Source organism: Rhinoderma darwinii, chromosome 1, assembly GCF_050947455.1.
Source record: "Rhinoderma darwinii isolate aRhiDar2 chromosome 1, aRhiDar2.hap1, whole genome shotgun sequence".
Classification (NCBI taxonomy): Eukaryota; Metazoa; Chordata; class Amphibia; order Anura; family Rhinodermatidae; genus Rhinoderma; species Rhinoderma darwinii.
In genome coordinates, this window is record NC_134687.1 from 514,350,921 (window position 1) to 514,423,009 (window position 72,089).

At 43.8% G+C, this 72,089-nt stretch overlaps 1 protein-coding gene across 1 annotated transcript; it reads left to right on the forward strand.

Moving 5' to 3' along the window:
• Positions 1-1,948: 1,948 nt before the first annotated feature.
• CDO1 (cysteine dioxygenase type 1) lies at positions 1,949-59,526 on the forward strand. The gene is made up of 5 exons (XM_075854818.1): positions 1,949-2,200; positions 39,969-40,046; positions 50,449-50,606; positions 52,856-53,025; positions 59,022-59,526. The coding sequence occupies exons 1-5, from the start codon at positions 2,031-2,033 to the stop codon at positions 59,049-59,051; spliced, it is 606 nt and encodes a 201-aa protein (XP_075710933.1). The 5' UTR covers positions 1,949-2,030; the 3' UTR covers positions 59,052-59,526.
• The last annotated feature ends 12,563 nt before the right edge of the window (positions 59,527-72,089 follow it).

The following is a 72,089-nucleotide window of genomic DNA, read 5'->3' on the forward strand; positions in this document are numbered from 1 at the left end:
ACTTTATTTATTTTCCAGTCTATGTAGCTGTATGAGGGCTTGTTTTTTGCGGGACGAGTTGTATTTTTCAACGGCACCAATTTGGGGTACATATAATTTCATTAATTTTTTTGGAAGGTAATGCAAAAAAAAATTGTTGCTCTTGGAGGATATTTAGATACCATTCGTTATTCATGGAAGTGTTCTTAGACAAAATTGTGAGTGAGCCCACTCCCTTGGATGAAAAGCAACCCCACACATGAATGGTCTGAGGATGCTTTAATTTTGGCATGACACAGGACTCATGGTAGCGCTCACCTCTTCTTCTCCAGACAATCATTCTTCCAGATGTCCAGAGCAGTCTGAAGGGGGCTTCATTGGAGAAAATAACTTTACCCCAGTCCTCTGCAGTACAATCCCTGTTCAGGCAGAATGTCAGTCTGACATTTTGATGTTTTTCTTGGAGAGAAGTGACTCCTTTGCTGCCCTTCTTGACACCAGGCCAGCCTCCAAAAGCCTTCACCTCACTGTGTGTGCAGATGCACTGACACCTGCCTGCTGCCATTCTTGAGCAATCTCTGCACTGGTGTTGAACCAATCCTGTAGTGAATCCTGTTCAGGAGACGGTCCTGGCACTTGCTGAACTTTCTTGGGTGCCATGAAGCCTTCCTCACAGCAATTGAACCTCTGTCCTTGAAGTTATTGGAGATCCGATAAATGGTTGATTTAGGGGCAATCTTACAAGCAGCAATGTCCTTACCTGTAAAGCCCTTTTGATGCAAAGCAATGATGACTGCACGTGTTCCCTTGGAGGTAACCATGGTTAATAGTGGTAATAGAGTAGTCCTGCCAGTAAATTGTAAAAATGTAAGGTTTATTTATAAGCGCAAGCAAAAGTTTTAAAACAGCATGTAGTAAAATAACGTGGCATGGCAAGTCAGCCATTGATGTGCCACGTTTTTTTACTGCATGCTGTTTAAAACTTTAGTGAGTATAAATAAACCTTACATTTTTACAATTTACTGGCAGGACTACTCTATTGCCGTTCTTTCCTGTAGTAGGCTCATTTTGGAATATCTTAATGTAGCCCGGGGTGGCGGTAGAACTACGGATCCCAGCAAATCTTGAAACATCCAGTCTATTCTGCCGGTATATTGTACTATTGCCCTTCCTCAAGGTGGAAAAGAGAAAAGAAGGAGTTTACGCTCAGGTGGATTGGACTTATGTTTGTGGACTGATTGGATCGTCAGAGCAGATATATACTGAATATATAGATGACACTCCGCTGCCGTTCGTGCCCGTAATCGCGGGCCATGCACACGGCTACGGCCATGTGCATGAGGCCTTAGTCTTTTGTTTATACCTTATTTTTGGATGAAATTCTGGGTTTGGTTAAAAAAAAACCTACATGTGTGATCCCAGAGTAAATATACAAGTCCCACGCAGAGCTAAAATATGCCAGTGTGAATAAAGCCTCTACACAAGATTCAGACTCAGACAAAATAGTTGTGTACAATAATAAATACAGACATAAATACGTCAACTTGTCATAGTATTGTCAATATATTTTAAACAGAAAAGTGGTGTTTACTTTAAAAACAATGTGTAAATGAGGCTCATTGTCTGTAGTTTGCTTTGGGTCATGAATGCCTCCCTCATCCCCCACCCAACCAAAGCCACCTAGTGTAAATCTCAGCAGGACAAGGGCTATACAGCTATGTGTGAAAGACTTTCCTGCTGTCTGCAAAAGGTGGAAATGTCTTAGAATTTACTGTTAATGGGAAACAAAGTAATAAACCATCTTGTCATAAAAATATTGTTTATGTGCTGATCAGCCAGTCCTTGTTATCTGCACATAGTGATACAGAGATAGAACCTGACACAAACACTGCACTTAACTTTCCTGCCTCCCCTAAAAACTTGGTACATCCCTCTCCAAGTTGGAGTGCATAAATACTGTAGAAAGGCGGCAGCTCTGCACAGTTGTGTGAAGGAGCAGCTGGTGGTCTTGGCATCTCAGTGTAGGGGTCTCCTCAGATCAGACGTGTACTATGGATCACACAGAGGTACTGAAGCCGCAGACACTGGACGAGCTGATTCACATTCTGCATGAGATCTTCTCCAGTGATAAAGTGAATATAGAGGAAGTCCAGAATATCATGGAGTCCTATGATAGTAACCCACTGGAATGGATGAAATATGCCAAGTTTGACCCATACAGGTATTATTTTTTTTTATTATGATCATTGCACAATATCCAAAAAGGGGGTTCTCTGTTTTTATATTTTCAATATGTAACTTCGCATTAAAAGTGCTGCTTCTTTATACCAACTATTAAGAATGTGGATTTTGGGAGTACCGTGGCTATATGTGTTGTTTGTGTAGGCATTTACGGACGACTCGCTTTGTACAAACCCACCACGTCCATACAGCGGTTTTCTCAAAGTTCTTGCATTTGGGTCAAATTTTTAAAAGATGTATATTACAAATTCAAATATAGAAAATGAAGAAATTCTTAGATTTGGTTACTTTGCAGCACTGCCACAAGTCATATAGACTCCGACATATGGAAGCTTCTTATAAAGCACCACTTGTCAGGATGGTTGAGAAACGACTCATATGACCTGACAGCACCTAATAATCAGAAATACTAATCATAATTATCACTCGCTGAAGGTTCCATACTTTGATTTCTATACATATTCCCATTGTATAGTATACATTGATATAAGAATACATGTGCAGGGTTTTTTTTTCCCGCAGACGTTCTGTATTTATTCAGAGTTGTGAATTTATCATTTCAGTCCCGTTTTGGGAAAGTTGGCATGGTGGTTTTTTTTTAAGTATAGTCAAGTGACCAACCAGAACCAGGAATATTATGACATTCTAGAATAGTCCCATTGTCTTGGGTTCACATTTAGATTGCAAAGGGTTTAACCAAGGAAAGTGAATCTCTTCAATTAGATGTGTGGGTTCATTATATAGAAAAAACCTATATGTTATATTGTAGTGACTTTACACCTGACTGTTTATTTAACCGTTTGGCTTTTGCACTAGCTGCTGGTGGTAGTCATGTTTGCGTGGACATTGTGTTTGACCATATGGATCTTTATCTTTTCCGCTCACTTTCTTAATCGCGTAGACAGTCCACACAGTTGAGTACATTTTTGTACTTGCCACGCAGAACATACAGAATTCTAGAGATCTGGCTGGGAGTGGGGAGGGTGTGTGTCTGGGAGCCAATCACATGCCATGGATATTGACACAACCACAGGCTCTTGCCAGTTCAGCCTTACAGCAATACATGGCTGAGCGCTCTGCTTATCCAGATCTAACCTGATTATTTTTTTTCTCTTTTCTTTTATTGCATGTTACTTTTCTTGTACAGCCTTTTCACTGCATAACTTTAACCCTTAAACGGTGCTATTTGAACAACTGTTACAGGCATTTAAAAGAAGGGGGTGGGGAGCCAATTTTATTCTTGTAATCTATTTTTTTTTATTGTCCAAAATATAATTTTGTTACAATATCAAATATTATGCTATTGTTCAGCTATGAGTTGTGTAGATGTAACCATCCTTGTTCTGAAAGTGTGTGTAAAGGATCTGCCAGGCACTACGTCTGTGGATACTCCAAGGATTAATCAATCGACACCTGAGGCCGGACCTCTTAGACTGACTCCGGCTCCCACCAATCAGGGTGGCAGGCTCAGGAGTGGGAGAGCCTATCGCGGCCTGGTCAGTCGGAGTTAGCTCCGCCCCCTGTCCATTTATTCCTGCCGTTTTCTCTTCCCCACTAAACCAGGTCCTCTTAGAAAGTGTCCGGTGGCCCCTCATAAAAGGGGGGGGTACTGTAAAGGATCTGCCAGGCACTACGTCTGTGGATACTCCCAGGATTAATCAATCGACACCTGAGGCCGGACCTCTTAGACTGACTCCGGCTCCCACCAATCAGGGTGGCAGGCGCAGGAGTGGGAGAGCCTATCGCGGCCTGGTCAGTCGGAGTTAGCTCCGCCCCCTGTCCATTTATTCCTGCCGTTTTCTCTTCCTCATTGCTTGTGATTCTTCCTGGTTTCCTGGCCCTGCTACAGCCTTGCTCCAGCCTGCTACTGCCTTGCTTCAGCCTGGCTACAGCTTCCGCTTATCCTGCTTCGCTCTGACCCCGGCTTGCTTCCTGCTCCTTGCTCTGCGTTCGTATACTTCGTGACATCCTGATTCTGACTGGCTCGTTGACCACTCTGGTTTCCTCACGGTGTTCCGTGGGCTACTGCCCCTTCCCTTGCTTGTTCCCTGTTTGTATTCCCTTGCACTTAGTCAGCGTAGGGACCGCCGCCCAGTTGTACCCCGTCGCCTAGGGCGGGTCGTTGCAAGTAGGCAGGGACAGGGCGGTGGGTAGATTAGGGCTCACTCCCCCTTCCCCTCCTTCCTGCCATAACAGTGTGTTCTTAACATGATGCACATTGGGAAACTTTGATCAACTTTTTTTGAACTTTTTTCCCCCACCATTTTTATCTGCTCCTTCCTATGGGTCTGGAAATTGCTAATAATGCTTGTATCAAAATTCATGCTCTTAGGGTGAGGTCACCCGCGCCAGATTTTGTTGCAAAAATTTTGTGAGACTAAAAATCCGTTCCATTCAGATGAATGGAACTTGCAGAAATCCATACAACGACTGCAGACGGATACCGGCACATGGACCTATGTAATTTAATGGGCCGTGTGAAGAGTCCGTGAGAAAATAGGACATGTCCTATTTTTTTGCGCTTCACGCATCCCTCCATAGACTTTAGTCTATGGGGGATGCGTGATAACGCGACCCGCAGCGTACAGCACGGATGCACCTCGGACATGAAAATCTGCAGTTTTTCACGTCCGAGGTTCGCAACGTTCGTCTTAGACGACCTTAGGCGCAGTTTACACCGAGTTTTTTGGTGCTGATTTTGACGCGGAAATGTCAAAGGGAGGCTGAGGCGTTTTTGTTTTCCCTGGTGGCTTTTAGCCGCTCATGGTGGAAAAAAAGTGCTATGTCCTTCTTTGCCGCGATTTCGTCTCTGACCTCCCTTTGAAATCAATGGGAGGCAGAAAAAAACCTGCAGCGCTAGTTTCTGAGTGTTTTTTGTGGCGTTGTTTGGCTGAAGTACTTGCATTAGCTGCAATAGGCACAGGCGAAAAACGCAGCAAAAAATCGCAGGCAGGACAAAATCTGCCTCAAAATTCCTGAAGGAATTTATTCCATTTAAAAAAAATAAATGACGTGGGGTTTCCCCCATTTTTGATAACCGGCCATAGCAGCAGTAGCCTAGCATTACCAGTATGTTTGGCCTCTCCCAGCCTAATAATACCAGCCTGCGGCAGCCCCAATACCCGACCAACACTACAGATGCTCGGGCACTCGATCGTACCCAGCTCTTCCCGGTACCCCTTGTGGCGGTGGGTAGCGGGGCAATAATGGGGGTTAGTGTTAGCCTCTGCACCGGCTGACACTAAGCCCCGCCTTAGTAATGGAAGCTGTCAATCAGCCAGTGGCCATTACTAAGGCGGTAGTAATGAAGTTTAAAAGAAAATCCAAATTCATAGAAAAAATATATTTTATTGAAATAAAAAACTCCCCACACAACCCACATTTATCATTTTATTGAATATAAAAAAGCCGTCATTGAAGTAGTCCTCGAGTCCGACGTAGTCCAACGACCGACCTGTAAAAAAACACAAACACAAAAAAAACACATTAGTAACACATGTGGTAGGCTTAGATATCTAAATCTAACATGTGGTAGGCTTAGATACGGGGCCCATGTGTGATACTGTCTGATGGACCCTGTATCTAAGCCTACCACATGTTAGGTTTAGATACAGGGCCCCAGCGGACTGTAATCTTATACAGTATAAAATTACTCTCTGCTGGGGTCCTGTATCTAAACCTGCCTTGCCGTATCACACATGGGCCATGTATCTAAGCCCATGTGTGATGCTGTCTGTTGGACCCAGTATCTAAGCTTACCACAAGGCAGGCTTAGATACAGGACCCCATCAGGCAGTAATGATGTTACACTTACCCAACTGTTCGGTGCAGTGGATGTCCTGACACCATCCAGCATCGTGACGTCATTCCCGGTGCACAGCGCCCTGATGCGAGAAGACATCAGGACTTCCGCTGTGCTTGGGAAGGAGGGTAAGTATGTGTGGTTACTATAGTAACAGGGGCCCGTGTATTTTATGACATAGGCCCCAGTTACTATAGTAAGTTTCCATAGACGCGGTCGCAACCGCTGCCTGGTCGTAATCGCGACCCCTGTAGCAGCAGTCGCCCGGGGCTTGGGTCCCGGAGGTAAGACGCTAACGACGCCCCTTCTCATACCTGAATGCCATGCTACAGTGATGAACCAATCCCCTCTAGCACAATTCAAATGGACCACCTCCTTCTTGATATTTTGACTTTTCTGCAGCAAGGATGAGAACTGCTAGATCAGAGCTACTGTATAGCGATTTGTAGTCAGTTCTGGAACCCCCATCTATTGCAAGAATGAAGAGGCTGTGGTGGTATGAGGTCACCTAATGGTGACTGGTGGGCTCACACCATTTGATCAAAATGTGTTCTAAGAATCTTACACTTACTGTATAAGTAAAGTAAATATAGGAGTAATGCAATTTAAATTAATCTATATATTCAATGTTTGCATCAATTTTTGCACCCACAGATTGCTGCTTTATCTTTGTGTTTGTTTGAAGGGGAGCGCTGTAGCCCCTTCCAAATTTTACCAGACATGATGATGCTCTCCTCCTGTCTACTTATGTCTGATATTGCAACTCTGCTCTATATATCAGAAAAGAACTGAGCTGCAATACCAGACAAAGTGTATTGAAGAGTATGGCACCAAAATAAAAAGGGCCTAGATACATTTTGTTAGTAGGAACATCCCTTTAGGGTTCTGTAATCCATCAGCAGAATACAAGTGCTCACCAGTGGCAATTTGTAGTCTTCTGACAGGCATAGGAGCTATACCAACAGTATCTGTATTCGCTAGTTAAAGGGGTTGTTCAGTTTACCCTATTAGCGAATCTGAGTTAATAGAGAGGGGTCCCCTGTTCGGGATCCTCATTTCGGAGAGGGGTTACATAGAGCCTCTTTCACTCTGAAAGACCTCTCCTGTCCTGCATTATTACATATACAATTTATTTTAACCAAGTGGGTGTTGTAAAGAAAAGTGTATGACGCTGACCAATCGGTGACGTGTCTTCTTCCCGCTGGGGGCGATGTCTGGTCATTCTCCCATTGCTCCGGTGACGGACCTGCAGGAGGAAGTCACATCACAGCATGATCTCGCGAGATCACGCTGTACTGTGAATAAAGCTGGGCATGAATGAAGAGAAGTGTATGACGCTGATTGGTCAGCATCATACACTTTTCTTTACAACGCCCACTTGGCAAAGCGAAAAAAAAACAAAACGCCCAGTTGGGCATTTAGAAAAAATTAACATAAATCTAAAAATTATCAGAACTAAAAAAAAAACAACACAGTAGTTATCAGCATCAAATCATTTATTATATTAGGTAGGAGATAGAGAAGTATTAAACTGGTAACAGAGCCTCTTTAAATGGACACCATGTAATGCTTAATTTCTCCTGCTGTGGCGCAGGTAAATTAAACACTTACTGCCAGGTTTCCCCACAAATTACAGCTGATCGCTAGGGGTTCCAGCAGGGGGAAACTTTATCATGGAGAGTGGGAGAGTGGATACTTTTATCTTTACTTTTCACAACGTTAAATTGAATTTAAAGTGTAGGCTTACATTTTACATTTGGGAGTTGCATAAATAGATATTTCATGAACTATGTTTTAATTCACTCCCTCTGGTTTCCCTGCTCTATTATTGGATAACTCATGGTTATGAAGGGAATTCAAATTCTCATCAGCAAACTTGTTTTACAGTATTCTGTATCTAGAACTCCATCAGCAGATAGATGGTTGTAAATGGCAGCCTGTATTATGACAGGTGTATATAGTAAAAGAGTAGAACTTTATTGTATAGAGTATCGGATATATAGTAGTGTAGACTCCTCATAGGTGTCCCGGTAGTTGAATCTTCAAGAAACTGCATAACACCGCAAACTATGCTGTTTCCGTAACTCCCATTCACTACTATGGAAATTCTGGAAACGGCATAGCAAAAACGACCGTGGCTGTCTCTGGAATACACGGCCACCTCACCAGAAAGTGGCCGGGTACCAGAGACGGAAGCTAGGACAAGTGGTCCCATTCTAGAGATAAGTGTGACCTTCATTTATGGCATATCCTGTAGATTTTGAGCCAAAACACAGGAGTGGGCACAAAAAAAAAGGAGGCGCATCAGTATTTTCTTTATACCTTTCTTCCTTTTGGATCCACTTCTGGCTTTTGCTAAAACAAACTGAGCCAAAAACTGTATGAAAACTGTATGTGTTTTCCTGGCCCTCATGCTGGATTCTCACACAGTGCTTAGTGTGATTTTCATGGTGTTTTTTGCAGGGTTTTTTCAGGCAATTTTAAGCATGGCCTGATGCTATAGTAAAATATCAAAAACACTACACACAACTGCGTTTTGGTTTGTGGCATTTTTGAGGCAATTTTGTGGTTAGTGACTTTTTTCGCCAAACGTAGCATGTTCTGGACATGGCGTTTTTTCCACAGTCTTCCCTATAGGACTTTAAAAACGCTAGAAAAAAGTAAAAGAAATGTACAAAAAGACAACAGTTGAAAAACGGCACTAAAAAGGCCTTAAAAAAATATTTTTTTATTTAATAACGATAAGTGCTTTTAGAAGCATTTTTTGATGCAGTTTAAACTCTCAGAAAAATTGTGTGTGTGAAGGAGGCCTAAAGGAAAATCTGACCAATAGTTGCCAACTTGTAGGCCAGGATCTCACATGCAGTTTTTTTGCTCGTTTTTCTTTTTTAACCAAAGCCAGAAGAGGATCCAAAAGGAAAAGTATTAAGGAAAGACTAATGCATCTCCTTTCTTTTGTGTCCACTTAAAAATTTAGCTTGAACTGTGTGTGTGATCCTGGCCTTAAACTTTTTGATGGAAACTGTAGCTGTTGTTGAAATTTGTTCAATACATATGCCCTGCTACTAACCACAACCCTATAATGCCCGATCCGATTGAGATCTGGGGAATTTAGAGGCCAAGTCAACACATTGAACTCTTTGTCTTGTTTCTTAAAGGGGTTGTCCACTTTTTTTTTCTATTACTTTATTGATAGAATAGGAAATCATACAGATTTCTAATATCCATGTATTTAAAATTCTGCTCACATACTTTTCTTATATTAGTGCAGTTGTCGCGGTCTAAAAATAAAAAATTGTATAGCACACAGATTTGTCCATAGCAAAGTACCCGTAAGATTATAGGCATGTGACCCACATCATGTGACTATTGGCATTCAGGTAACACCATTCCCCCCAACTTTCAAGTATCACAAAGAGGGACAACTGATGCGTCGTGCACAAATGGCTTCTTTTAAGCCACGCCTCTAATCCCACCCAATCCCCGCCCATACACACCCGATTCAGCCCACACAGTATCATGCTCCCATAGTGCCTCTCACACAGAATAATACCAAATAGTTGCCCCTACACAGTATATTGCCAACACAGATGCTCCCATACAGTATAATGCCGACACAGTTGCTCCCATGGCGTATAATGGCCACACAGATGCCCCACATAGTATAATGCCCCATAGCTGCCCCATACGGTATAATGCCCCTTAGCTGCCCTTATACAGTATAATCTCCCCTTAGCTGCCCCTAGTGCCAGTGCCCTTTGTAGATAGTGGCACAGTACCCACGTAGATAGTGCCACACACCCCTTGAAGATAGCGCCACCCGCCTGTAGATAGCGCCATTGAGACTCCCTCTAGGAGCAGAATCCCCAGCCAGACCATGGGCTGGGGATTCTGCTCCTAGATGGAAGCCCTGATGTCACTGTCCATATATGGACAGTGACTACTCCTTGAGCGGAATCCCGGTTGCTCACTCTGGCCGGGGATTCCGCTACTGGAGGAGCCCCTAGTGTCAATGTCCATATATGGACAGTGACCTTAAGAGTTTTCTTCTAGGAGCGGAATCCCCGGCCAGATCGGCAACAGGCATTCAGCCCAAGGAGTAACCACTGATGTCACTGTCCAAATATCTACAGTGACATCAAGGGCTTCTCCGAGCGCAGCAATTAAAGTAGCGCTGTGCGCAGGGAGTCATCGGCGAGCGGTCTAGCTCCCTCTGCTCTGAACTACTTCTGAAGCAAGGTGCTGATGGTTCTCTGCTTTAGAATTGGGTTCAACTGTATCTGCGTCCTGAGGACGCAGATACAGTTAACAGCGGGACATACCCCCGGCCGCCCGGGACAGCTGGAATCCTGTCCAGGTATATAACAGGTAAATAGTAGATTATTGAGGAGCAAAAGTTATAAAGTATTTTTACCTACAGAAACATCATATCATTATGTCTGTGAGGAGCAGCTCTTACATTCTTTTCTTTCTCCGTTGTGTGTTGGTTTTTTTGTATTGTTTTTATTTAACTTTATTAACAACATGACAACATCACCTAGAGACAGACAGTTGTTTTATAAATCATCTAGAGACAGTGAATACAGGCACATCGAATTAATTGTTTAGTATTATTCCATTAGTCCTATTCACATAGCCCATTTTGCCCAAGGTGTGTGTGTGTGTGTGTGTGTGTGTGTGTCGGTCACATGATGCCATGTCTAGTCATATTCAGTTATCCTGTGGATGCATTATGCAGGACTAATCTGTAGGCTATACCATTCCACTGTGACAGGGGCCTCATGCACTATAATTGTATGTGAGCAGAAATTCTAATACATGTATATTAGAAAACGGTATAATTTCCTGTTTTACAAATAAGTAAAAAAAATGGACAACCCCTTTAAACCACTCCTGACATTTTTTTGCAGTGTGGCAGGGTGAGCGCATTATCCTGCTGAAAGAGACCACTGCCCTTAGGGAATAGCATTGCCATGCAGGGGCGTATTTGGTCTGCAACAATGTTTAGTTACGTGCTACATGTTAAAGTTACATCCACATGAACATTGCCCAGAGCATCACACTGCCTCCGCTGGGTTGCATTCTTCCCATAGGGCATAGTGGTGCCATCTTTTCCCCAGGTAAGTGACTCACAGACGCCGCTGTCCACATCGTGTAATAGAAAATGTTATTCATTGGACCAGGCCACACTCTTGCATTGCTCCATTGCGCTTTTGGAGGTGGACAGTGGTCAGCATGGGCACTCTAAACTATTTGTGGCTATGGAGCCCAAAACGCAGAGAGCTGCTATGCGCCGTGTGTTCTGACACGTTTCTATTATACCCAGTTGTAACTTCTTTAGCAACTTCTGTTACAATAGCTATTCTGTGAGATTGGACCAGACAGGTAGACAGTAAGAACAGGTAGACCTCACATTTACATAGGATACTGAAAAAATACAGTAGCTGAAATAAGTTACCAAACATGTAGACTGACTTTGCTAATACCAGCCAGAGGCAATACTCCTGAGGACAATGTGCACTTTGTGTTATAATAAAGCAGCAATATAGTGTTCTTACAGGACACTGTGCAGAAGCAGATAGACACTTTGTACTAGTGAGAGCATGTTTCAACACTGAATTTGATCCGGTCAGATATATGGCCAAGGATGACTGACAGCTGCATGCAAGATTCTGTTTTGTAGTTCTGCTTAAAACGTCTCAGTTATACAAAAATAAACTTGTCTGTTAGCTGCATGTTTTTTTACCAAAAACGCTGTTGACATGTAATGCTGCAGGATTACCTCCAAGCCAGCAGAGGGAGCCGTCCCCGATGTATGCCGCAGTCTGGAGGAAGCCGGGTCCCAGAGGGAAGACGTAGTCATGTGCTGTGGGAGGCAGTTGGATTTGAACCGGCAGAGGAAGACGATGTGAAAAGAGCTGTTTCTCAACTGCCTGTGAATCATGCCACAGACACGGGGAAAAGTGGAATTAGGAGATCTACCTGCATGTTCACTGGCTGTGTCAAGAACCGACAGGCAACAAATGCAGTGTAGATCACGGATCAACAGGAAATCCGGAGAGTGGCATGTAAAGGCCGGGGGCCGTAGGGCAACGTGCACAGAGACGACAGATGCTGAGCAGAGTCATTCCCAGGGGATCAAGCAATTGCAGAATAGTACTCAGATGTGAAAAATAGAGCATCATTGTTGCTGTGAGGGACATTGTGTAGTTTGTTGCCTTAGGAGAATACATGTGGGAGGAGAGTGAGACTCGCTCCCCACAGGCAGCTATGGGGACGGTGGCATCAGGGGTACCATGCCGCCATGCCCAGTGGCACCGCTAGCAGGTGCTGTGGCTGCTACAGTGGTAGTGATGCCACATTCAATAGTATCTGCGTCCTTAGGACGCAGATACCATTGAACACTATGGCAGAGCAGGAGGGAAGCTCCCTACTCTGCCATTTACTAGGCCACGTTCGGCCTGCAGCCTATCATGTGCAGGGACAAGATCCCTTGATGGCGTCCCTGGATCACACCGGCCTATGCAAGGATCCAGTCGGTGTTGATTCGCATCGTTCGTCGCGGGAAAGGGGCCTAGGTGAGTATGAAGTTTATTTTTTGGGGGACGCTATATGGCGCTATCAACAGGATGGGGGCTGTATGGCGCCATCTACAGATTGGTGCTTTATGGTGATATCTACAGGGGGCTGTATGGCACTATTTACAAGGGGGGTGCGCTATCTACAACTGGAGTGTGGCACTGTCTACACTGGGAGCTGTATAGGACTGTCTACAGGGTGGGCTGTAAGGCACATTCTACAGGGGGCTGCATGGCACTATCTAGAGGGGGCACTATCTACAAGGGGGGCTGTGTGTGTCACCGAAGGGAGGGGAGGGGCCCAGTCAAAAGTTTGCTATGGGACCCAATCTATCCTAGTTACGCCGGTCTCAATTTGTTACTACACGCTACATTCTGTTGTTTATATTTCCCTGCAAGTTCCACAGTAAGGCTATGTTCACACGGAGTATTTTGGGGGAGGAATATCTGCCTCAAAGCTCCAAACGGAATTTTGAGGCAGATATTCCTCCCCCAAAATACTCCGTGTGAATAGCAATTATCGCGCCGTTTTTCGCCCGCGGCCATTGAGCGCCGCGGGCATAAAACACGCTTTCTCCTGCCTCCCATTGAAGTCAATGGGAGGTCGGACGCGGAAGCGCCCGAAGATAGGGCATGTCGCTTCTTTTTCCCGCGAGGCAGTTTTACTGCTCGCGGGAAAAAGACGCCGACGCCTCCCATTGAAATCAATGGGAGGCGTTCTCGGGCCGTTTCTGCCGAGTTTTGCGACGCGGTTTCCGCGTCAAAAAACTCGGCAAAAGACCCCGTGTGAACATAGCCTAAAGCTTCTTTTAGTCAGAATCGTCCAAATTCTTCTGTACGTGTCTTACACTTTACAGCCAGATGTTACTTTAAACTCTGTAGTGAATACACAATACTACAGTGTTTTGGTTTATGGCCTTTTTATAGCATTTTTTGGGTCAGAGGTGTCCTTCCAAAATGCTACATTCTCTGGGTATGACATTTTTTCTTGCATTTTAGCAATAGGCCTATCCATAAGACCCCAAAAAATGAATGTACAAAAAGTTGTAAAATAAAAGATGCCACCAAAAAGTATATAACAAACCGCCATTGAAAAACATAAAACACCTGGAGTTTTTTTTTACCTGCATTTTCAAAATCGTGCAAAAAATTTAAAATAAAACCCAAACTATGTCCTGACGTGTTTGTTTTAGTAAATGCTTCTATTCTTCATGAAATAACAATTCTGGAGCATCTTTTTAAAGAACTTTCTATTGTGCCATTGTTCTGTTATTTGTCCTGGAAATGTATGCAGTGTCAGACTGTGTAGGTACACACCATATTGACAAGGGAATGGTAACCAGGAGGAATAACAGCAATGGCAAAATGTAGAAAAGATGCTCCAGAATTGTTCTTTTATGGGGAATACAAGTTTAAGTGAACTTGGCCATAAAGTCTTTTATATAAATAAGGATTTTTGCAGGTGAGCTGCAGGGAAGGATTATGCCCTTGAAAGTGTTGTCTCGAGCCAATGCCTGTTGAAACCACATCAAAGAATTGAATAACAGAGCCAGGGTTTTGGGCCACGTATAGAATATCCTGGCAGCTGATATGTGCTATTAATGTTTGGTTAAACAAGCTGCCAGGTCTTATTTTTTTTGTCTATTGTCTTCCTAATTCCATAATTTTCCCATGTATTGCACTGCATTATCAGGGTTAAACATAAATTTGATTTCCGATTATCATAACAGCCTTAGTGCTATTCAAAGAAATGCAACTCAGGACCGCATAATGGCTCTGTACAACTCTAAGGCCCTGTTCACACTGAGTATTTTGCAGTTAGAAAAAAAAATCATTTGACCTGCCTGCACTTTCTTGCACGGTCTTGGCGTCGTTTTTCGCCTGCGGTCATTGAGCACCAAAGGCAAAAACGCTTTTTCTGTCTCCCATTGATTTCAAAGGAGAGGTCAGAGGCGGAACCGTGGCAAGAAACGCTAAAGGCCACTCGGGAAATAAAACCGCCTCCGCTTCGCATTAAAATCAATACGAGACAGTTTTTGGCGATGATTCTGACGCGGTTTACGAGTCAAAATCAGCGCCAGAAAACTGTGAACTGGGCCTAAGGTACCTAAAAGTTTATAAGACCATTCTGTACCTCAGTATGTTTTAGATTCCGGTATTTTTTTTTGTCTGTATTTTTTTTCTCCTTACAGTTACGTACATAGCCAGCATACTGAGTGCCTACGGCTTCGTAGAGCCATAGAAACTCCATCAAAAAGGGGTGATGTGACTTTTACAGTGTTTGTGTGTCTATTTTTGTGAAAGTGGTGCTGCTTTCTATCATCCTATAAAAACATATTCTAAACCCCTTGTTTAATAAAATATTTTTTTTTCCTGCCATGTGTTAGGAAATTAAAAGATGACAATAAGTGATAAAATATTGAAAGTTACAATGGAGTTCTGTGACCTGTAGCTAGGCAATGACTCTTTGTCTAATTTTAATATTGTCTATAGCAACACATTTTTAAGACTGAAAAAAACACTCACATTATTGCGGAACGTTAACACTATTCTCGCTCCATACAATGACCTGATAGGCCGTACAAAAAATAATAATTATTGGGAGAGAAAGTATAAATTAAGTTTAGAATACTACCAGGGACAATAGTCAGGCAGGCACATTGCTTATTTACATATATTATAATCTGCGTACATTAATGTTTGTTCCCTGAAGCAGTAGGAGACTCTAGCAATATTTCTCTCAATACAACCACAAAACTAGTAACTACAATCCTTTAATTTTGTTGCAATCCGGCAACCTGCCTCTTCAGGCAAACCCCTCCCGGTAGCTGCGTAGTAAGCTGCCACAACTTGTAGAGTCACATCTGGTAAATTGCCAGTTACAAACCTCTGAATATTTCACAGCTTTATTTTGTTTGTGCTAAATCAATGCGTTACATTTTCAGAACTCATTCATACTTCTGTAGAATAGGCAGATATAATCTCTGTAGAATATGCAGATATAATCTCTGTAGAATATGCAGATATAATCTCTGTAGAATATGCAGACTGTCCTGAACCAGAGGCTTTGCTTTAGCCTACAGAAGGTCCGCCACAATCATCATTGTAATCTTGCAGTAGATAATAACTATCTCAGAGACGTGTACTCATCTGTGTATTAATCCCGGGCAGCTTAAAGTGAATGTCCAACATTGAAAACAGTTTTGTCTTCTTTTTTAATCTAAATAGGTCAAATTCTATGCAGATTCATTTCTTAATATATCTTTATAGTGGTCAGAGCTCTGTTTTTTTCCAATACAGAGCTCCAAATCTCCGGCATAGACATAGATTTAAAGAGAAACTATAATTTCATAAAACTTTTGACATGTTATAGTGGCGTCAGAAGTTTTGATCAATGGGGGTCTGCATGCTGAAACGATAGGGCAGAAGCGCTCAGCTGGGCGCAGTGCCTCTTCAGCTGTAATGGTACAACTTCTGCTCCTTTTGGCTCTTCTCGAAAAGAGAGTTAACTGAAGATCGGCTCATGAGATTCTATGAGCCCGTCCTCATCTAATCCCACCTCTACGAAGTTACTGAATTTATACCATTACAGCACTGCGCTCGGCTGAGCGTTTCTGCCTCTGTGTTTTAGCGACGGGTGGGATCTCAGCACCCGGGCCCCCACCGATTAATACTTCTGACATGTCCCTATGACATGTCAAAAATTGTATAAAATGAGAGCTACTCTATAAAACAGCTTGGCTGCTGTCCCAACAATCACGATCAACAGTAACATGAGCAATGTTCATGTAGTGATCATGACGGCAGAACCGATAAAATACAGTTTCTGCCTTCTCTTGTGGGTGCCTGGCTGTCTCTGATAGCCGAGCACCCGACCTACAGCTGCATGATCTTCCAAACAGCAGCTATTCTATACCACCTTAAAAATGCATACTGGTAGTAAGGGATTAAGTCTCTAGAATTTGTTGGAATCCATTTGAAAACTGATCTGTGATAGTGTTATGGAATCACTGGTTGAGCAATTCCAAGGATGGAAGTTTATGGAGTTGCTACATGAGCAATTCCCCAAAGGCTGCTGGAGACTGTCCGGAATGAGCGTGCAAATAAATCTGCAACCCCAAATCCGTCACAACTCTGATCAACAGAGTCTTAGGGTATGTTCACACAGAGTTTTTCTGTTTGGAATTTTGATCTGCCTGCACGCCGTTTGCCGCGTTTTTCACCCTCTGCCATCGGAGACACAGACACTCGGCGATCATATCGCCGGGTGTCAGTTGGATGAGAGGGAGCTCCCTCCCTCTCTCCAAAACCACTCAGATACGGTGCACGCTATTGTGCACCGCATCTGAGGGGTTAAACGGGTGAGATCGATACTAATATCGATCTCACCCGGTCGAGCAGGGACGCCCCCAGCCCTCAGCTGCCTCTGGCAGCTGAGAGCAGGGAGATTTGACAGCTCCCTGCTCTGTTTACTTATTCCGATGCAGCGACGTAGTATAAAGTCTATGGCATCGGAATAAGGCCCGTTAGTGACCGACGTAGAAACACTACGGGCCGGTCACTAACGGGTTAAGTACTCCACCCTTACACCTAATAGAAAGATAGAGAAAAGGGATAGGCTGAACAACTAAAACCAGAATCGCCCAGAAGCTAGACTAGTAGTCATGGTAATCTTCAGGGTATGTTCACACGGCCAAATTTCAGACGTATACGAGGCGTATTATGTCTCGTTTTACGTCTGAAAATACGGCTCCAATACGTCGGCAAACATCTGCCCATTCATTTGAATGGGTTTGCCGACGTACTGTGCAGACGACCTGTTATTTACGCGTCGTCGTTTGACAGCTGTCAAACGACGACGCGTAAAAATACAGCCTCGTCAAAAGAAGTGCAGGACACTTCTTTGGACGTTTTTGGAGCTGTTTTCTCATAGACTCCAATGAAAACAGCTCCAAAAACGGACGTAAAAAACGCAGCGAAAACGCCGCGAAAAATGCGAGTTGGTAAAAAAACGTCTGAAAAGCAGGGTCTGTTTTCCCTTGAAAACAGCTCTGGATTTTCAGACGTTTTTGTTGACTACGTGTGAACATACCCTAAAGGGACGGACAATTCCTAACAGATAGCTGTAATGGTTCAGATATAACCGAAGCCATGACGCTAATGTGAACCGAGCCTTATTGCGAAGGATGCGTGATAAATTATCCTAGATGACATTTGTTCTTATAATGTAAGAAAAAGTTACATTTTAGCTTCTGTTTGGTCAAGGCCCATGAAACCAGCTGACTTTGTGATATCCACAAAAAAGGGCTATGAGCTAATCTGGGGTCAAGAGATCAGCGAGTACATATTTACTTTTGGATTTACTTAAAAGCAAAATGTTTGCTTTACAATTTGTGCTGTGCCTAAATATTCTACATTTTGCAAAAGTTCTAGTAGCTAAACCCAGGTGGGATTTGGTAAAAAAACAAAAGGATATTTGATTTAATAAGCTCTGTTGGTGTTTTGGGTGACAGAATGTAAGAGGGACTATGTTCTGGCATCCAAGATAACGTACAGTGTGTTCTAGTAGCTCTTGTCCCTTTGTTCCATGTTCTGTTTCCAGATATTATGTATTGAGTACGTTTAAATGGGCACTGAACGCACTTCTTGAAATGGCAATTAGATTGAACTTGAAAAGTTATTTTTAGCATTGTAGCACTATTACTCATATAATACTTTTAAAGGCAATGTGTTGCCAGAAAAACATGTTTGTTTTTTTAAATTAAACATTTAGTGTGTGGGTGATTAAACATTGTTCAAATTTTTTTTTTTTTTTTCACGAGTCAGGAAATATTATAAATTAATTCAAAATTTATAATACTACCCATTTTTGGTCACTAGATGGAGCTATTCCCAAAATTGCAGCATTGCAACATTGGGTTAAAAGCCCTCGCTCTAGTGAGCTCTCAGCATCCCCCCCTCCTTTATCCTGGCTAGTGCCGGGATAAACGAGGGGTTTGAACGGTGTAACCTCCTACACTGTGTGCCGCTATTTTTTTAGCTAACACACAGTGTAGTAGGTTTACATACAGTAGTAAACACACACAAACACGAACATACATTGAAATCTCTTACCTGCTCCTGCCGCCGCGGCTCCCTCCGGCCCGTCCGCTCCGTTTGCTGCCGCTGGTCCAAGTGCACAAATCCGGAAGCCGCGACCGGAAGTAGTAATATTACTGTCCGGCCGCGACTTCCGGTCCACAGGAAAATGGCGCCGGACGGCGCCAATTTCGAATTGGACTGTGTGGGAGCGGCGCATGCGCAGTTCCCACACAGACGCCGTACACTGAAGTCAATGGGACGGGAGCCGTCCGCAGTCCCTATGGGACTGTGCTGCCGTATTCCATGTCTGTATGTGTCGTTAATCGACACAGACAGAAATGGAACAAAAAATGGCAGCCCCCATAGGGAAGAAAAAGTGTAAAAATAAGAAAAAGTAAAACACAAACACACAAATGAGAATATAAACGTTTTTAATAAAGCACTAACATCTTTAACATATAAAAAAATAATTTGTGATGACACTGTTCCTTTAAATACATTATATTTTAAAGGAAAGGTGTCATTCATTTTTTTAAAAATACATTTATGTGTTTTTATTTAATAAAATATTATATGGACTTTATTTATTTTTTCATACACAATGTTTTTTTATGAACACTTTCTTACTTTACTGGGGGCTGCCATGTTTTATTTCATCTGTGTATGTGTCTCTTAAAGAGGCTATGTCACCACATTATAAGTGCCCTGTCTCCTATATAAGATCGGCGCTGTAATGTAGGTGACAGTAATGCTTTTTATTTAAAAAAACGATCTTTCTTCACAACGTTAGGAGCAATTTAAGTTTATGCTAATGAGCTTTCTTAATGCCCAAGTGGGCGTACTTTTACTTTCAACCAAGTGGGCGTTGTACAGAGGAGTGCATGATGCTGACCAATCAGCATCATGCACTCCTCTCCATTCATTTACACTGCACTAGCGATATAGATATATCACTATGTGCAGCTACATACACAAGCCCTAACATTACTAGTGTCCTGATAATGAATACACATGAAATCCAGCCTGGACGTCATGTGTACTCAGAATCCTGACACTTCTGAATCTTTTTTTGTGAGATTCCGGCAAGTGAAACCAAATCTCGTTTAGCTCCGAGATCTCGCGAGATTTCGTATCCGTTGCTGGAATCTCACAAAAAAGAGTCAGAAGTGTCAGGATTCTGAGTACACATGACGTCCAGGCTGGATGGTCATGTGTATGCATTATCAGGACACTAGTAATGTTAGGGCTTGTGTATGTAGCTGCACATAGTGATATATCTATATCGCTAGTGCAGTGTAAATGAATGGAGAGGAGTGCATGATGCCGATTGGTCAGCGTCATGCACTCCTCTGTACAACACCCACTTGGTCGAAAGTAAAAGTACTTGGGCATTAAGGCTGGGTTCACACGTGGCGGAATTTCACTTGAATTCCGCTGCGGACACTCCGCAGCGTTAATCCGCAGCGGAGCCGTTTCTCCATTGACTTCCACTTTAATTTAGAAGTGTTCGTTTAGACGTTGAGTAAAATTCCGCTGCAGAGCATAGGCTGCGGAGCGGAATTTGGTGTCCGCAGCATGCTCTGTCTGTTGCGGACCAGTGGCGGACTGGTTGCGGACTCATGGCGGAATTTCTCCATTGACTTCAATGGAGATTCTAAATTCCGCAATGAAGTCCGCAGCTGTCATGCACATGTTATCTGTGCTGCGGATGCGTCTTGCTTTTTGGACATGACATTTCTTCATTCTGGCTGGACCTATGTATTTCTAGGTCTACAGCCAGACTGAGGAAGTCAATGGGGCTCCCGGAATTACGGGAGCGTTGCTAGGAGACGTCAGTAAATAGTCACTGTCCAGGGTGCTGAAAGAGTTAAGCGATCGGCAGTAACTGTTTCTGCACCCTGGACAGTGACTACCGATCACAATATACAGCAACCTGTAAAAAAGTAGAAGTTCATACTTACCGAGAACTCCCTGCTTCTGTCTCCAGTCCGGCTTCCCAGGATGACGCTTCAGTCTAAGTGACGGCTGCAGCCAATCACAGGCTGCAGCGGTCACATGGACTGCCGCGTCATCCAGGGAGGTAGGGCTGGATGCCGAAAGAGGGACGTGTCACCAAGACAACGGCCGGTAAGTATGAAATTCTTTTACTTTCACTAGGGAAAGTGCTGTCCCTTCTCTCTATCCTGCACTGATAGAGAGAAGGGAAGCACTTTTTCCGCAGTCCGCAGCAGCTAGTCCGCATCAATTTACTGCACATTTTGGGCAGATCCGCAGCGTAATCCGCAATGCGGATTATGTGCGGCATTGATGCGGACACTTGCGGAGAAAATCCGCCACGTGGGGGCATGCCCTAAGAAAGCTCATTAGCATAAACTTAAATCGCTCCTAACTTTGTGAAAAAAGATCGTTTTTTTTAAATAAAAAGCATTACTGTCACCTACATTACAGCGCCCATCTCCTTATGTAGGAGATCGGGCACTTATAATGTGGTGACAGAGTCTCTTTAATGACACATACACAGATGGAATACGGCAGCTACAGGGCATAGGACATAACAAACGGGACCCGTTCCGATTATAACGTTCTTCTGCTGTCTCGCTCTGCAGAGCGACCCAGCATAGAAGCTGATTTGTAGGGGGAAAGCCGGCGCCATTTTGAAGACTGGCCGTACTGCAGGTAAGGTGTGTGTGTGTGTGTCTGTCTGTCTCTCGTGGCCCCCTTGCACACTTGCTGTAACTGTGTGTGTGTGTGTGTGTGTGTGTGTGTGTATATACGTGTGTAGCAGGGCTGTTTGTGTGTGTATATATATATATAATGTGTGTGTGTGTGTGTGTATATGTAGCAGAGCTATGTGTCAGTGTGTAGCAGAGCTGTGTGTGTATTTGGCAGAGCTGTGTGTGGCAGTGCTGTGTGTGTATGGCAGATCTGTGTGTGTGTGTGTGCACGCAGCAGAGCTGTGTGTGTGTGCGCGCGCGCAGCAGAGTTGTGTGTGAGCGCGCACAGCACTGTGTGTGTTTAGTGTGCGCAGCAGAGCTGTGTCCTATTTTTGTGCAGCGGAGTATGCACGGGCACCGCTGATCCTTCATAGCCGCTTGTCAGCTGTTTTGAAGAATCAGTTGCGAGCACCCACCCCGCACACACACAAATCCCCCCAAACATGCAACTGCGCCATACACAACTCCTCCCCACACAACCCCCCCACTGCTCTTTTTTACGCAACACGTTTTTTAAAAACGCTTGCGTAAAAAACTAAGGGCTCGCTTTCCCATTGATGTAAATGGGAAGCTTAATCAAGCGTTTGACTTTGTGTGCGCTTTTTGGCACATAATTAGGACTCCCATTGACTATGGGAACATTTGGTACGTTTTACGTGCAAAGGAAATAACTCGACACTTCTTCATTTACACAACGCGTTTTTTAAAAACGCGTGTGTAAAAAAGCGCGTTGTATGTACTAACAGTGCACTTTACCAGTTTGGTCAATTTTTCTCGTCCGTTTTGCATCTGTTCCGTTTCTGTTCCGGGCCGTGTTTCTGTTTTTGCTTCCTTTTTTTTCCCTGTCCGTTTTAAAAACAGATGAATTTCATTTGTAAATTTTTTGCCACACACTTCCCTGTGTAGATAATGCCACACAATGCCCTCTGTAGATACTGCCACAGCCCCCCTTGTAGGTAGTGCCACACAGCCCCCTGTAGGTAATGCCACACAGCCCCCTTTTACATAGCAACCCCCCATAGATGGCACCTCCTCTACCTTTATGTAGATAGCGCCACAGTAGGGGACCGTTCCAGGAGAAGTCCCTGACTTCAATGTCCATATATGGACACTGAAGTCAGGGACTTCTCCTGGAGTGGAAATACCGACCACAGCGCCGGGGATTCCGCTTCAGAAGTCCCTGACGTCACTGTGTCTATATATGAACAGTGAAGTCAGGGACTTCTACTGGAGCTGAATCCCCAATCCCCGGCCACAGCATTGCCGAAGCTGTGGCTGGGGATTGGGGATTCCGCTACTACTGGGAGCAAAAAAATACCCTTCTCCTCACATGCACTTCGCACTGTGAGGAGGAGAGAGCGAGTGACGGAAGACACAGCCATCACTCGGAACACATTCAAGGGATAGCGGTGTATTACCCGGCCCCATAGACTTCTATGGGAGCCGGGCGGCCGGGAGAACGGCGGAAATTAGGGCATGTACCATTTTTTGCCGGGCCGTCAAAAAAATTGCTCGTGTGAAAAGCCCCATTTGGGGTCTATTATTCCTACTGCGGCCGTGTGACAGCCGTTTTTTTGAACGGCCAGGAAACCCTGTCATGTGTATAGAGCCTTAGTAAAAAGCCTGTGTATCACAGGTGAGAATAGTAAATGCAGATGTAGTCTTCTACCTACGAGTATCCATGTGTTCACTGGGAGGGCGTGGTACTTAGTATAAGGCTTCATTCAGACGAACGGGAATTACGTCCGTGCAATGCGCGTGATTTTCACGCGCGTCGCACGGACCTATATTAGTCTATGGGGCCGTGCGGACATGTGCGTGATTTTTACTCAGCGTGAGTCCGCTGAAAAAAAGTCACGACATGTCCGTTCTTTTGGCGTTTTGCGCGAATCACGCACCCATTGAAGTCAATGGGTGCGTGAAAACCACGCATGCCGCACGGAAGCACTTTCGTGCGAACTGCGTGATTCGTGCAACAGCTGTCAAAAGGATGAATGTAAACATAAAAGCACCACGTGCTTTTCTGTTTACAAACATCCAAATGGAGTGTCATAATGATGGTGGCTGCGCGAAAAGCACGCAGCCGCTCATCATATGCTGCTGCCACACGGAGCTGGTAAGTGGTTTTTGCGCACGCAAAACACCACGTTTTTGCGTGCGCAAAAACGCCACGCTCGTGTGAATCCAGCCTAAGGGTAAGGCCACACGGTGTGGCCACGGTTGCTTTTTTAAGCTGCAGCAAGTCATTTTGCAATAGAAATCAATGGTGAAATTTCTGTTCTGGACAGACTGCTGCTATTATATTACAATGTGTTTTTTGGGCAGTTCATAATGTCCAACCGCATGCAGTTAATGACCGCGCTGCCAAAGTTGTTGCTGAACTGCTTGTGTTTTTGCTAACAGTTCTGCAATGCCTTGTAATGAACTATATACAGGAAGCACCTAAAAACTTCAACACGGGTGAAAACTATGTCCATCAATTATTTCCTTTAAAAACGCAACAGAACTGCAGCATTACAGAGACAAAAAACGCATGCAGTTGACCGCATGCGGTTTTCAAACGCAACAAAACTGCAACAAAACCGTGTCAATGACGCACCGTGTGGCCTTACCCTAAGGGCAGATTCAGACGAACGTTGCGTTTTTGCGCGCGCAAACAACGCTGCGTTTTGCATGCGCAAAAAACATTTGACAGCTGCGTGTGTCATCCGTGTATGATGCGCGGCTGCGTGATTTTCGCGTAGCCGCCATCATAGAGATGAGGCTAGTCGACGCCCGTCACTGTCCAAGGTGCTGAAAGAGCTAACTGATCGGCAGTAACTCTTTCAGCACCCTCGACAGTGAATGCCGAACACAATATCGAGAAACCTGTTAAAAAAAAAGAAAAAGTTCGTACTTACCGAGAACTTCCCTCCCGGCCGTTGCCTTGGTGACGCGTCCTTGGTGACGCGCCTCTCTTGACATCGGGCCCCACCTCCCTGGATGACGCGGCAGTCCATGTGACCGCTACAGCCTGTGCTTGGCCTGTGATTGGCTGGAGCTGTCACTTGGACTGAATTGTCATCCCGGGAGGTCAGACTGGATGAAGAAGCCGGGAGTTATCGGTAAGTCAGAACTTCGTTTTTTTTTACAGGTTCATGTTTATTGGGATCGGTAGTCACTGTCCATGGTGCTGAAACAGTTTAACTCTTTCAGCACCCTGGACAGTGACTATCTCCTGACGTCGCGTACCGGAATTTTTTTTGCCGGGTTCGGCCAAAACGAGTTAGGCCGAACCCGGTGAAGTTCGGTTCGATTGTCCGGGTTCGCTCATCTCAAAGACACTCCATTTGGATGTTTGGAAACAGAAAAGCACGTGGTGCTTTTCTGTTTACATTCATCCTTTTGACAGCTGGTGCGCTGTTTCAGTCGGTTCGCACGGAAGTGCTTCCGTGCGACCTGCGTGGTTTTCACGCACCCATTGACTTCAATGGGTGCGTGATGCGCGAAATACGCGAAGATATTGAACCTGTCGCGTTTTGTACGCAGCGAACAAACGCTGCGCACAAATCACGCACTGTTTGAACTGCCCCATTGACTTCTATAGGGCTGTGCGTGGCGCGCGAAAAATACGCGGCCTGCACGCACGAAAATCACGCTCGTGTGAATCCCCCCTAAAGCACATGTCAAAGTGATACGTGGTTCCTGCGCGGTAGTATAAACCGGTGCACCACAAAGCCCATATCATATGTCAATGGCGCATGCCTAAGGGGTATGGCTATTATCCAATATGTGTAAATGGTGATGTCAGGACGGCACAAACTCAATCACATATCAGCAGTGCATGCCCAAAAAGTGTGGTATGTGCACAATAAATAGAAAAAATCATCGCCTTCCCAAACTGCAAGGAGCATATGAACAAAAACCTATATAGGGATGACTACCTATTAACGATCACATGAATAGTCATAATATTGTTTATGTAACTTATCCACTAGTCCATGTTCAGACAGGTACATATATCCAAGTACAACAATATTATATCACGAGTAGCCTAAATATTGAAAAATGAATATTTAATTATCTGCTAAATATCTACTTAGTCACAAAAGAAACATATGTTAATATACTGTATATAGTTCACATCCCAGAATTCCAATATTGTCTATTAGAACACTATGAAAAGGCATAAAGAATAATTACATAGAAGAAATTTGTAGCAGGATGATGTATGCGTATTACCATAAATAGACAGTATAAATCTGCATGGGCACAAAAAACATGCAAGATACTATAAATATTTCAATAAATTAGAGGTAAATACACAATAAGGCAATATTAGAAATAGATATATTTAGTCATGCAAATAGGCCTATATCCCATTGATTCAATGAGGAGCAAATATTCTCTAAAATGAAATATAACTGCCTAATTAGTTTGATCATTAATATAAGTCCTATTCAAAAAGACACATTAGAACATCGAAAATATCCATTACATTTAAATGTCTCCTCAGATATCCTTATCCTATAAAAAATGATAGAAGATGAGAAAGTGAAAAGTGCATTTGTGCAAAGGGCGGGCCAACAAACTGAATTCAGTGAGCCATGTTTCTAAGCGCAAAGCAAAAATAACGCAGCTTCACACCTTCGCTGTATTGTAATACCAAAAAGGTGAAAAAAATGGTGGAAAGTGGAAGAAATAAATAAATATTACTGATTATATTCAACAATGATGATCTCCTATCTACTATAGATTTTGGTGTAACTGCTCACATTTGAATAAAATAAGATAAATACCCCCTTTATAAATGATGAGGTAAAGCGGAATGGACATCGGGAGGGGACTGTCGCCAAAGACTAAGCACTCAAGTGAAAGCCAAAATTAGGTAAATGCACAGTTGGAAAGGACTCACATTATTAGTTATATAGTCGCTTAAATTCGAGTCCAGTATAAGCATACAAGTCTATATCCCAAGGGAACAGGTACGTAAGATTGGTGTACTGATGTCTGAGAAGGCGGTGACATCCAATGTGGTTTTGACATTAATCAGCAGAGATGGTCACCATGGTCTTTGAACGTGGATATACTCCTTTAAGGCCTCATTTACACGAGCGTGTGTGTTTTGCGCGCGCAAAAAAAGCAGCGTTTTGCGTGCGCAAAAGGCACTTGACAGCTCCGTGTGTCATCCGTGTATGATGCGCGGCTGCGTGATTTTCGCACAGCCGCCATCATAGAGATGAGGCTAGTCGACGTCAGTCACTGTCCATGGTGCTGAAAGAGTTAACTGATCGGCAGTAACTCTTTCAGCACCCTCGACAGTGCATTCCGATCACCATATCGAGTAACCTGTTTAAAAAAAAAGAGGTTCCTACTTACCGAGAACTTCCCGGCCGTTGACTTGGTGACGCGTCCTTGGTGACGCGTCCTTGGTGACGCGCCTCTCTTCACATCTGGCCCCACCTCCCTGGATGACGCGGCAGTCCATGTGACCGCTGCAGCCTGTGCTTGGCTTGTGATTGGCTGCAGCTGTCACTTGGACTGAATTGTCATCCCGGGAGGTCAGACTGGAGGAAGAAGCCGGGAGTTATCGGTAAGTCAGAACTTTTTTTTTTTTACACGTTCACGTATATTGGAATCGGAAGTCACTGTCCAGGGTGCTGAACCAGTTTAACTCTTTCAGCACCCTGCACAGTGACTGTCTCCTGCCGGGTTCGGACAAAACGAGTTCGGCCGAACCCGGTAAAGTTCGGTTCGCTCATGTCATGTTCGGATGTTTGTAAACAGAAAAGCACGTGGTGCTTTTCTGTTTACATTCAGTTTGACAGCTCTTGCGCGAATCACGCAGTTCGCACGGAAGTGCTTCCGTGCGACCTTCGTGGTTTTCACGCACCCATTGACTTCAATGGGTGCGTGATGCGTGAAAAACGCACGATTATAGAACAAATTTCACGCATCGTCTGCACTGCCCCATAGAGTAATATAGGTGCGTACGACACGCGTGAAAAGCACGCGCGTCGCACGCGCGTATATTACGCTCGTGTAAATGAGGCCTAAAAGTTGATAATTAGATGCTGTTTAGGGATCGATGATTTGACGTGGTCAAATCCATATCCCAAGGGAACGGTTCCGTAGGGTTGGTGTTCTGATGTGGGAGAAGGCGGTGACATAAATGTTGTTTTGACATTTATCAGCAGAGATGGTCACCATGGTCTTTGAGCGTGGATATACTCCATCGAAAGTTGATTGTTAAATTCTGCATGGAGATTGATTTTACACTACACAAAAGATATGTGAGAATAAATGAAAACAGAATAAAATAAATAATATTGTTCCTTCATACCAAACGAAAGTTCATGATACCCTAAAAAAAAATTTGGGGTAGGGGAAGGCGATGAGTAAAATAAGTGAGCGAAAAATATGTAAGCGAGGCTGCTGAGGTGAATGGCTGCCTGATCGTTTTGCTCCTGCTGTATCACCGGCTCTAAGCGACTTGCCAGGTATATTCCTGGAAGGTTGCCTCTTCAGGAACGGAGAACTGTGGCGCCTGGGAGCAGAACAGCTGTTTGTTGTCAGAGCTGCCGTCTGGAGTTAATCCCCTGTCACCCAGCCCTCCAACCCTCTCCTACCAACACAGACTGCCTTAGACTTCATAGCACATCATGGTGTGGCTGCCTGGAGGTCTAGTGCCTGGTCTACTGCCACCCCTCCATTATGGCCAATTGGGGTCTAGAGCAGGCACTAAGTCACTGCCTAAATTTGGGCAGAGGCCCACCACGCACCTCTGTACTCCACATTGTCTTTAATATAAGGCTCAGCCATATAAGCTCAGCCAGAGCTTCCCCTTGCACTTCTGCAAGGGGTCCTAGGTGCACTGGGACAGGGAAGACCCCATTTGGTCACTGTCTCATTATTAAACTCACTGTCTCCATTTTAAATTTGCTGCCATTAGGCCAGAAACCTTGCCTTCTACTTGCACCACTAGGACTCAGCCATACTTTGGACTTTAAACTCTATACTCGAATGAGGTCTGCTTGCGACACTTCGTGATAGTTTGGATCTATTTACAGTTATTTTGACAGAATGTGCAAAGAGTATAGGTTTATCCATACCTATTGGGACTTTCATAATATAAGCCTCTTTAATGTGTATCTGAGCAACCATTACAAATATAATCCGCAAAATCTGTTTTCTCCTACAACCCTTAAGGGGCCAGACACCATGACTAAAAGCAGAGGCAAATCTGCTCCTAGAAAACTTAGGCTGTGTTCACACTGAGTTTTTTGCAGGAGGAAAATTCCTCCTGCAAAAACTGCTCCAGTAGGTTTTTGCACAGTGGTTTGACAAAAACTCGTCAAAACACTCGTCGAGTTTTTTTTTTCCTCTTCCTGACTCATTGAAATGGGGTTTTGGAGGCGGAAACCGCCTCAAGATGGGTCATGTTGCTTCTTTTTACCACGACGAGTTTTTTTTACTCGTGGTAAAAAAACTCATCTGCCTCCCATTGAAATCAATGGGAGGCATTTTTTGGGTGCTTTTTGAGGAGTTTTTTGGCGCGGTTTCTGCCCCAAAAAACTTGTCAAAAAACTTTGTGTGAACAGGGCCTAAGAGTACTTTGGCAACACTAACCAAGTACGGGAGGAAGATTCTAAACAATCTGTATCCCCATCTCACCTCTCTGGGGGTGCCACACCCTCACTGGGCTCTCCGAAAACTTGGAGAGGTGCCAACAGAGGATAAAGATCCTTTCCTTGACTCTGAAGATAGCAGAGATGGGCACAAAAGAAGGTCCGAACTTTCTCCTACACCATCACCCGTCAGCAAAGGCCCGGCACACAAAAAAAGCCTAAATATGGATGATATAGTATTGTCTTAAACCACTGTAAGCGCTCACTGTTATCTTACTCAGTTTCTCTCCTCTAATGATCCTATTACGGTGGATACCCTTAAAGATATGCTGGTCCTGCTTCAAAATGGCATAAAGAGCGTTTCATCTCTTTTCGCAAACTGCAATCCAATGAAAATGCCTTGGGGGATCATACTGACCACCTAGAGTGTAATATGGAGGAATTCTCAACGGCACATAATGAACTTGTGGACGCTCACAAAACATCTGATATCCCATAATAGTGCCTCCACTACAGTCTCCTCCGTTGAAGAAGGCTTAGTACTGTTGTAAAAATTGGACATTTTTGCTCCTGACTGTTGTCAACTCCCGTAAATCTCCTGGCTCGGTGGTCTGAGGTCCGTTTTACCTTGAAATGTTAACTTAAAGAGGCTCTGTCACCAGATTATTAGTGCCCTATCTCCTACATAATGTGATCGGCGCTGTAATGTAGATAACAACAGTGGTTTTTATTTTGAAAAACAATCATTTTTGAGCGAGTTATGAGCAATTTTAGATTTATGCTAATTCGTTTCTTAAGGACCAACTGGGCGTGTTTTTTACTTTTTACCAACTGCACATTGTACAGAGGACTGTATGAGGCTGACCAATCAGTGACCAATCAGCATCATACACTTTTCATTGTTCCAGCCCAACATGATCCACAGGACCGTGTGATTGGCGAGTTCGTGCCTGGCCCCGTACTGTCTGTAATACGTGCGCGTGTCTCTGCTCTTTACTCGGCGCATGCCGACATTGTAATCGGCACTACTGCGGATGCACCGAATAAAGAGCTGGGACGCTGCACATACGCAGTGGTGCCGATTAGAACGTCAAGCAGAAAGATCGCCTCTACAAAGGGGGCAGTAAGTAGAAACTGAAAATAAAGGCAAGAGACAGGTTAGTGTCCTCTACAATACACCGTTAGGGTATGTTCACACAGAGTGTTTTCCGCCATTTCTTGGGCCGTAAACAACCCGAAAAACGGCTGAAAAATCGGAAGCAGAAAACCTCCAAACATCTGCCCATTGATTTCAATAGGAAAAACGCCCGCGTAAAAGAAGTGCATGTCACTTCTTCAGATGTTTTTGGAGCCGTTTTTCATAGACTCTATAGATAAACAGCTCCAAAAACGGCCATTAAAAACGCAGTGAAAAACGCAACTTTGATTAAAAAACGTCTGAAAATCAGGAGCTGTTGTCCCTTGAAAACAGCTCCGTATTTTGAGACGTTTTTTATTTTGTGTGTGCACATACCCTTAGGCTGGGTCCACACACACTATTTACGTACGTAATTCGGGCATTTTAGCCCCGAATTACGTCCGAAAATGCGGCTCCAAAGCGGCAGTAAACATCAGCCCATTCATTTGAATGGGTCTTATGATGTTCTGTTCCGACGGTCATTTTTTTTACGCCCCGCTGTCAAAAGGCGGGGCGTAAAAAAGACGCCCGCGTCAAAGAAGTACTTGTCACTTCTTCAGACGTAACTGGAGCCGTTTTCCATTGACTCCATGGAAAAACAGCTCCATTTACATCCGTAATGGACGCAGCGAAAAGCGCCTCAACATGCCATTACGTCTGAAATGACGAAGCTGTTTTCTCCTGAAAACAGCCCTGTAATTTCAGCCGTAACAGACGCTGCCGTGTGAACATACCCTTACTAGTTTAATACAGACATTCTGGTGACAGACTCCCTTTAATAATCCTTTTAAGCGGAGTCTAATATGGTGATAGGCTACGTCTCTCAAGTGTGATATCCTCTTGGTGCAAGAAACGCACTTCCATGCAGATAAGACTCCTAAATTTACTAATAAACACTTTCCACACATTTTTACTTCCTCTCGCCCAGCTAAACGTAAAGGGGTCATGATCACCATTAAGAATACAGTTGCCTTCCACCTTCAATCCCTTATTTGGGACCCCCAAGGTAGATATTTTACATTTAGGACTTATTCACACGAACGTGTTATACGTCCGTGATACGCGTGTGATTTTCACGCGCGTCGCACGGACTTGTTAGTGAATGGGGCCGTTCAGACTGTCAGTGATTTTCACGCAGCGTATATTCGCTGCGTAAAACTCACGACATGTCCTATACTTGCCCATGTTTCGCACAGCACGCACCCATTGAAGTCAATCGGTGCATGCAAATCGCGCACGGCGGACACGGAAGCACTTCCGGGTAACACGCGTGATTCGCGCTACAGCTGGTAAAGAAGAGAAGGGAGTGTCATAATGATGCCGGCTGAGTGAAAATCATGCAGCCACGCACCATATACACATGTCACACTGAACTTTTGCGTGCGCAAAAAGGACACGTTCGTGTGAATAAGGCCTAAGTGTGTGAAATTAACAATCTAATTTATACAATATTTAATGTGTATTTCCTCAATTGACGTCAGCACCATTATCTTCACACTTTGCTCCCTAATATCAGGGTTTCAGCACAAGGTCTTCTGATTATTGGCTGTGTTTTTAACTCGGTGATTGATCCTACTCTAGATTCCACGTCCAGTTGTAGACACTCTTCTACCTTGTTTTTTTTGGTGGAAGGCCTGCATGATGTGTGGAGATGCCAACATGGAGGGGAGAGGGATTACACCTTCTCTCAACCTTATATCTCTTACTCTAGGATCGACCTCTTTCTGGTAGATAATAAAGCACTGCTCCAATCTCAATTCTCTATCATTGAACATATCACATAATCTGATCACGCACCCATATATCTTTACCTGGAAGAGAAATTCTCCTCCCCCTCCCCATCGCAGTGGCGACTGAATGATTACACCGTGTTCCAAATTATTATGCACATTGGATTTAAGTGTCATAAACATTTAATTATTAGTTTTTCAATTAAACTCATGGATGGTATTGTGTCTTAGGGCTCTTTGGATCATTGTAATCAATCTCAGACACCTGTGATAATTAGTTTGCCAGGTGTGCCCAATCAAAGGAAAACTACTTAAGAAGGATGTTCCACATTATTAAGCAGGCCACAGGTTTCAAGCAACATGGGAAAGAAAAAGGATCTCTCTGCTGCCAAAAAGCGTGAAATAGTGCAATACCTTGGACAGGGTATGAAAACGTTGGATATTTCAAGAAAACTTAAGCGTGATCATCGTACTGTGAAAAGATTTGTGGCTGATTCAGAGCACAGACGGGTTCGTTCAGATAAAGGCATAATGAGGAAGGTTTCTGCCAGATAAATTAATAGGATTAGGATCCAGCTGCTAAAATGCCATTGCAAAGCAGCAAACAGGTATTTGAAGCCGCTGGTGCCTCTGGAGTCCCGCGAACCTCAAGGTGTAGGATCCTCCAGAGGTTTGCAAGTATACATAAAGCTATTATTCGGCCACCCCTAAACAATGCTCACAAGCAGAAACGGTTGCAGTGGGCTCAGAAATACATGAAGACTAATTTTCAAACCGTGTTGTTTACTGATGAGTGCCGTGCAACCCTGGATGGTCCAGATGGATGGAGTAGTGGATGGTTGGTGAATGGCCACCATGTCCCAACAAGGCTGCGACGTCAGCAAGGAGGTGGCGGAGTCATGTTTAGGGCTGGAATCATGGGGAGAGAGCTGGTAGGACCCTTTAGGGTCCCTGACGGTGTGAAAATGACCTCTGCAAAGTACGTAGAGTTTATGACTGACCACTTTCTTCCGTGGTGCAAAAAGAAGAACCGTGCCTTCCGTAGCAAAATTATCTTCATGCATGACAATGCACCATCTCATGCTGCAAAGAATACCTCTGTGTCATTGGCTGCTATGGGCATAAAAAGAGAGAAAATCATGGTGTGGCCCCCATGTTCCCCTGACCTCAACCCTATTGAGAAACTTTGGAGCATCCTCAAGCAAAATATCTATGAGGGTGGGAGGCAGTTCACATCAAAACAGAAGCTCTGGGAGGTTATCTTGACATCCTGCAAATATATTCAAGCAGAAACTGTCCAAATACTCACAAATTCAATGGATGCAAGAATTATGAAGGTGATATCAAAGAAGGGGTCCTATGTTAACATGTAACTTGGCCTGTTAAGTTTTTTTGATTGAAAGAGCTTTTGATTTCTGTAAATATGACCTCCTGATGCTGCAAATTCAACAAATGACCATTTTAGTTCTCTTTATAACCTTTAAAATGTTTTGATCTCTGTTGTGCATAATAATTTGAAACAGTGCATTTTGAGTTTTTTACTTCTAAAAAAAAATATTTTTATCATTAGGAGATTTGTTCAATAAAATTCGCATTATACTCCAACGGTTGATGGCTTGAAGATTATAGTGACTGTCATTTGCATCGACTATTTAGGAAAATCAGCGAAAAATAACATTTGCATAATAATTTTGAATGCGGTGTATATCCTCCATCACTCTGAATGTAAAACCTTTTTACAGGAGGAATTAGCTCGATATATATCCATGAATTTAAAAACGGTATCCTGCCCTCACGTACTGTAGAAATGCTCATAAAGGCGTTCATGAGGAGTTTACTGATCAAAGCTTGTTCCCAGGCTTCCCAGGTAAAGAGAGAAATAAGTATTTGATTTGATGCAATTGATAGCAGATTTGGGCCTAAAGAACAAATCTGTCCCTCCTCCGGCCTGTTGCTTATGGAACCCTGGTCGTTATGTTTAACATTACCCTTTTGGCATGGAAACATGATTTTATAATTTTTTTTCCTAAGCGCGTGCAAGTACAAACTTACCTACATAGTAACAAAGCCAGAGCTGTTTTGGCAAGAAGAAATAATCATGCCTCTCCACGCTCCCATATAGCCTATGTCCTGGATAATCACGGTAATAAAACAATTGACCCCAGACTAATTGCTAAGCAATTTCAATCTTATTCTAGCTCCCTGTATAACATACGACATGACTGTACTACTTTCCAACCCTCTGGGTCTGACGTTAATAATTTTCTAAATTCAGTGTCATTGCCGCAGATGTCTTCGTCTGTCTTCGTCCCATTTGCAGAACCCATCGACCCAATTTACTGTATCTGAAATCTTAAAGGCTATTTCCTCCCTTAGCCAGAGGAGAACATCGATGCCCCTATCCTCGTGAAGAAGTTTTGTCTCCCGCTCTGTCTCCAAGAAGAGGGGGCGTAAGAGGGGGGATACTGTAATGTCCATGGCTGCGGACCGTCGTTCAGACTTACCATCTGACGGCTCCGGCCATGGATGTCTGTGTTCCCAGCGGCATCTCCCTCCAGGGAGACGCCGGCACTCACTTCTGGGTTCTGTGACTGGTTCCCGCAGGGCGCGCGCTCCTGCGCGTGCACGGCCTTAAAGGGCCAGTACGCGTTCAGCTGTCTATTATCAGAAATTAGCCCAGAATGCTGCTGGACTATAAAAAGGGCTCTGCCCACTTGTTCCTTGACTGAGCGTTTTTGTATACTAAAGTTTGTCTTGCAAATGGTCTCCCAGTGTTTTCCATTTCCCAGTGTTACTCGTTCCTGCTGCCTGTATCCCGTGCTATCGTATCTACTGTGCCATCTACAGTGAATGTCAAGTCGTGTCTTCCGCTGCATCTACTGTGCCATCTACAGTGAGAGTCAAGTTGTGTCTCCGCTACTGTCTACATTTCCTCAGGTACCCGTTCTGGACTATAGACATTGTTTTGTACCTAGTTGGCCAGCTGCTATCCCACTACGCGGTACGGCCCAGTGGGTCCACACCCCACGCCGTGACAATGCTGATAGAACCCTTGGTGGAGCTGATTTTTAACAATGGCAATATTAATGGCATCCAAGTGTGTTCAACAGTTCACAAAATTAAGCTCTGCGTGTGTGATTTTTTTTCCTGTCAATCGTGAACCCTCTTACCTCCTTACTTGCTATTCGGGATTCTATTACTAAATTTGGTAGAGTATCTTACTATAAAGTTAATCCGACTAAGTCTCAGGTACTGAAAAAAGGAGTTGACCCTGTTTCTAAAGCCGCTCTAATTTCTCAGTTCTTATATAAATGGCAAGAGAACTATATGACTTACCTAGGAGTACCTCTTACCAGCTCTAGCTCAGCTTTATTTACAAGAAATTATCTTCCTCTACTTTCAAAAGTCTCTAAAATGCTTGAAAATGTTTCAAAGCCTATGATCTCATGGATGGGTAAAGTAGTTATTGTAAAGATGATGGTCTTTTCATTGATATTATACAATGGACATAAAAAGTCTACACACCCGTTAAAATGCCAGGTTTTTGTCATGTTCCAAAATCTGATGAAGATGAATAATTTCAGAACTTTTTCCACCTTGTAATGTGACCCATAATCTGTACAATTGTATTGAAAAACAAACTGAAATCATTTAGAGGGGAAAAATTAAGAAGAAAAATACTGTGGTTGCATAAATATGCACACCCTTAAACTAACACTTTATTGAATTACCCTTTGACTTTATGACCGCATTCAGTCTTTTTGGGTAGAAGTCTATCAGCGTGGCACATCTTGATTTGGCAATTGTTGCCCACTCCTCCTTGCAAAAGCGCTCCAAATCTGTCAGATTGCGAGGGCATCTCCTGTGTACAGCCCTCTTCAGGTCACCCCACAGATTTTCAATGGGATTAAGGTCTGGGCTCTGGCTGGTCCATTCCAAAACATTGATCTTCTTCTTTTGAAGCCATTCTTTTGTTGATTTGAAGGTATGCTTTGGGTCGTTGTCGTGCTGAAAGGTAAAATTCCTCTTCATCTTCAGCTTTTTAGCAGAGGCCTGCAGGTTTTGTGCCAATATAGACTCATATTTGGAACTGTTCATAATTACCTCCACCTTGACTAAAGCCCCAGTTCCAGCTGCAGAAAAACAGCCCCAAAGCATAATGCTGCCTCCACCATGCTTCACTATGGGTATGGTGTTCTTTTGGTGATATGCAGTGTTGGCCTTGCGCCAAACATACCTTTTGAAATTATGGCCAAAAAGTTCAACCTTGGTCTCAACAGACCGTAACACGTTTTCCCACATGCTTTTGGCAGACTTGATGTAGGTCTTTGCAAAACATAGCCGGGTTGGATGTTTTTTGTTGTTAGAATAGGTTTCCATCTTGCCACCCTACCCCACAGCCCAGACATATGAAGAAAATGGGAGATTGTTGTCAGATGCACTACACAACCAGTACCTGCCAGAAAATCCTGCAGATCCTTTAATGTTGCTGTAGGCCTCTTGATAGCCTCCCAGACCAATTTTTGTCTTGTCTTTTCATCAAGTTTTGAGGGACGTCCAGTTCTTGGTAATGTCACTGTTGTGCCAAATGTAATCCACTTCTTGATGACCGTCTCCACTGTGTTCTATGGTATATCTAATGCCTTGGAAATTCTTTGGTACCCTTCTCCTAACTGATGCCTCTCAACAATCAGATCCCTTTGATGTGTTGTAAGCTCTTTATGGACCATGGCTTTTGCTGTCACATGCAACAAAGAAAATGTCAGGAAAATCCTAATAGAACAGCTGAACTTTATATGGGGTTACTCAGAATCACTTTAAGTAATGGCAGCTGTGTACTGACTACTATTTAACATGAGTTTAAATGTGATTGGCTAATTCTGAACACAACCACATCCCCAATTATATGAGGGTGTTCACTCTTATGCAAACACATTATTGTAGTTTTGTTATTTTTATTTTTCCCCTCTAAAGGATTTCAGTTTGGTTTTCAATGGAATTGTACAGATTATGGGTCACATTAAAGGTGGAAAAAGTTCTGAAATGATTCATCTTGTACCATTTTTTTTGACATGACAAAAACCTGGCATTTTAACAGGGGTGTGTAGACTTTTTATATCCACTGTATATATTCCGCAATGTAGTGATCCCTCTTCCCGGTAATTATCTATGTAGACGTCAAAGAATCCTTGCAGATTTTATTTGGGCTGGGAGAAAGCCTTGAATCCTTTTTTCCACAATGACCAGACTGTGGTCATGTGGGATGATGGGCAATCTTTAGTTAAACAATATAATATTCCTAAGCAGGACTTTTACAAATACCTGCAGATCCGACATATCCTTCACTCTATATCTCTGGATACACTAGTTTTCCCATCTAATGCCTACATATATCAGAAACGTAAAGGCATCTCCGTATTTTACTCTAGTGTCAAATGGGAAGCAGATTTATCCTTCAAAATATCAATCCAAGATTGGTACTCTGCCATCCACTAGGTTAAGAAAATCTCCAAAGGTTCTAGCCACTGAGAAAAGCTCAAAAAAATCCTCCTCCGGTGGTATGGAACACTCTCAAATTGTTAAAGTTAACCTATCCTACTCTTCTGCTGGAGAGGATGTAGTCAGCCGGGTAACTACCTACATGTTTGGTGGAACTGCCCGCTAGTTTTTCATTTCTGGCATGAAAGTTCGCTCTAATTTCCTGAATTATACACTTTGGGATCCCCCAACCCATGTGATAGCTCTGTGTTTTATCGGACTTTCCAACTTCCTGGTAGAATTTCGTTGTGTAACAGGTCATATAATCCTGGCTGCTAGATTAATGATTGCCAGATCTTGTAAGTCATCTGATCCTCACACTAGCGGAATTGGTCAAAATGGTAGCTGTTGGTTTTAATACAATTGATGGGTTTCTGAGCCAGTGGTCTCTGTGGTCACTTGTGGCTCTCCCTAGTTACCCATCACATTGGTAATTTGGTGTTGGTTACTCTGAATTCCGCTGTTTCCGCTCTTCCCTAATGGAGTCTTGCCTTGGTACTGCGTGATTTTATTATGGATTTAATGCATACTATTTGTTTTAATATATGTGGTGCTCTTGCTGATGCCTATATCTGCTTTCTTGCATTTTATTGACCAATTAAACAATGTACGCAGTCGTGGAATCAGTTTATTTATATTTTTGCATACTGTTTCACTATACTGCAATGTATTGTACAACTTTGACATACTTTTCCTATGTTAAAATTATGTCTGATTGTACATTTCATATGCAGCCCTATTGGCTCTGCTGTTCTATTGTGTTCATGTTTCTATGTACTTTCTTAAAAGATTCAATAAACATTGCACTTTTTTTTAAATATGTAAGCGAGCAAAATTAAGAAGGATAGAAAAATAACATGTTAAAACAGAGATCCGCAGTATATAATCTCTTCTGTTTGCTACATGCTTGTGGACACTGGGAAAAGCGCTGGGCTACTTTTTCTATCTAATTTATGGTCTATGTTGTATGATTATTTCTCTCCATGAGTCATCGTCCTGTGGCCTGACCACGGACTGAGACTTGGGTCTGGCACGTTTGTGCATTTCTGAATGGTTTTTAGACTTTGATTTTGTAATATTGTAATAAAGTAATCTCGTTCACCCTAGAGGTGCAGTTTGACGTACGTGTTGCCTTGCCCTGTACAGTTTTTTTTAATGTTTCTCTGTACACGTTGAATGGCACTCTTTAAACATTTATTTGTGGTGCCCGCTATTTTCTCTGTTATAATCAGGAATGGCCATCAATATCCGATCAGTTGGCGTCCAACTTTCGGCACCCCTGCCTATCCACTGTACTCAAGGGGCTGTGGCGCTTTTGTGAGCACAGCTTCCCCTTCACTGCATTTAATACTGTCAAATGCCAACACACTTGTAGCGGTGGTTCACAGTATGACAGCCTACTCCCAGGGGATAAGTCATCACTTTTCTCTCTTCGGAAAACCCTTTTTAGAGCCTGTATATATTCCTGTTCAGGTTTTAATAATGAATGATGCTCTTTCGTGGCATTGCTAGAATCATCGGTGAATGGCTATGAAATGTTAAGTATTGCATGTTTTACTACTTTTAAATTTTTCAGATATATATATATATATATATATATATATATATATATATATATATATATATAGTACTGTGAAGATTCAGTCTTCATTTAGAATGTCATTGGGCATTTTTTTTTCTTTTTAGGCTCCGCAGGGAATAACTAATCTAGCCAGCCTGCCTTCTTGCCATAAAAATCATTTTTTGTAATTAAATTCTGTTGCTGCCCTGTTATGGGGCTGTATGCCTTCACTTAGGCCTCATGCACACGACCGTAGCCGTGTGCACGGCCGTGATTTTCGGGTCGGCCGGCTGCGGACTGTCAGCGGACTGTCAGCCGCAGGCCTCCCGCACATGCACATGGCCGCGGCCATTGTTTTCAATGAGCCCGGACCGCAGAACCGGGCCGTAATAAGACATGCCCGTTCTTTCTGCGGTCCGGGCTCCCGGGCCGTGCACGGACCGCAAAAACTACGGTCGTGTGCACGGCCCCATAGAAAAGAATGGGGCCGCAATTCTCCCGTGGATTTTCGGGGGAATTGCGGACGCAAAAACACGGTCGTGTGCATGAGGCCTTAACCTTTTACCCTCAAATGTCATTTATCTACAACTTGTTAATAAAGCAAGCAACACAAGAGTGGAGATGAAAGCAATCTAATCTACTAGTAGTAAGTGCTTACCTGAAGATGGCAGACAATGTTACAGGTATTCTATCTGGTATCTAACTTGAGACAAATTGCAATGCAAGAGTTGGTCTGAACAGAAGAAAATGATGTTAACCTGATCCAAGTGATGATGGCTATGGTTGTTGGCAAGAGAACCCTCACCTTTGTTCATACCCATCTTTCTCATTTCTGGCCACCCTGTGTCTTCATGTTTAATCATTGTGAAAAAGCCAAACTAGCAACAGTAATCCTAAATATAAAAGGGTTTACGGTAGAAAACATGGATCTATTAAATTATATATGTGTTTGTTTTTCAGGTACACCAGAAACTTAGTGGATGAAGGAAATGGGAAGTTTAATCTCATGATTCTCTGCTGGGGTGAAGGAAATGGCAGGTAAACACCCTTTTTTTTTTGTGTGTGAAAAATGTTTCCAACTAAAGTGTCTAACACACTATACATTGGTAACCTGCCAAACACACTTCCTAAAGATAAGGCAGTTCAGTGTCCAGATCTTGAAGAAGCCGCAGCTCCATGAAGAAAATGGTACTGCTCATTTGCCCAAATCTTTCCCATTTGGCTGAGAAATTAAGTCATTCTGTGTGATGTTTGGACAAATCACTGGCTTCCTTCCTTCACTTGATGCTGCTGATACATCTAAACTGGCCAGAGGTTTTTTCCAGCAGATCCCACTATTTATTTTTGTATTTTGTAACCCTTGACATTCTCATGCCTATTAAGGACATCGATGCAGGATAAAAGTGAGGGCAAAAAGGGCAATTATTTAAGGCCTCTACCACACAGCTCCCCCAACCCTTTCCAGGCAATCTCCGCAGCAAGAGATGTTAATTTTATAAGATTCAAAAGAACTCTCCAACAATAATATTTGACTTTTTTAATATGTGGCATAAGATTTGATTATGCAGTTTTTACTAATATTTATTACTGGAGGTTGGAGCTTCGTTCTCCCGCTGGAAGTGCTTTTCTTCTGGTTAAACAAAGTATCGAGTGTGTTAAAATCCAACATGCCCAACAGACAATGGAGGACAGTGAGGCTGCTGTCATGCACATTAGATTGTTGTCAGATTCTGTTAACATCAGTGGAACCTGGTAATAATTGAATGTTTATGTCCAGTCCACATTAGCCACACAGTATATAGCACTGCTATGGAACAAGTGTTGGTTCACTGTTCTCTCATGTATGTGGCTAAATTTAGACCCGGCACTGGAATCCACCAGCGGTAAATGTGAATTCCCTGGGGACAGACATACCATATGTACACAGGCGCCCAGTAGGAAGAAAGGGCCCACTGCCACCTTTAAAAGCAGATTCCTACTGTCCTTTAGAATGCATGCTAAAGACTGAACTATTGAATTTCATGGTTCACAATTACTGATGGATTGTTAGCAAGCCATGTAAAGGGTGCACTATAATGAGATATTGGCGAGCAAGGGGCCCATAAACTTTTCTTGCATGGAGGCTGTCTTTGTCTACCACTGCTGGGCCCTGATGCAAAATCTGTAACCAGGCCCTTACTATCAAGCATCTTTAATAGTACTGGTCTCCTCATATGGGGAAAAGGGACCTTTTAAGCCCCCTCTGGGTGCAAGGCCCAGGTGTGACTGGAACCTTTACACCCACGGGTATCAGCCTTTTATGGAGAGAAATGGTAGCACAATTATCACTCATTACATAATATAAAGTTATGGTCCAAGTTCCTCTAGGTTAATGTGCTCTTATCTAGTGACTATTATCTTGTTATTACTAAACTATTTCTCTGGTAGTCACGGACAGTGGCCTCCTTGTTTGTATTTTATTTATTTTTCCCCCCTCCAATACCCTGCACTGTATGTAATGTTTTTTCAGACTTCGATACTTTGCCTTGAGCTGTCTTAGTCATGTCACTTATCTAGAAGTTATCTGCATTCCTTCACGTATACAAATTGCTTACAATCAAATTTCCAGTACTAAGGTTGCTTAATGTATTTTTAATTTTTTTAATATTGGAGTTGTGTTCCTAATCTGTTTATTCGCTTTACAAGAATAACCCATTATAAAATAATAAGAGCTACAGTAGGATAATAAAAATGTAATGTATAACAATATATTCAACCAATAAATACCCTTCAGTAGGATTAAAGGAACACTACAGTGATTTTTTTTATTGTGGCCCACTTTTGGAAAGTACACTGGTAAAAGGTAGGGTAGGTCATCCTCTTACCGAGCGCTTCGTTGCCAAAGTATATGCTCCGTTCCCGGGCCACCGTTATGTCACGTGACTGCCTGATTCTTACAGCGTCTGCTGTGTGGATAGGAAGTCTTTTTCACTATGCATTCCTATGAGATGGTCAATGTGAGTCTCATAGGAATGCATAATGAAAGAGACATCCGGTCCACACAGCAGAATCTGTAGGAATCAGGCAGTCCTATTGCAGTCACGTGACATAATGGTGGCCAGGGAACGGAGCATATAGTTCGGCAACAAAGCGCCTGGTAAGCGGGTGACCTGCCATACCTTTTACCAAGTGCACTTTCCAAGCGTGAGCCATGATAAAAAAAAATTCACTGGAGTATTCATTTAAAGCTTATCAAACCCTGTGTGACATGTCAAACAATGTTGTAATTTTGAAAACTGCTCACATGTTATTTTGTAATACTAGAAAGATAGTTGAACATAGCCGATATATACATTAGAAATTACATCTAGGGAAAAGTTCAAAGTATACAGAAAAAAAGTAATGTGCAGTTTGGAAAAGCGGTTCTAGAGACTGCCTTAGCAGCGAGAACCTGTTCCTGAGCTTCTCTCTTTTTTTTTTTTTTTTTTTTAAATAAAGATTAACTTCTGCTACTGTAGGACTTGGTCTCATCTAAAGCAAACTTATGGTATAATGTACTTGTAATATTTATTTTGTTAACAACCCAATATGAGTGAACATGAAAAAATACTTTTAGACAGCTGTAATGCAGCTGCATTTTAGGGTTCATATTACAACTGCAAGACCCACGGTTCAAGTGAACTGAATTTAGATTCTGTCTTGTAGCCGCTATAAGGACTCTAAATTGCAACCACCTCGTATGGAACAGGAAATGACCACAGGGGTGTGATTAAAGGGAATGTGTCGCTAGAATTTTTTTTTTTTTTTCAGTTAAACAGTTAATATATAAGTAATTACACATTGTTTTAATTTTTTAACATTTTTTCACAAGTCAGGAAATATTATAAATTCGATTCTAATTTATAACATTTCCATGTGCTTGTCACTAGAGGGAGCAATTCCCAAAATTGCAGCATTGCAATGTGGTAAAGCAACCTCATTGCTTTATGCTGCAAATTTGGGGTAGACACACTCACTCTAGTGTCCTCACACAATCCCCCCTCCCTTATCCTGGCTCAAGCCAGGAGAAGGAGGGGTTGAATCTTCAAACCTCCTACACTGTGTGCCGCCATTTTCTGAGCGAATGCACAGTGTAGGAGGATTAAATACAGTGGTAATCAGACAGTATAACACGAACATAATACACACATCACATACACAAACATAACTTACCTGCTCCTGCCGCCGCTGCCTCCGCTCCTATTCCTTGCGCCTTCACATATGCCCGGAAGCCGCGACCGGAAGTCGTCATCTTACTATCCGGCCGCGGCTTCCGGTCCACATGAAAATGGCGCCAGATTTCGCTCAGCCGAAGACCTTCCTTTTGGTCTGTGTGGGAGCGGCCAACAGACGGCGTACGCTATAGTTAATGGAACGGCTCCCGTTCGCATTCTCTATGGGGATGTGTGTGCCGTATTCCATCTCTGTATGTGTCGTTAATGGACAGATACAGAGATAAAAAAAAATGGCAAACCCCATAGAGAAGTAAAAGTTAAAAAAAGTAAATAGTACAACACAACAACACAAATAAATAAAATTTATTTTAATAACATACTAAAAGCAATATTATATAAAAAAAAAATATCGTGACACCTTCCCTATAATTAAGATTTCTCTTTCTGTTTAAAGATACTTTTATTTTTATTCACTTCCTTTTGGATGTCATGGGTGGGGGCTTCTAAATGCAGATAAATATATGATGTATGTATGATTTGCATATGTGAATTTAAAAAAACAAAAATTGCTCTCTCTCTCGTATTAAAACTTAAATTATTGAACCACGTGAACACAAAAAAAACTATTATTGGGTCTTTGATTAAATGTGTGAACAAAGCTAATGTGATTATGCTTGCCCAAGTTAGTTTTCCAAAATTTGGACTACCTAGATTTGTTTATTCACTCCGCCAAGTTTAGGCTAGGTTCATACCACATTTGGGCATCATGTTTTGTAGGACATTTTTGAAACCGTTTGCCGAATATAGACCACAGACCTATGTAATTGTATGCCTCTACAATTGCAGACATCTGCCACTGACAAGTATACTGTTGTATTGAAAAGTTTAGTACAGCTGAGACAAAGGTATAATGGCCAAACAATATGCCAAAAGGCCAATAATGGCCTAGGAGCATGTAGGACATTTACCTCGTGAGAATTTTTACACCTATAAGCCAAACGTACTGGCAAAATGTGATGTGAACCCATGCTTCTTTAAATAGTTTGAGGGATTCTTGGCCCAAATGAGAGGCAGCTAGTTGTACATAGTGAAGGATTGTAGGCTAGCTCGCACTCACGGAAGGCATTGGAGCTTATTCCAGCTATATCATCAGGTGCCTTTTATGCTTGGTATGGCTGAATTGAATATCTACCCCCCCTACTGTCACGAAGGGTCTGTGGGCCCACTGGGCCGTACCGCCTTGACGGTATGGCAGCTGGCCAACAGGGCAAAGGTCAATGTCTATAGTTTGTATAGGGTAACTGTGGCAGCTCGGACAGTAGCAAGGCAGGCTCGGCTGGAACTAGGCAGCAGGCATACGTCAGGTGTGGTGAAGCAGGACTGGCGTGGTATACAGCACGGCACGACTTTGGCTCAGCACAGTACTCGACCAGGATAGTACGGAATGCAGGGAACAGGAACACACTAGGAGACCATCACATAGACAAACTTAGGAAACAACAACAACAACGTTCAGGCATCAAAGCAGGGGGCTGGACACCTCTTATAGTCCAGGGTACTCATGGGCTGATGTTCATCAAAGTCCGGTGCGCGCGATGCCCCTTTAAGAGCAGGTATGAGCGTGCGCGCGCACCCTACGGGATCCGGCTGAGGTGAGTGGAAGCGAGCACTGGCGTCTCCTGAAGAGGAGGCTGGGGCCAGCACTTGCCGACTTGTGGCTGTGGCTGTCAGGGTGAGATTGGAGCTGACAGCCCGCAGCCACGGACATGACAGTATCCCCCCTGTTATGCCCCTCTTCTTGGGACCAGAGCAAGAGAGAAACTTTTTCAGAAGAGTAGGAGCATTGAGGTTCTCCTCTGGCTCCCAGGACCTCTCTTCAGAACCAAACCCCCTCCAATGCACGAAATAAAAAGTCTTTCCTCTCACTTTTTTGGTGTCCACGATCTCCTTAACTTCAAAGGTGTCTGAAGGGCCGCTGGAGGCAACCGCAGGGCTAGGAGTTTTGGTATAGCGGTTCAGAACCACCGGCTTCAGGAGGGAGACATGGAAGGAGTTGGGGATCTTGAGGGTAGGAGGCAGCCGAAGCTTGTAGGGGACAGGTTTGATCTGCTGTAGGATCTCGAAGGGTTCGAGGAACCTGGGAGCAAATTGCATGACGGCACCCTTAGGCCTCATGCACACGACCGTAGCCATGTGCACGGCCGTGATTTTCGGGTCGGCCGGCAGCGGACTGTCAGCCGTGAGCCGCCCGCAAATCCATTATTTTCAATGAGCCCGGACCGCAGAACACGGCCGTAATAAGACATGTCCGTTCTTTCTGCGGTGCGGGCTCCCGGGCCATGCACGGACTGTAAAAACTATGGTCGTGTGCATGGATCCCGTGGATTTTCGGGGGAATTGCGGCCGCAAAAGCATGTTCGTGTGCATCGGGCCTAAGTCGGATATTCCTAGAAGACAGCTAGACCTTTGTGCCAGGGAGATATTGAGGAGGTTCTCTTCTCCTTGTGTCAGCCTTCCGTTTCATGCGGTCGACTGCCATTAGGATGGAGGATCGAGTCTTCTGCCAGATCTGCAGGAAGTCTCTAAAAGCAGAGTCAGCCGCTGGTAACTCGGAAGTATCGGGGACCGGTAAAGGAATTCATGGGTGTTGGCCGTAGACAATGAAGAACGGTGTATTCCTTGTGGACTCGCTGATGTGATTATTATATGAGAACTCAGCCCACGGAAGCAGCTGCACCCAGTCATCATGCTGCTTGGAGATGAAGTGGCGTAGGTAGTTCTCCAAGATCTGATTGATCCTCTCAACCTGACCATTGGACTGAGGATGGTAGGCTGAGGAAAAGTCCAACTTCAAACTGAGGAGTCCACAGAGGGCTCTCCAGAACTTCGAGGTAAACTGAACCCCCCAATCAGACACATAATATGCTGCGACAAGCCGTGCAGGCGGAAGATGTGTTGGATGAATAGTTTGGCCAGCTGAGGAGCAGAAGGAAGACCGGTCAGAGGAATGAAGTGGGCCATCTTTGAAAACCCAGACAGGCAGAGAGAGGCAGGTCCGTAATAAAGTCCATAGCTATATGCTGCCAGGGAGCATTGGGCACAGGCAACGGCTGGAGCAGACCAGCAGGTCTGGAGTGAGCGACCTTGTTGGCTGCACATACAGAACAGGAAGAAACAATGTCCATAATGTCCTTGAGCAGCGTGGGCAACCAGAAATGATGAGCAATCAGATCCCGGGTCTTATGGACCCCCGCGTGACCTGCCAGTCTAGAGGAGTGTCCCCAGCGGAGGATTCTTCCACGATCAGCCAGGCGCACAAAAGTCCTCCTTGGAGGAATGTCCCCAACTTGCTGGGGATTGACAGAGACCATGCAAGACAGATCAATAATGCTCTGTGGAATCTCCATGGTGTCTTCCGTCTCGAAAGACCTGGACAAGGCATCGGCCCTCAAATTCTTCTTGGCCGGCCGATAATGGAGCTCAAACTGGAACCTGGTAAAGAACAGCGACCACCTGGCCTGATGAGGGTTCAGCCGTTGGGCCATCTGGAGGTAGGTCAGATTCTTGTGGTCTGTAAAAATTAGGATCGGATGAGCTGCGCCCTCTAGTAGATGTCTCCACTCTTCCAGAGCCAATTTGATGGCCAGTAACTCCCGATCCCCAATCGAGTAGTTGCGTTCTGCGGAAGAGAAGAGCTTAGAGAAATATCCACATACCATAGACTTGCCCTTGGGACCTCTCTGGAACAGGAGTGCACCAGCACTGACAGAGGATGCGTCCACCTCCAATTAGAACTGCAGAGAGACATCCGGATGATGGAGGATAGAGGCTGACGTGAAGGCACTCCTCAGGCTATTGAATGCGGACTCTGCCTCGGGAGTCCACACCTTGGCATTCATGCCCTTAGTGAGGTTAGAGATAGGAGAAGTCAGTGAGAAGTTTGGAATAAACTGTCTGTAAAAATTGGCGAATCCCAAAAAGCGCTGTATGGCCCTCAAGCCTTGAGGGCGTGGCCATTCCAGGACAGACTTTACCTTCTCAGGATCCATCTCAAGGCCTCGATTCGAGACGATGTAGCCCAGGAAGTGTAGAGCATCTCTGTCAAACATGCACTTCTCCAACTTGGCGTACAGACGATTCTCCCTTAACCGTAGCAGAACTTGACGGACATGTCTCTGATGCGTCATAGTATCTGGAGAAAAAAATCAAGATGTCATCAAATCAAGATGTCATCAAGATAGACCACAACACAAACATAGAGGAGGTCACGGAAAATGTCATTAACAAACTCATGGAAGACCGTGGGAGCATTACACAGGCCGAAGGGCATTACTAGATACTCATAGTGTCCATCACGTGTGTTAAATGCAGTATTCCATTCGTCACCCTGGCGAATCCGGATTAGGTTGTAAGCCCCACGTAGGTCTAGTTTAGAAAAAATCTTGGCACTGCGTATACGATCAAACAGTTCAGAGATCAGTGGCAACGGATGTATATTCTTCACCATGAACTGGTTGAGACCTCGGTAGTCGATACAAGGACGAAGAGAACCATCCTTCTTTTTGACGAAGAAGAACCCGTCTCCTGCCGGGGAGGCAGACTTTCGTATGAAGCCCCTCTCCAAGTTCTCTTTCACATAGGAGGACATGGACAGAGTCTCTGGCAAAGAGAGAGGATATACCCTACCACGGGGAAGGGATGCACCAGGAATCAGTTCGATAGGGCAGTCATACGCCCGATGTGGAGGCAATGTCTCCGCCTCCCTCTTGCTGAAGACATCCAAAAATGCAGCATAATGACTCGGTAACCTTGCCAATGACCGAGGCAGAGAAGGATGAACCGAACGAATCTGCACCAGGCAACGGCTTTGACACTCAAGGCCCCACTGGAGAACCTCCCCAGAATTGCAGTCCAGGACTGGGGCATGCAGTCGGAGGCAAGGCAGGCCCAGCAACACAGGGTTAACAGCTTTGGATAGGACATAGAACGACAGAAGTTCGGTGTGAAGAGCCCCTACTTGGAGCCTCAGCAGCTTGGTCACAGCTATAACTGGGTCTGGCAGAGGTAGTCCATTTACTGAAGCAACTGTCAACAGGCTCTCCAGAAGGGTGGTGGGTAATTGAAGGTCCACCAGGTCTCTACGGATGAAATTAGCGGCGGATCCAGAGTCCAGATACGCAGAGACCTGATGCATTCTCTCACCAGACACTATGGTCACAGGTATGGACAATTTAGACGGAAGTTCTCTCTTACCCAAGGTTGTCACTCTAAGCAACCCTAGGCTTTGGGATCTTTGGGGACACAGGCGCACAAGATGGCGACAGAGGCCGCAATAAAGATAGAGTCCAGAAGTGCGTCTGCATTGTCTCTCCTAGGTGGATAGCATACACTGGTCCATTATCACAGACTCCTTAGGAGGATCGACATCTGAGGACAGCAGGGGTTGCTGCAAAGTAGGAGCCAGACTAGGAAGAACTCCCTCCCGACGAAACTCTTGGAGGCATTCTGGGATCCGTATATCAATCCGGGCGGCCAGAAGGATGAGGTCATCCAGGGTAGACGGCAGATCTCGAGCGGCAATTTCGTCCTTCATTTTAGGAGCCAGTCCATGCCAGAATGCAGCCACCAGGACCTCATTGTTCCATAACAGCTCTCCTGCCAGGGTATGGTAGTGGATGGTGTACTCACTCACAGAGGTGTCTCCTTGGCGTAGGTTAATCAAAGAGGCCGCTGCAAATGAGACCTGACCAGGCGCCTCAAACACCATACGAAAAGTCCGGAGGAAGGCTTGGAAGTCACGGGTCTCTGGTCCTTGTCTCTCCCAGATAGGGTTCGCCCATTGAAGAGCCCTGCCAGTAAGGAAAGAGATGATGAAAGCGACCCTTGCGCCATCAGACGAAAATGTCCTACTATACAGGCTGAAGTGGATTTGGCACTGATTCAGAAATCCACGACCGGTACTTGCGTCTCCATCATAGCGGTCAGGAAGTGGCAAAGAAACATGCGGGTCAACACTGCCAAGAGGTGTAGTCTGAGGATCAACACTGCCAGGAGGTGTAGTAGGAGGAACGGCAGCTTGTGCCTCCTGCCAACGTGCAAGAATGTTCAACACATGGAGGCGTTGGTCCTGTCGAGACCGGAGGTCTAGAATATCCGTCCGCATCTCTTGAGACGTCGTCATGATCTTGAATCGACCAGCGTGGTCCATGGCCTGAGTGTACTGTCACGAAGGGTCTGTGGACCCACTGGGCCGTACCACCTTGACGGTATGGCAGCTGGCCAACATTGCGCAGGTCAATGTCTATAGTTCGTATAAGGGTACCTGTGGCAGCTCGGACAGTAGCAAGGCAGGCTCGGTTGGAACTAGGCAGCAGGCAGACTTCAGGCGTGGTGAAGCACAACAGGCGTGGTATACAGCACGGCACGACTTTGGCTCAGCACAGTACTCGACCAGGATAGTACGGAATGCAGGGAACAGGAACACACTAGGAGACCATCACATAGACAAACTTAGGAAACAACAACAATGCTCAGGCATCAAAGCAGGGGGCTGGATCACTCTTATGGTCCAGGGTACTCACGGCCTGATGTTCATCAAAGTCCAGTGCGCGCGCTGCCCCTTTAAGAGCTGGCACGAGCGTGCGGGCGCACCCTACGGGATCCGGCATAGGTGAGTGGAAGCGAGCGCTGGCGTCTACTGAGGAGGAGGCTGGGGCCAATGCTTGCCGACTCGGCTGTCAGGGGGAGATTGGAGCTGACAGCCCGCAGCCACGGACATGACACCTACCCCCTATTATTATTATTATAATTATGTATATATATATATATATATATATATATATATATATGTATGTATGTATGTAATTTCCTTCTTCTTCTTTACTACTTCTCTTGACCTTTGGTACATTTGTGACATACTAGTTCAACCCCAGCGGAAATTTGTATTCTACTATGTATCATGGAGTAAATTCAATCTTCAATGTTTATTCACTTTATATAGACTACTTTGGTATAGACTTACATTGAACAGTGCATTTTCTATGTTTACGTTGAAATGGTCTGTAATTAAAAGTGACTGTTCCCCTATAGGGCTTAGGTACACAAATTGATTATATATTTATCTGTCATATATCAAGAATAACTATAAAAAAAATCTACTCTTGGAAAGAAACTTCTTTTAGCTATATCAATGTTTTCATCTGATATTAAATCCAATTCTTAACTGGCTAATTGCTTCTCCCATGCAGCAGTATTCATGATCACACCAACTCACATTGCTTCCTGAAGATACTCCAGGGCAACCTCAAGGAGACACTGTATGATTGGCCCCATAAAAAGTCAAATGGTGCAATGGTAAAGAAATCAGAAGGAGTGCTCAAGCTTAATCAATGCGCCTATATCAATGGTAAGTTCCATAGTGCAGGTTGCATAAGCCTTCCATTAAAAACATGTTTTGATTATTGTAACCAGACTTGTTTTTCCTCTGCACTTTGGACAATTCCTTTATGTTAGAAAAGTCCCAAAATGGTGAGCTAATCACAGGGTGTCCCAGGAACCTTTGAACTGTAACGAATCTGGCAGCAAGTGCTCAATTACCCTGCACCGCCTCCATAGTGGAACCGAAGCATTACACAGTTCCCATTAAAATTAATATCTATGTAATGCATAGATGTGGACCTTGGATAATCCTGAGTTATCCAAATAAATTTTTTGGCATAAACACCCTTAATGTGCTTATCCAAGAATCTGTTGTGTCTTTACATCGTTTACAGGCAGTTTATCTAAGATGTGAAAAACAATAGTTTCTGCTATTGCTGTAACTTTAACAAAATCATAAACTCTTTAGAAGCTATGACTGTATAACTTGATCGTCATATCGAAGAGTTTATGTTCAAGGTAAGAATACTGATTATCTTGTCGATGCTGTGTTATCTGCCTTGTACACAAATAACCTGCCCTGCTTGAATCACTCCACTCATACAGGCCAATCACCGTGGAGACATTAAAGCAAAGTTAGATATTCAACTTCACGTTCTATTATTGAACACTTTCAACGTGAGCCTAAATAAGTAATATTACTACACTCCAAATTGTTATATAGATTGCGATAAATCTAAAATATAATATTTCAAGTGGACTTTAATGATGTATTGAGGTGTTCAAAGCTTCTCTATGGGTAGAAGTCTAAATGTAAAAGACCCCATCGCATAATTTTTTTACATTTATTTTTTTATAGCTGTACTGAACCATAAGTTGTTGAATTATGTTAGACTAGGTTTACACTGCATTTCAATGGGGCCATTTGAAACTGCTGAACATGTGACCCCAGAATTATACTATGCAGTTAAATACATCTGGCATAGGCTTCCATCAAAATGTATATATATATATATATATATATATATATATTACTGTGCAAAAGTTTTAGGCAGTTGTGAAAAAATGCTGCAAAGTAAGAATGCTTTAAAAAATAGAAGTGTTAATAGTTTTTTGTTTTTTTTATCAATTATAAAAATACAAAGTGAATGAACAGAAGGGAAAATCAAATCAATATTTGGGGAGACCACACTTTACCTTCAAAACATCGAAAATTCTTCTAGCTACACTTGCACAAAGTCATGGATTTTGTGGGATTATAGTCATGTGTATTATTAACCAATTATACCAAATAGGTGATAATGATCATCATTTTCATATGTAAGTTGAAACACGGTCATTAACTGTAACAGAAACAGCTGTGTATGAGGCTTAAAACTGGGTGAGAAACAGCCAAACTCTGCTACAAAGGTGAGGTTGTGGAAGACTGTTTCATGTCACAGGTCCACCATGGCAATACTAAGCACAGCAATAAGACACAAGGTAGTTATACTGTATCAGCAAGGTCTCTCCCAGGCAAAGATTTCAAATCAGACTGGGGTTTCAAGATGTACTGTTCAAGCTCTTTTATGAAGAAGCACAAAGAAACTGGCAATGTTGAGGACCGTAGATGCAGTGGTCAGCCAAGAAATTAAAAACACATCATGCTTACTTCCCTTCGAAATTGGAAGATGTCATTTTTATCACACTGTGAATGTCGTAAAAATGAAACCATTCCACCCTACAGATTTATTTTTTTTTTGCAGTTTTCGCCATGGAAAACTACAACTTTTCCAGCAAAAAAAAGCCCTCATACAGCTATGTCGAAGGGAAAATAAAAAGTTATGGAATTTGGAAGGAAAAACAAAAAAAAATAAATGGCTGTAGTGCCGAGGGATTAACAAAAATGTAAAAATAATCTATGCCGAAGTCATGTATGCAAATAACCCGAGACCGAACTAGGTTAGGTGATTCATGGCATGCTCAGCGGTTTCCCACAACTCTCACATGGCAGCATATGGAGTCAGAATGATTTGCATACAAGACTTTATACATAGACTTTTTCACATTTTTGTTACTGACATTTTGTTTTTAAAAACTATATATAATTTGTTTTAGGGGACTTATGATTATTTTTAAGTAAAACACATATGCTGATTCTGGTGAAAGGTCCTCTTTAATGTTTAAAAAAAAATTCTAAAGATGATAACCCGTATAACTTTTTTTATGTTCCCATACAAAATATTCAGTTATAGGCTGTTCAATTCTCCCTTCATAAATCTTCTTTTGATCTTTCAGATTCAATTGGTCTTCACAGAGTTGAGAACCCAAGTCACACAGAGACTGCAGTGAGCCTTCACTTGTACAGTCCTCCGTTTGACCATTGCCACACTTTTGACCAACGAACAGGACACACAAATACAGTTAAAATGACTTTCTGGAGCAAATTTGGGGAAAGGACTCCTCTGGTGAGTGTTAAACCATGATCCTAGTGAAAGATATTGTAGTAAACATCCATGATTTGTTGCCTTCAACTGTAGCCTAGGTCTATATGGGCAATTTTACTGGCATAATATTGCAACCATTGAATAAGTTACAATATTCACAGACAAGAAAACTTGCAATTGTTTTAGCAATGCTTTACATTTACCGTATTTTTCGGACTATAAGACGCACCTGAGTTTAAGACAACAGAAAATAGGAAAAAATGTCATATTTTACTACTTTTACAAAGCAAAAACTATTTGTTCCAAAAAATTATTTCTTCAGTTTCACCACATTTTGAGAGCCAATTTTTGCTACATACGATTTTTTTTTATCACTTTTTTTTTCATTCCTTTTTTTTATTTTTTACATTGTGCTTGGGGAAAAATGGGAAAAGTTTTTTTTTTTTTAACTTTTAATATTTTTTTACACTCCCGAAAATGTATCTAACTTTTGTTTTACACATGTTATTAGTTCCCCTAGGGGACTTGAACCAGCGATCATTAGATTGCTGGTACAATACACTGCAATACACGGATGAGTTACAGAAACAGCGTAACTCGCTGAGCTACGCTGTTTCCGTAACTCCCATAGTAGGGAATGGCAGTTACAGAAGCAGCTTAGCATGCTACACTGTTTGAGTAACTAGTATTCAGTTCTATGGGAGTTACGGAAACAGAATAGCTCAGCGAGTTACGCTGTTTCCATAACTCGACCATGTACGCTGTTTTCGGAGCTACCGAGGTTCGGAAACGCCGTAGCTCACGGTTCTACGTTGTTAACGTAACTCACATTCACTTCTATGGGAGTTACAGAAACAGCGTAGCTCAGCGAGCACTCGACTGTTTCCGTAACTCCTGACCACCTAACCAGGAAGTGGCCGGGAGACAGCGGAGCCGTGTGGGCCCCGTTCTAGAGATAGGTGGGGGTCCCAGAGGTGGGACCCACATCTATCTGACATTTATGGGAAGATCCCTATAAATGCCGCGGTAGCTATTGACCACGGCATTTAACTAGTTAAATGGCCAGGAACAGCGCCATTAGAGCAGCGTGCCAGCTGTAAAACACAGCTGACACCTGCAGTATATGGAGTGGGCTCAGCGCGTGAGCCCACTCAATACATCATCCCCTCCACGCTCCATGATGTGCCGACACATCATGGTTCGGGCAGGGGTTGAGTAAGAAGTGGTCATGGGGCCTGGCGCTGCCGGGTCCCTTGACTGCCGACTATAAGACGCAGGGCTTTTTAGCAAGATTTATTCTTGCTAAAAACTGCGTCTTATAGTCCGAAAAATACGGTATATTACTGAAAATCAGCAAATTGTATTTTTATCTAGTAATCCAGTTTGGTATGTCAGACTGTAGGCTATGTAACACTATTCTTACACTTCCCGCTTGATACTTTCCCATAGTTCTAAATATAGTTCTTATACCAAGTCCTAAAGTGACAAGTTTCTTATTCCGATTCATCTGGTAGCACAACCATTGACCACTAGTTGCAAGATCTGCACTCTAAATTTCCAACTTAGAAAAAAACAAAACAGCATCTTGGTAACGGATTATCTGTAAATTGATAGTTTTTGGACCAATGTTTCTAGAATGATATAATACATATATTCTGCACTGTGCGATGATAATATCCTTCATATAAATTGCATTATGATCCTCCCGCATTTCATCTAAGTATCTTAAATAATATGGCTGCTCATTCATATTCATTTGAGGTACCAGCCCTTAGAATACATAATTTAGAAGCCTTCTACAAGCTGAATGGTCTGACATGTGACATCACATCTACTACTGAATGTCTGTGAAATTAATTGGTCAAAGACATCACTTTGGGGTCATGTACACAACTGTATTATCGCTTCATACAACCTCTAAATTTTTATACAGAGCTGCAATAAGGCACCCTTAGAAATCTATGGGGATTTACTGTACCTCAGTATGTCTCCTATTTCATTTAAAGGTTTATTTTTTACAGATTATATATCAATCTGACGGCAAAAAAAATTGTGGCATGTCCATTGGATGCCATATTACAGAGGTGTTCTCCCCTTAAAGCAATGCTGTGAAGGCTGCAGGGCAAAACATTTTGTGGCCCCCATCCCACCTTAGGCACTCTGACCGCCTATAACAGCCACAGGAATTGCATCTGTGCGTGGCCCTTTCCTCTGAACTCTATGGAAGTTATGGAGCCAGCGACTACCTTAGACTTTATATTGAAGAGCCATCAAAGTGTGGGTGGTGGAGGCCCCCCTAGATCCCGTTGTTGATAAAGGACCCAGGGCACATGTCAAGCCTATAAAACTTTCCTGCCTATACAAATTTTAAAAGTTCAGTTTTTTGTTTTTTTTCAATTCTGGGAATACCCCTTTATCATCTTACACAGGATAGGTGATTAATTGTCTGATCGCCCTACCGATGGGACCCTCACTGATCATGAGCACGGGGGTCCCAAACCCCTTATTTCTTATTGCTTGACCGCAGTGAGTAGGACTTTAAAAGGACTGGTGGTCGAGCATGCGTGCTGTCTCTTCATTCAAAGTCTATGGGAATGACAAGCAACAGTGTACAGTGCCCAGCTGTTTCCGTCATTCTTGTAGACCTTGAATGGAGCAATGGACTCATACTTGACTGCCGCTTCATTCAAGTTCCACATTACTGCGCGGTGTGCAGTGGGGAGGAACAATGAGTTTGGGAACCCTGTTCTCGTGATTATTGGTGGGGCCCCAGCGAACAGACCATCATCACCTATCCACAGGAAAAAAAATTGCTTCTGGGACAACCTTTTTTTAAGAAAATGTTAATTTCAAAACGAAGACCCAGCACCAGGTAGGTGATTGAATGTAAAATCTTTATTACGGAGAATATAAAAAAAATTCAATAGAGAAACTTTTTCTTTCCCATAATACAGATTTTGCATTTGAGCTCCTGCCTGTGGCTGGGTATTCATTTTGCTATTCTGTTTTCTGTTCTACCACACCATCTCCATGCACACGCATAAGTGAAGGAGTTGATTGTGGTAGTTCGTGAGCTGCTACATTTTGTTTTTTGTTCAGGGTCAGACAGGCCCACAAGGGTACCAGGGGATTCCCTGGTGGGCCGTGACTCTAACACAATGATGCGCCCCAATGTTCCAGTAGTAGACAAGCCAATAATTTGTCACTAGGATCTATTTCTTATGGAATGATACTTAAAGGAACAGTGTCATCACAGAAAAAATTTTCATATGTTCAAGATGTTAGTGCTTTATTAAAAACGTTTATATTTATTTGTGTGTTTGTGTTTTACTTTTTCTTATTTTTACACTTTTTCTTCCCTATGGGGGCTGCCATTTTTTGTTCCATTTCTGTGTGTGTCGATTAACGACACATACAGACATGGAATACGGCAGCCACAGTCCCATAGGGACGACGAACGGCTCCCGTCCCATTCACTTGTGTGTACGGCGTCTGTGTGGGAACTGCGCATGCGCCGCTCCCACACAGTCCAACTTGAAATTGGCGCCGTCCGGCGCCATTTTCCTGTGGACCGGAAGTCGCGGCCGGACAGTAATATTACTACTTCCGGTCGCGGCTTCCGGACTTGTGCACTTGGACCAGCGGCAGCAGACGGAGCGGACGGGCCGGAGGGAGCCGCGGCGGCAGGAGCAGGTAAGAGATTTCAATGTATGTTCGTGTTTGTGTACGTTTACTACTGTATGTAAACCTACTACACTGTGTGTTAGCTCAAAAAATGGCGACACACAGTGTAGGAGGTTAGACTGTTCAAACCCCTCGTTTATCCCGGCACTAGCCAGGATAAAGGAGGGGGGGATGCTGAGAGCTCACTAGAGCGAGGGCTTTTTACCCAATGTTGCAATGCTGCAATTTTGGGAATAGCTCCATCTAGTGACCAGAAATGGGAAATACTATAAATTAGAATTAATTTATAATATTTCCTGACTCGTGAAAAAAATAAAAAAAATTTGAACAATGTTTAATCACCCACACACTAAATGTTTAATTAAAAAAAAAAAAACATGTTTTTCTGGCAACACATTGCCTTTAAATAACATATTATGCCCTTTGTGTGCAATAATAGCAACAAAGATGAAATTAAAAGTGTACAAGTTTTGTATAGATGGAGGGGGTCCTCAGGGATCAAGTCCTCTGGTAGACCTGAGAAACCCCAGTCCGACACGCTTTGTTTTACCACTATGCTAATCGTGTGTATTACTGGATTATTAGTTTGCTTTAAGGGTGAAGATGTGAACCTGACTACTTTTAGAGATAAATGTAGGAGGGTTCCTCCAGCTCACCTATCTTGCAGATATGCTGAGTCACTCTAGCACGGATCCCCGTGTCGGCACACGTGTAGACATAGGAAGAAACAGGAAATTGGATCCAGCGAGGAGTCTGTATGATTCTGTTAAAATGTAGGAATCTTCTTCCAAGTTTTATTGAGATGAAGGATAAAAACAAGTGCAGTGAATGTAAAGAAATTTCCCAAGTATGCAATGGAGGGATAAACAGCAAATGGAGCGGTGCCTACGCGTTTCTGAACAGCAGCCATGACTAAGGACGCAGTCAGCGTCAGAAACGCGTAGGCACCGCTCCATTTGCTGTTTATCCCTCCATTGCATACTTGGGAAATTTCTTTACATTCACTGCACTTGTTTTTATCCTTCATCTCAATAAAACTTGGAAGAAGATTCCTACATTTTAACAGAATCATACAGACTCCTCGCTGGATCCAATTTCCTGTTTCTTCCTATACTTTTAGAGATAGATGATAGATAGATGATAGCTAGATAGATAGATAGATAGATAGATAGATAGATAGATAGATAGATAGATAGATAGATAGATAGATAGATAGATAGATAGATAGATAGATAGATAGATAGATATACTGTGTGTGTGTATGTATGTGTGTGTGTGTGTGTGTGTGTGTGTGTGTATGTATGTATATATATATATATATATATATATATATATAAACTAGTCCTTCTCAATGAATTAGAATATCATCAAAAATTAAATTTCTTTTTGTAATTCAATTCAAAAAGTGAAATATATTATATGAATTCATTACACATAGAGTGATCTATTTCCAGCATTTTTTTTCTTTTAATGTTGAAGATTATGGCTAACAGTTAATGAAAACCCAAAATTTAGTGTATCAGAAAATTAGAATATTATATAAGCCCAGTTTCAAAAATAATTTTTAATATCAAAATGTTGGCCTACTGAACAGTATGTACAGTATATGCACTCAATACTTGGCCGGGGCTCCTTTTGCATGAATTACTGCATCAATGTGGCGTGGCATGGAGGTGATCAGCCTGTGGCACTGCTGAGGTGTTATGGAAGCCCAGGTTGCTTTGATAGCAGCCTTCAGCTCGTCTGCGTTGTTGGGTCTGGTGTCTCTCATCTTCCTCTAGGCAATACCCCATAGATTCTCTATGGGGTTTAGGTCAGGTGAGTTTGCTGGCCAATCAAGCACAGTGATACTGTGGTTATTAAACTAGGTATTGGTACTTTTGGCAGTGTGGGCAGGTGCCAAGTCCTGCTGGAAAATGAAATCAGCACCTCTATAAAGCTTGTTAGCAGAGGGAAGCATGAAGTGCTCTAAAATTTCCTGGTAGATGGCTGCGCTGATTCTGGACTTGATATAACACAGTGGACCAACACTGTATGTATGTATATCTATCTATCTATCTATCTATCTATCTATCTATCTATCTATCTATCTATCTATCTATCTATCTATCTATCTATCTATCTATCTATCATCTATCTATATATAAATTTATTTTTTTACCTCATATATGGTTTAAAAACCTTCTTGATGGGCCGTTTTAGTTAAAGTATACAAAGAGTTTGCCTAATACAATCTATATAGATTGCCTTTATTAATTCTGGATAAATGTATAGACATATTTTCATTTCCATAGGGGTACAGATAATAAAATGTAATGATTTCTCATTTGTAGGCAACAGCACAATCCCAGGAAAACAACTAACTATGCCCAGAAGAATTTATTGGAATTGTTTGTGAAATACGGTGGAGCCCTGAAGACCATAAGAAAATATTATAGCCTCTGAAGTTCTTGACCAAACTGTACATATACCCTCAGTAGGACTCACAAGATGGCAGTTCTGGAATGTTAAATGACAAAGTTCTCCTCAGGGTTTAAGTCCTAAATAGCAATAGGCAACTTTATTTTTAAAATTAAAGTATAATATTCTTTCCATTATTATTTTTATTTTTTCCAAGGATCTGTATAATTGTGCATGTCCTCATCTTAACCTAGCAAGTTGTTTCTTAAAGTATCAATGATAGTTTGTTTATGTGGATTGGGCAAGATTTCTATGTGTATAGATTTGTAATGCTCTTGTAAGAAATGTTTTATTTTGATCTATATATATTTTTAGAAAAAAAAAGTTGGCATATGAATTTGGAATCTTCACCAGGAGCAATAAAGTTCAAATTCATTATTTGTTTGCATTGTTTTTTTTTCTTTTGTATATTATACGTGTGTGTATATGGATTTAAAGGCTATGTACACCTTTGAAAGTTATGAACTTAGATGTGATCGATAACAGGTGGATACTGCCTGTCAGACACGCAGCACCCGATGTCACTGAATCCGTCACATCCGCAGGACTGACTTATTCAGTGAATAGCGCTAGATACAGCTGCTCTGTTTAGAGAATACAGAGCAGCTGTATCTCAAAAAGTAAAATACATTTTTAATAAAAAATATTTGTAAAGTTGCACCAAACATACTGGTACACATTTTTATTAAAATAAATAAATATATATATTCCCTTTCAAGCATGGATGACGCTCTGGCCGGGAATTCTGCTCCTAGAGGGAACCCCTGACATCACTGTCCATATATGGATAGTGACGTCAGGGGCTCCTCCTGGAGCGGACTCCCCGTCCACCGCGTGGCCGATGCTCTGAATGGGGTTTCCACTCCTAGAGGGAGCCCCAATGGTTACAATGAGTGGCGCTATCTAAGGGGGTGTGTGGCACTATCTACATGGGCACTGTGTGGGGGGCAGCTGTAAGGGCATTATACTGTGTGTAGGGTTCTATGGGGACATTATACTGTGGGGAGGCACTATGGGAACATAATGATGTGTGGGCTGAACCAGATGTGAATGGGCATGGTTAGAGGCATGGCATTAAATGAAAAAAAATTGTCGCGCACTGCTTCGGCTGTCCCTCTGCGCGACACTTTAAAAGTTGGGAGGTATGGAGACAGAGATTGTGTGGAGTAGTGTTTGGTGCTTTTCTGCACTGAAATACAGGATCCCTTGGCACAGATCCAGCAGCAGGTCAGGAAGATGTGCTGACTGGATTGTGTGTACATAAATGTCTCACATAGGTGGAGTGGGCGGACTTACATCTATCAGGCTGTGAAGGTTTGTGGAGAAGGGAGATGGGTGCCTGTAATTAGAGCAGGGGCAGATGGAGACACAGAGGAACGTGATGATTAGTAGTGAGTTTTCGTGACAGTGTGCATAGAGGGAGCTGTGTGACTGTAATTAGACCAGGGACAGATTGAGATGCAGAGAAGCATGATGATTATTAGTGGGTGTTTGTGAACGTGTGCTGGGAGGGAGCTGGGTGACTGTAATTAGAGCAGGGAGGGACCCTTTAACCCCTTCCCGCTTTGGCCACTTTTGACCTTCCTGACAGAGCCTCATTTTTCAAATCTGACATGTTTCACTTTATGTTATAATAACTTCGGAATGCTTTTACCTATCCAAGTGATTCTGAGATTGTTTTCTCGTGACACATTGGACTTTATGTTACTGGCAAAATTTGCTCTATACATTCAGTAATTAATTGTGAAAAACACCAAAATTTAGCGAAAAATTTAAAAAATTTGCATTTTTCTAAATTTGAATGTATCTGCTCATAAGACAGGCAGTTATACCACACAAAATTGTTGCTAATTAACATCCCACATATGTCTACTTTAGATTGGTATCGTTTTTTGAATATCGATTTATTTTTCTAGGACGTTACAAGGTATGGAACTTTAGCAGCAATTTCTCACATTTTCAAAAAAATTTCAAAAGGCTATTTTTACAGCGGCCAGTTCAGATGTGAAGTGGCTTTGAGGGCCTTATATATTAGAAACCACCAATAAGTCACCCCATTTTAAAAACTTCACCCCTCAAAGTATTCAAAACAACATATAGAAAGTTTCTTAACCCTTTAGACGTTTCACAGGAATTAAAGCAAAGTAGAGGTGAAATTCTGTAGTTTTTAGAAATATCCCACAAGTGGTCCTAGTGTGCTTATGGACTGAAGCACAGGCCTCAGAAGCAAAGGAGCACCTAGAGGATTTTGGGCCTCCTTTTTATTAGAAAATATTTTAGGCACCATGTCAGGTGTCACGGTCACAGGGTATGTGGACCCACTAGGCCGCTCCGCCGTAGTGGGGAGGCAGCTGACCAGGTCACAGTCTACACGAAAGTCAATAGCAGATAGCAACGCTTGGGTACCTGAACTAGTCCAGACGGTGGCTGTGGCTTCAGCACGGATGGAGGCCGGTGCAGCAGGTAGCGCCAGATGTGGTGGGCAGTATCCGATGATGCAGAAGACACTGGACGTGGCAGAAGACACGGGTAACAACTAGAACGGGGAAACACTAAGGGACCATTTGCAAGACAGACTGGGATAGACTAACAACGCCTGGGGCCTTCTTATAGACCGGGAAATCATGGCAGTTGATGATGATGACGACGATTTCCTTTGTACTGGCCCTTTAAGGCCGTGCACAAGCGAGCGCGCGCACCCTACGGGACACAGCAGAATGGAGTGGAGGTGAGCGCTGGCGTCTCCTAGGAAGGAGAAGGGGACCAGCGCTCACGGATCCATGGCTGCGGGCATCGGGAGGTGAGTGAACCCGATGGCTCGCGGCCATGGACGCTACAGTATCCCACCTCTTACGCCCCCTCTTCTTGGGGCCAGAGCGAGAGAGGAACTTTTTAATAAGAGCAGGAGCACTGAGGTTCTCTTCTGGCTCCCAGGACCTCTCCTCAGGACCAAACCCTCTCCAGTTCACCAAATAGAAAGTCCTTCCTCCTACCCTTTTGCAGTCCAGGATCTCCTTTACCTCGAATATATCAGAAGGACCGCTGGGAGCAACTGTGGAACTAGAAGTCTTGCTGTAGCGGTTCAGGACCATTGGTTTCAGGAGGGACACATAGAAGGAGTTAGGGATTCTGAGGATAGGAGGCAGCCGCAGTTTATAGGAGACAGGGTTGATTTGTTGCAGAATCTCGAAAGGAGCAAGGAACCTGGGAGCAAACTTGTATTAGGGTACCTTCAAGCGAATGTTCCGAGAGGACAGCCAGACTTTAGCCCCCGGAAGATACTGAGGCGGCTCTCTTCTCCTAGTATCTGCCTTTCGCTTCATGCGATCTACTGCCAGCAAAATAGAGGACCGGGTCTGTTGCCAGATTTGCAGGAAGTCCCTATATGCAGAGTCAGCAGCGGGTACCTGAGATGAAGTCGACACAGGAAGAGGGACTCTAGGATGTTGCCTATATACAATGTGAAATGGAGTGGAAGTGGTGGACTCACTTGTGTGGTTGTTGAATGAAAACTCTGCCCATGGAAGAAGCTGTGCCCAGTTATCGTGCTGTGAAGAGATGAAGTGGCGGAGATAATTCTCCATGATCTGGTTGATCTTCTCAACTTGCCCATTGGACTGGGGGTGATAGGCTGAGGAAAAGTCCAAACTCACATCCAGGAGTTTACAGAGGGCTCTCCAGAACTTAGAGGTAAACTGAACCCCCCGGTCGGACACAATGTGAAGAGGCAAGCCATGCAAGCGAAAGATGTGTTGAATGAAGAGACTCGCCAGTCGGGGAGCAGAAGGTAGGCCGGTCAGCGGGATAAAATGTGCCATCTTAGAGAACCGGTCCACCACCACCCAGATGGTGTTTCATCCTGCTGAGGGAGAAAGGTCTGTGACGAAGTCCATTGCAATGTGCTGCCAAGGGGCATTGGGTACAGGCAGAGGTTGAAGCAGGCAGGCAGGCTTGGAGTGAGTAACTTTGTTAGAGGCACACACCGTGCAAGAAGAGACAGAGTCCAGAACATCTTTAGGTAGCGTGGGCCACCAGAAGTGACGAGCAATCAGGTCTTGGGTTTTACGGACATCAGCGTGCCCAGCCAGTTTAGAACTGTGTCCCCAGCGGAGAATTCTTCTCCTGTCTGCCAACCGAACAAAAGTTCTCCCCGGAGGGATGTCTCTAAGCTGCAGAGGATTAGCGGTGACAACGCAGGATGGGTCTATGATAGTCAGAAGGGACTTCACCGTGTCTTCCGTCTCAAACGATCTTGACAGGGCATCGGCCCTCACATTCTTGTCAGCGGGACGGTAGTGGAGCAGAAACTAGAAACGGGTGAAGAACAGCGACCACCTGGCTTGACGAGGATTCAGTCTTTGAGGGGACTGAAGGTAAGTAAGGTTCTTGTGGTCGGTGTAGATCAAGATGGTGTGAGCTGCGCCTTCTAGAAGATGCCAATTTGATGGCCAGTAGCTCCCGATCTCCAATGGAGTAATTGCGCTCAGCAGAAGAAAAAAGTCTTGAGTAGTAGTCACATACTACTGCCTTTCCTTTGGAGCTCCTCTGGAACAGAAGTGTGCACCTGCACCAACGGAGGAAGCGTCCACTTCCAGTAAGAACTGCCGAGATACGTCAGGGTGATGGAGGATTGAAGTTGAACTGAAGGTTTTCTTGAGGCTAATGAATGCGGACTCTGCCTCTGGAGTCCACACCTTGGTGTTCACACCCTTCTTGGTAAGGGTAGAGATGGGAGCTGTCAGAGATGAAAAGTTCGGAATAAACTGCCGGTAGAAATTGGCGAATTCCAGGAACCGTTGTATGGCCCTTAAGCCTTGAGGACGTGGCCATTCCAGGACAGACTTTAGTTTCTCAGGGTCCATCTTAAGACCTTGATCCGAGATGACGTAGCCCAGGAAGGGCAAAGATTTATTTTCAAAGACGCACTTCTCCAACTTGGCATATAAGCGATTCTCTCTTAGTCGCAGAAGAACTTGACGGACATGCCTCCGATGAGTAATCAGATCTGGGGAAAAATCAAAATATCATCGAGATAAACTACAACACACATATAGAGGAGATCTTGGAAAATATCATTGACGAATTCCTGAAATACTGCGGGAGCGTTACACAATCCGAAGGGCATCACTAGGTATTCGTAGTGCCCATCGCGGGTGTTAAATGCCGTCTTCCATTCGTCACCCCGGCGAATCGGGATTAGATTATAAGCACCCTGCAGATCTATCTTAGAAAATTTTTTGGCTCCTCGTATGCGATCAAAGAGCTCGGAAATAAGTGCCACCGGGTATTTGTTCTTGACCGTGATCTGGTTGAGACCACGGTAGTCAATGCAGGGTCGAAGAAATCCATCTCTCTTCTTAACGAAGAAGAAGCCTGCCCCAGGCGGGGAGGAAGATTTTCGAATAAAACCCCTCTCCAAGTTCTCCTTGATATAGGCTGACATCGATAAAGTCTCTGGCAAGGAGAGAGGATATACTCGTCCACGGGGAAGAGAAGCATTAGGAACCAGTTCAATGGGACAGTCCTAATTCCGATGTGGAGGCAACGTCTCAGCCTCTCGTTTGCAGAAGACATCCGCAAAACTGGCATACTGAGATGGTAGAACGGAAAGTAACTGAGGCAGAGGGAGCACAACAGGACGGACTTGTGACAGGCAATGGCTATGGCATCTGGAACCCCATTGAAGAACCTCTCCAGAATTCCAGTCAAGGATCAGGGCGTGTAGGCGGAGCCATGGCAGACCCAGCAGGATAGGATTGATAGGTAGTACCAGGAAGGTGACCTGTTCTGAGTGAAGAGCTCCGACCCGTAGTGTCAACGGCTCCATGATGAGCATGATCGGATCAGGCAATGGTAGACCATTCACAGAGGCAACAGACAGGGGTCTCTCCAGACGGACTGTGGGTAGACGTAAACGATCCACTAGATCCTGCTGGATGAAATTAGCAGCCGCTCCAGAGTCAAGATAGGCGGAGGAAGGATGTGATGTTTCTCCGGAGACGATGGCCACAGGAATCGATAATCCGGAATGGGTTTTAACGTTTGGAGACGTTCCACCTAGAGTTGCCTCTCCAATCAACCCTAGGTACTGGAGTTTCCCGGTTTCTGTGGGCATTGGCGCACAAAATGACCCTTAAGACCACAATACATACATAGTCCATAGGAGCGTCTGCGCTGCTTCTTCTGTTCAGATAACCGGACTCTGTCTACCTGCATGGGTTCTTCAGGTAGCGCACTAGGGGAAGACAATAGTGGTCTCTGGACCGAGGGTGCCTGTCTGTGGGCCCGGCTCTCCTGTCGAACCTCTTGAGTGCGCTCCCGGATTCTCATATCAACCCGGGTGGCTAACAGGATGAGGGCATCCAAGGTAGAAGGAAGGTCGCGGGCCGCCAGTTCGTCCTTGATGTGAGAGGACAGTCCCTGCCAGAAGGTCGCCACCAGTGCCTCATTGTTCCATACCAGCTCAGCTGCTAGGGTACGGAAGGAGATAGCATACTCCCCTACTGTGGAGCCCTCTTGCTTGAGGGTCAACAGAGTGGCTGCGGCAGATGATGTTCGACCCGGCTCATCGAACACGGCATGAAAGGACTGCAGGAACAAGGCTAGGTCCGCGGATAGAGGTCCTTGTTGCTCCAAGATTGGGTTCGCCCATGCGAGGGCCTTGCCAGCGAGGAGGGAGATAATAAACGCCACTTTGGCCTCCTCGGAGGGGAAGAGATGAGGCTGTAGCCTAAAATGAACCGTGCATTGATTAAGAAATCCTCTACATGCTCTGGGATCACCGTCATAGCGAGGAGGAAGAGGCAGAGGAACTGTGGATCCGGAACAAACAGGAGGAGCAACAGGCAGTGGCACAGCAACAGCCTCAGGAGGGTGGAACAGCGAGTAGATCCAGGCAGACCAGGATAGAATTCACAGCCTCAAGGAGTTGATCCTGACGTGTGCGTAGGTCATGCATCTCTGTCTGTAACCGCTGAACTTTGGTCTTGAGCTGGCGGGTTTCATGGCCTGAGCGTACTGTCATGGTCACAGGGTATGTGGACCCACTAGGCCGCTCCGCCGTAGAGGGGAGGCAGCTGACCAGGTCAGAGTCTACACGAAAGTCAATAGCAGATAGCAACGCTTGGGTACCTGAACTAGTCCAGACGGTGGCTGTGGCTTCAGCACGGATGGAGGCTGGTGCAGCAGGTAGCGCCAGACGTGGCGGGCAGTATCCGATGTGGCAAAAGACACTAGACGTGACAGAAGACACTGGACGTGGAAAACGACTCTGGACGTGGCAAACGACAGCAGGTGCAGTAGACACGAATCCAACACCGGAAGGCACAGGAACAAGAACAATACGGGATACAGGAACGGGTAACAGGGCACGGGTAACAACTGGAACGGGGAAACACTAAAGGACCATTTGCAAGACAGACTGGGATAGACTAACAACGCTCAGGCAAGGATCAGAAGGCCTGGGGCCTTCTTATAGACCAGGAAATCATGGCAGTTGATGATGATGATGACGATTTCCTTTTTGCGCGCGCTGGCCCTTTAAGGCCGTACACGAGCGAGCGCACGCACCCTACGGGACACAGCAGAATGGAGCGGAAGTGAGCGCTGGCATCTCCTAGGAAGGAGACGGGGACCAGCGCTCACGGATCCATGGCTGCGGGCGTCGGGAGGTGAGTGAACCCGACGGCCCACGGCCATGGACGCTACATCAGGTTTGAAGGGCTCTTGCTGTGCCAAAACAGTGGAAATCCCCCAAAAGTGACCCAATTTTGGAAACTAGACCCCTCAAGGAAATTATCTAGGGGTGTAGTGAGCATTTTGACCCCACAGATTTATTGCAGAAATTATTGGAAGTAGGCTGTGAAAATGAAAATCTACATTCTTTCAAAGAAAATGTAGGTTTAGCTATTTTTTTCTCATTTCCACAAGGACTAAAGGAGAAAAAGCACCACCACATTTCTAAAGCAATTTCTCCCGATTAAAACAATACCCCACATGTGGTCATAAACGGCTGTTGTCGCATTTGCAAAGCCCCTGAAGGACCAAAACAGAGAAAACGCCCAGAAAGTGACTCCATTTAAGAAACTACACCCCTTGAGGAATTCATCTACGAGTGTAGGGAGAATTTTGACTCCACAGGGGTTTCATAGATTTTATTAGAATTGGGCAGTGAAAATAAAAACAATCCTGTTTCATCAATAAGATGTAGCTTGAGATCAAAATTTTTCATTTTCACAACAAATAAAGGAAAAAAAGAACCCCAACATTTGTAAAGCAACTTCTCTGGAGTACGGAAATACCCCATATGTGGTCATAAACGGCTGTCTGGGCACACGGCAAGGATCAGAAGAGAAGGAGCGCCATTTGGCTTTTGGAGTACAAATTTTGCTGGATTGATTTCTTGGCACCATTTCGCTTTTGCAAAGCTCCTAACCTACCAGTACAGTGGAAACTACCCAAAAGTGACTCCATTCACGAAACTACATCCCTTGAAGAAATCATCTACTGGTGTAGTGAGCATTTTGACGCCACGGATGTTTCATCGATTTTTTTTAGAATTGGGCTGTGAAAATAAAAAAAAAATTTTTTCTTCAATAAGACGTAGATTTAGCTAAAAAAATTTCATTTTCTCAACAAATAAAGGAAAATAAGAACCACAACGTTTGTAAAGCAATTTTTTCAGAGTACGGCAATACCCCATATGTGGTCATAAACTGCTGTTTGGGCACAGGGCAGAGCTCAGAAGGGAAGGAGCTGTAATGTCCGTGGTCGCTGACCACGAACTCCTTCCATCCAGTCGACGCCCTTCTCTCAATAGATGTCTGCACATACGGCCGTCCTGCTCCACAGTGACCACCAGGGTGCACTCAAGAGCTCAGTCCAGACTTAAGAAGCCAGAGCGCACGCAAGTTGGTGATTTGAGCTAATTGCTTCAGAGATCCCTGGGCTATAAGAAGGTCCCAGCCCCATCCTCCCACGCCTGAGCTTTGTTGTGTATTCCTAGTCTGTCTTGCATATGGCCCCCTAGTGTTTCCTGCTCCCAGTGTTCCTGTTCCTGTATCCTATACTTGTATCCTGATCGAGTGACGTGCTGAGCTGTAGTCGTGCTGTGCTGTATACCATGCCTGTCCTGCTTCTCCACGCCTGACGTCCACCTGCTGCCAAGTTCCTGCCAAGCCTGCCTTGCTACTGTCCGAGCTGCCACAGGTACCCTATACGAACTATAGACTTTGACCTGTGTCCTGTTGGCCAGCTGCCTTACCGCCAAGATGGTACGGCCCAGTGGGTCCACGAACCCTACGTGACAGTAAGCTCAGGTCATGGACCCCGCTGGTCGATCCCAGACCATGACGACGTCACAGGAGATGCGGGCGGATTTGAGGGACCTCCAGTCTTGACAGGACCAACTCCTCCAGGCTGTGAACATTCTCGTACGTCAGCAGGAGGCACGAGCTGCCGTTCCTCCTACTACACCTCCTGGCAGTGTTGATCCTCAGACTACACCTCCTGGCAGTGCCGACCTGCATTTTTCTTTGCCTCTTCCGGACCGCTATGATGGAGACGCAGGTTCCTGTCATGGATTTTTGAACCAGTGCCAGATCCACTTCAGCCTGTATGCTAGGATATTTTTGTCTGATGGTGCCAGGGTCGCTTTCATCATCTCTCTCCTCACTGGCAAGGCTCTTGCATGGGTGAACCCTATCTGGGAGAGACAAGGACCAGAGACCCGTGACTTCCAGGGCTTCCTCTGGACTTTTCGTATGGTGTTTGAGGAGCCTGGTCGGGTCTCATCTGCAGCGGCTTCCTTGATTAACCCCTTAACGCTCAACGGCGTAATAATCCGTCGTGCTAAGTGTATCGTTCGCGCTCAGCGACGGAATATTACATCGAGGGAGTAACGGCCATTTCGGCCGTCTTCCCGACACATACAGGAGCTGTGACAGCTGCTGTCTTGTACAGCAATCAAAACATGTACTCCTGAACGCATTAATACTCTGGGCTAGGTCTAGGTCAAGGACCGACCTCCCATATATAATCAGATAGGCAACTCTATTAAGCTATATTGGAGACAAAAGAAGAGAGTTTGTAGCCAAAGATATATTAAACATACAAAATTTTTATTAGTAACATATATAAAAATACATTTGAGTAAAAAATATATGTATACATTAACATATATTACAGGACAAGACTCTAGAAAGTAAGTTTCAGAGAGCAAGTATCGATAGTAAAAATATGCAAATCTGGGTAAGCTGTATAATTGCAAAGACAGAATCTCTCAAAATGTGATAGAACAAAAACCCTCTTGTAGGGTGTAGTCAAAATTGCAGATAGTTCAGTCAAGATCACACAAAGCCCAATAGAGAGAGAACTATTCTATAAAGATCTGAGACCTAAATGTAACGTCTCGATCGGGTATCTTCCTAGCATGGTTGATAGGAGATAGAGTGTATTGAACAGAGCTTACCCATATTGAATTGCCGTGATAGTTCGATACGTGCTCCAGCACAAATGCCCCAACGCGCGTTTCGCTCAGATATTGCTTCCTCAGGCGGAGATGTGTGTGTATGTCCTGTGTCTTGAAGCCTTTTTATACTGTGTGACACAGAAAGAGGCAAACGATGCTTCACGGCGCATGATCAGAGCCATGACCGGAAGCGAGGAAAGCCCCACTTCCGCCTCCAAATGCTGGAGCGCACATCCGGATACCCGACGCGTAGCGGGATTTCCGGACATGCGCAGTGCACTCTAGGAGACGGAGCGGGGACAACGTCGCAACCCAGGTCGGATCAGGGCATGCGCACACATCGTGCCACCAGATTCAGTGTAAGTGAGATGTTACTCCGAAATGTAGTTTTTCATGTATATATATATACATAGTCGTATTTTCTCCCTTTATAATATGTAGATAAACAGTGAGAATGTCATAACATATTGCACTATAATATGTGGATGCAACGGAAAGGACATAAGGTGTAATGACACAGAGTGACGGTGTAATAAAAATAAAACGTGTGATGTTGGAGAACATTAATAAAGTGAAGAATATGAATGGCCATACTTAAAACAAGTGATTTGCGGAGGGGGATATTTTTCTCACTAAGAGAAGTGTTAATATATGTATAGGTGAAGGAATTCTTGTTGTACTTGGTGTTTGGTCAGCATACACAAAGATGTGCAATGCCGCTCTCCCGGGCTGACCGCCATAAATACCAATTAACAGCAATAGATATTTGCAGACATAACAAAGAAAATGTGTAACAATAAGTGCAAAAACAATAATACATGCAGTAAGACAATAGCACAAGCTATTGATATACAGTGACCATACTATAGTAAAGTTATATGTTTCATGACGGAACAGACTATACCCAGTTTGACTGGTGCATCAGTCCTATGATAAATGTTAGACAACGTACATAAGAATGTCTAAGGAAAAATATATAGATTTTTGGATTATATTCTTTAGGCTATGAATCAATAAAACATAATTTTAGTGCATATGTCAATGACAATTAAGGGTAGGGTCGACAGCCGTTACAAACAATAGAAAGGCATATTTATAAAAACATACACCCACTGTTTACAATAGTCGGAATTGATATAGAAAATACCGGAAGGTCATCCAGACCCTCACAAATTTTTTTGAAATATAGAGGGCATCAATTTCCTCTTACCCCGCAATCTCATCACAGTTCTGACGACAAAGTCGGATTAGCAAACATAAGGGACAATTATCAGCATGAAATGTCACTACGTTCTACCATCACATTAAACAATACAATGAGTTGGACATTTTTGTTGTTCAGATGTTCTGAATAGGGAGAAGGGATTAGGGACATCAGACACAGTCTTCGGGCCAAAGGACAAACAGGAAAATTTTTGGGAAACCTAAATAAAAACAGGCAGTTAGAAAAAATACCAACAGACAAAATTAAAATAATTTAAAACTGCATAGGGGCAGAGACTATAGAAATGGAGCGAAGCTCAGATTCTCATTAAGGCCATAGGGTTTCATGGATCCGATCATCACGATCCATTTGCATTCCCTTTGTGACAGGGTTTTTTTCACGTTGCCCCCTCTGATGCCACAGTGTATCTTATCGATGCCACGTATCGATAGAGTTTTGGGGTTGCAATTGTGGTACTTTTTGAAGTGCCTAGGTAGAGTTTTAAGGGTCAACGGGTCATCGACTTCAGCTGCTTTAACAATATCCCGTACGTGCTCCCTGGTCCGGGTTCTTAATTCCCTGGATGTGAGTCCAACATAGATTTTCTGGCAGCCACATGTGACATAATACACCACATGTGTACTGCTACACGAGATGTATTCCCTGATCTCAAATTGTTTGAATCCATCAGCAGACGTAAAGTTAGTTGCTCGGCATATATTGCTACATGCCTTGCAGTCGCCACAGGGATAACAACCCTTTTTGGGTCCACGGGAACCGAATGGGCAGATCTGACGGGGTACGTAGTGGCTTTTGACTAAAAAATCCCTCAAATTCTTGGCCCTCTTTGCCGTCATCATTGGCCTTTCTGGCAACGTCCGGGCCAATACTGGCTCAGATTTTAAAATTGGCCAGTGTCTATCCAAAATTGCCCTCATCTGATTCCATTGTCTGTTGTATGTAGAGATGAATCTAATTTCAGGATCATTGGGTTGGTAGAGTTTGGGTCTCAAGAGCTCGTTTCGTGATGTATTTTTTGCTCTCCCATATCCTGTTTTAATCACTCTATTGCTATACCCCCTCTCTCTGAATCTGATTTTTAAATCGTTAGATTGCTTTTCAAATAGGGTATTGGATGAGCAGATCCGCCTAATCAAAAGAAACTGTCCAACCGGGATGGCCCTAATAGTGGATGGATTGTGGGCCGATGAAGCATGCAGCAAAGAATTGACTGCCGTGGGTCTGCGGCACACATCAGTGTGCAAGAAA

Bases quoted from the DNA above. Each gene is read 5' to 3' on its own strand.
- CDO1 (XM_075854818.1), top strand. From the start codon at position 2,031: ATGGATCACACAGAGGTACTGAAGCCGCAGACACTGGACGAGCTGATT. The intron at 40,047-50,448 runs GTAAACACCCTT...TCTCCCATGCAG, and splicing joins TGGGGTGAAGGAAATGGCAG to CAGTATTCATGATCACACCA. The intron at 50,607-52,855 runs GTAAGTTCCATA...TTGATCTTTCAG, and splicing joins TCAATGCGCCTATATCAATG to ATTCAATTGGTCTTCACAGA.